The sequence below is a fragment of the Zalophus californianus genome, chromosome X (assembly GCF_009762305.2).
Source record: "Zalophus californianus isolate mZalCal1 chromosome X, mZalCal1.pri.v2, whole genome shotgun sequence".
Taxonomy (NCBI): Eukaryota; Metazoa; Chordata; class Mammalia; order Carnivora; family Otariidae; genus Zalophus; species Zalophus californianus.
Window position 1 is genome coordinate 107357655 of NC_045612.1, and position 60948 is coordinate 107418602.

Below are 60948 nucleotides of genomic sequence, written 5' to 3' on the forward strand. Positions count from 1 at the left end.
TAACCCCAATGTGTTCAGACCTTCGTATTACTACCATTTGTAATTTTATGGTCTGTATACAATTGGACAGAAATTGTATCAGTTAAGCATGCAAGGTCCAAACAGTAATAAGAGAAGTCTTTAGTTTATTTCCCTTCATTATGTTCTTACTGATATATACTAGGGAATTTAGTTCCCAGAGATGTTCAAGTGTGTTTATAGCTTTTGGCATTTCTAGGATTATTATCACCAGGACTAACATCAAGAAGGTGTTCATTTTAAAATCAGACCAAGGCAGAGGGGACTAGAACATTGTCTATTTTGCCATGTGCTACCGATAAGCTGTGGAATTCATTATCGAATAGTCAGAATGATTTCATCTGTTTAAGGGGCCAGGCAGCAAACAATAACACTGAAGAAACCAGAACAGTAGAACTAGTATCCTACAGATAGAGATTATTACAGTATATAAAATTGAGAACGCTTACTTAATGAGGCTCCACTTATCTTGAGGGTGTCTCGAGAACAGAACTTTCAAGTCAGTGAGTGGCTTATGGGAATATTTGTTGCCATCCAGTGCTGGTAGTATCTCCTCCTAGGGCCCTGGTCAGATGCCTTTTTACTTTAGTATGGTGAATCCAAGGTACAATTCTAATTTTAAGGAAGAGTGTGTGGTTTATAGTACTAGTCAGGGCCCTATTCATATAGGATATAGTTGATTGATCCTAGGATGACCCATTTTTCCAAATTTTGAGATATATCCAGTCCCCAGGTTCATTTGGGTGAAGCTTAATTTTAGTGGGTTGGGGGAGGCAAAAATATCCATACCTGTTGAATGCATCCACCGCCTCTCAGAGATAAATTACATGCTTATTGGCCAGAGAAACCTCCAGTCTGGAGGTGAGACAGAGTCAGAGCCTTTTGGAAATGCCTCCCATAAGTTATTCCAAATGCAATGAACTTTTAGTTTGCCCTTTGAGGCAGCTCTCATTCTGGTGAGAGCTACTGGTAGTAACCTTAACCAGTCTTCCTGTGTTTCTTGGCCCAACTTTGCCAGGGTCTTTTTCAGGGTTTTGTTGGCACATTCTGTCTTCCTGGAAGCCTGAGATCTCCAGGCAGCTTGTAACCTCCACTTAATATTTAAAGCCTTGGTTACCTCAGAAATAATTTTTGATATAAAAACTGACCCATTCGCATTTTGGGTTAACCTTGGTAATCCAAATCAAGGAATTATCTCTTAGTAAAAGAACTTTGTTATTCTATTACCTCTTTCTGTCCTACAGGGAAAGGCCTCAGTCCATCCAGTAAATCTATCTACAAACACCAAAAGGTATTTGAACCCTCCAGGGGCATTGCAGTAAAATTGTCAATCCTCCCCTGGCATTGTACCCCCGATTTGAGTTGCTCTAACGAGAGGGGGTCCTGGAGGTCTGGTTTGTACATTATTTGTCTGGCATAAGGCACATCCGTTTGTCGTTTTCTCGATAATTTCCTTCATCATTCGGGAGCTGATAGTCTTTCTTTACCCTAGGTATAAAGCTTCCTTAACATAATGAGTTGAGTCATGTATAGTCTTAAGGATTCCTCAAGTAGTCTACTTAGGCACCCAGATTATCCTATTGTTATTTATCATCCATCCTTTGACTATCAGGGACCATTGATAGGCCCATTTTGCAGCCTTTTTTGTCTCATCCTGGAAGTAAGATGGAGTGAACTCATATAGTCATAGAGAGGGAATCTGTGGCACTTGCACAATCTCCCCGGACTTGGCCGACAGTTTTGTAACTGCATCAGCCAAATTATTTCCCTCTGTTACTTCTGAATTGCCTTTTTGATGGCCTCTCCAATGAGCCATTGCCAATTCTTGAGGCTTATGTATGGCTACTAGCAGACTGTGGATTTCCTTTCCACATTTAATTTCTCCATTTTCACTTTTTAGAAGTGCCCCAACCCTCCAGATGGCTCCATAGGTATGAATTACAGAGAAGACCTATTTAGAATGAGTATGAATAGTTAAAACCTGTCCTCACTCAATTCTAATACTTTGGTTAAATGCAACTATTTCTGCCTTTTAGGCTGAGGCTAGTCTTTTAGCCTTTACGATAGCATTTAGGAATACTGCATTATCTCACCCTTTTTGTCCATTTTCCATAAACTGATGCCATCTACAAACCAGATTTGCTCTGCATTTTACAGAGGGTTCACTCTGGAGATCTTTGTGGCTAGAGTAAATTTTGATCAAGTACTTTATGATGGGGGAGTAGCATGGCAGCTGTAAAGGGGGGGGTGATGGATATCGATCAGCATGGCCCAATGTTGTAACATTCTGTTTTGTGACAGCCACAGATGTCCTAGGTTTCCAGTAAAACAGAAACCTGGTGTAGTGTCCAACAGTCATAGGTTGCCTCCTAGTTAGTTTCTCTGCTTCTTTTGTCGAGAGGCACGTGTCCAGTTGTTTAGAAAAATAAGGCACCGTTCTTTGGGTTAATTAGCCCCAGCATTTGGGTTAACATCGATAACAGCTCTTCCTTGCCTTTCACGTATTTACAAATCAAACAGCTTACCAAAATCAGATAATACTAAGACTGGAGCCTTCCTAAATAAGGCTTCAAGTTGCCTAGCTTCCGTTTGCAGGGCCGTAGGGCAAAGGCAGTTTTAGTTCTCAATGATTCCAAGTCAAGAGACTGAAGGAAAACTGGAGACCTTAGTTTGGTGAGTCATAGCCAGATATTTAAGGAAACCAGATGAATTCAAGATCCAGACCAGTGTTATAGGGACACAATAAACACTAAAAGAAAATCAGAACTAGAATCTAGCATCCACAAAGAAGTTTTACTGAAACATAATTTTCCTCTGAAATCACCCACATTTCGTTCAAAGATGGTCAAATTGAGACTAAATCATTTGTAAAACAAGTCCAGTTTTAACAAACTTGCCTTGATTATTTACATAAGCTGAGCAAGACTAGTGATTGACCATATAAGTTTTTTTTTAATTTGCTTTGCTGGAACTTTTATAAGAAATTCCAAATTGAACTTTTAATAGCCTCTCAAGGCCAGAAACTAAGCCAAATAATTGACTTCTGATCGGCCTGCAATACCTGCAGATTTGGGTGAATTCCTCTTCTCAAGGTTCCCAAAATATCCTGACATTTCCTGCACCTGCCAGGAAGTGACCCTCTTTATTTAGCTGGTAAGGCTGCTGGGAAATCTCTAAGTATGGTATCAGGCCAACATTTTCAAGGGGCTTTATTAGGTCCATAAAGTCAAACTTAGTTCCTAAAAGCTGTCGGGTCATATCTGAGTCTATGCATGTCTTTCTCAGATATGTCATTCCACTCAAAGCCTTGGTAATATAATCAATGTTTCCAGTGGTGTTCTCTTACAAGCAGAGCAGATTCTCATTGAACTTTTGCAAATAATTATAATTGCCATAAGAGGAAGAGTACTCATTGAGGGTTTCTGAATTCTGCAGGGTTCAGGTAGAGAGAAAATAAAATGTTTCCGTTTGTTCACAAAAATATTTTATTGTATTTCTTTAAGTCTTAGATATTTTAAAAGAAAAAGATTCCTCAAATCCAGAAGAGTCGACTTTAGAAAACCAGTGTTTCAAACAAGATTCATAAAACTATAATCAACTTCCTCAATTCTTTCAGTCCCGTGTTATTAATTCTTGTTCTATTTGAATGCAGCTTTACCATTAGTTCTGGAAATTGTCGCTCAGCTTAGTTTTATGATCTTAAAGATATAAGAAAACCTGTGTTTGTCAAAAACTCCTTTTAATGAATCTCCTTGAAGATGAAACACATTTTGCAAGAGCATGAGAACAATAACTATAAATAACAAAATTCTCAAAAATGGACATGGTTAAAGATCTGATGAGAGTCCATTATAATGCTGTTGTCAAGGTATTCTGGATATTTCTATGACATACAACATTTCAATAATTAGAATATTGAATGATGACCCTATACCAGGACATATTAAAACTTTAGGAAATTCGTATAATTTCTAGAACGGGTATAGTATTTTTACATATAATATGGCCTAAGATGGTTTATTATCATTTTTTGACAGTGTTTCCCATGTAGCATAACATACCAAATAAACAAGCCTAATTAGTCAAAAAGACTTCATTTAGAATTTGAATCTTGGTAATTTTATTAAAAACCTCAGAAGGTTTTAAAGCACATGCCTAAATAAGATTATAAACTATTATAAAACTTAGTATTTAATTGTCCATTTAACCAAGCTGGCAATAAGAGATTCTACAAAAAGATTATATACTTGTTAGCCAAACTAAGCTTCTTTAATATTGAAGTTTTAACTTTTCTGATAAAGACCTGATAAAGACAAAGCATAGAATTTTTGTTTTTCTGGGCAGATAAAGAAAAATTTTGTTTACAACTTCTTACGAAGAGTAGACCGATAATCTAAGAAAACTTTGTCTTTTCAACAGAGAAAAACCAAATCTCCATCTAATACCATTGTACTTTTAAAACTCATTCATTCCTGACCACGCATACAATTTTTATAAGATTCCCCTCATAAACCTGCTATAGCTTTCTTTCTCATTTATATTTTTGTCTTAAGCCATCTCTCTTTAATAACCAGTCTCATTTTACAGCAAAATTACTTTCTTTTCCTTCAACAAAAATGTATTCCCATTCTTTATATCTTTCTTATCAAAAATACATCTTTCTCCGCATCCCCACCAATATCTGTCATTTCCTGACTTGTTAATTTTAGCCATTCTGACTGGTGTGAGGTGATATCTCATTGAGGTTTTGATTTGGATTTCCCTGATGCTGAGTGATGTTGAGCACTTTTTCACGACGTGGTTGGAACTGGAGGGTGTTATGCTGAGCGAAATAAGTCAATCAGAGAAAGACATGTATCATATGACCTCACTGATATGAGGAATTCTTAATTTCAGGAAACAAACAGAGTTGCTGGAGTGGGGGGGGCGGCTGGGTGATAGACACTGGGGAGGGTATGTGCTATGGTGAGCGCTGTGAATTGTGCAAGACTGTTGAATCACAGATCTGTACCTCTGAAACAAATAATGCAATATGTGTTAAGAAAAGAAGAAGAAGAAGAAGAAGGAGAAAGAAGAAAGAAGAAAGAAGAAAGGAGAAAGGAGAAAGAAGATAGCAGGAGGGGAAGAATGAAGGGGGGAAATCGGAGGGGGAGATGAACCATGAGAGACGATGGACTCTGAAAAACAAACTGAGGGTTCTAGAGGGGAGGGGGGTGGGGAGATGAGTTGGCCTGGTGATGGGTATTAAAGAGGGCACGTTCTGCGTGGAGCACTGGGTGTTATGCACAAACAATGAATCATGGAACACTACATCAAAAACTAATGATGTAATGTATGGTGATTAACATAACAATAAAAAATTTTTAAAAATACGTCTTACTTTACTTGCATACAGAGTTGTTTCCCTTATTATTTCTAGCAGTCTCAATTATATTTATCAGAATTTTTACTTTTAGGAACTTTAGTCTCCAGTGAATACTAAATATTAATCAGTTGTGAACTGTGTGTTATGCCAGAATTCTTTAGATTGGAAATTTATGAGTGTATTTCACAATTCCTAGAATCGTGTTTTCTTTCATAGTACAGCTGTTTAATAATCATGGGATGCTATGCCTCTCTGGTCTTTTGCCTGAGTTAAGAGATAAGCTGGAATAAACATGTTTACTAACAGACCCAAGTATCTTCAGTTTCCCTGCAAAAGTAGCCAAAAGCAGACAAACCTCCATTCAATAATCAATGCTTTAGTATTCTCTCTTATTTGAAAAAGACTTAGATACCCAGTGAATTCAACCCAATTTATCATTTAACTTAGCAAAACTTTAAAGTTTCAAGTTACCATAGATTTTGAAAGCTATGTAAAGGTTTTACCTACAAACCTTTTTATCTCTTCAGTCTATTCGTTCTTAACAATTACCCATGGAAACGTCATGAGACAGACAAGATCAACCATCTAAGTCATTTTTGCTGACACAAAGCAACAGACACAATATGAATTTAATAAATTGAGATAGAATAAAAGCTGATTATTATTATATTTGATGTTGATAACACCAAAAGACATGTGTATTTTAATTTAGCAAACATTATCCCAGATCACATGGACTTGAAAAACATTTGGGTTAGTTTTTATATTTCTGGGTTTTAGAATGCCTCGTTTTTACAAGCACTTTTCTTTTAAACTACTATATAGAGATCTTACCTGTTCCAGGTGTATGCTTCCTGTGACCCAAGGTTGCCTCCTTTGTCCATAGTTATAAGGGAAGGAGAAGGTGCACCAGAGCCAAGTAGCAAGGGTGGAGATTTAAACAGGGAACAACAACAAACAGACCAAATATCCAGGCAGGACAGTGATTTCTTTCCACCTCCTAGGCCTTACCCAACAACCAGGCTGGATGGAGGTTTCTTTTAATCTCCCAGATTCTAGTCTAGCCTTTGTTAGATCACTCTCGTTTTGCCAGGCTGAAGCATCCAAGCCTCTAATGGCCGGATTGTGTCATCTTCTCTCATCCAGGGATGTCTAGACTCAAGTCTAATCAGAACGTTCAGTCTTCCAGAGTATTTTCCAGAAGAGCCCTGTCATTTCCCCAAGTATTCTGACTGTTACACTGGCTTGCCCAGACTTTGTGAGAGAACTCTAGTTTTACCTCTAAAAGTTGCAGCATGGACCTGGTGTAACTTATCCCAACAGAAATCCTTCTGAGTAAAAGTAATCAGAGTCATCACTGGATTTGAGATTAGGACAGAATGCTAGGCCAGTGGTCAGAAGCACCAAGAAGGGAGAGTCCCCTCAAAGGACTCCACTCCTGGTCCCAGCAGCTTGAACAGGACAGCCTGGGCAAGCGCTCCCTATCCACTGCTCTGGCTGTTGGAAATCAGGGAAGGGGAGGGCAGAACCTCAGAAGGACAACTGTTCTCTCTCTGGATCACCCAATTGTAACTTAGCTAATGTGAGTTCACTCCTTGGTGAGTCACAAGTAGAAACTGTAACAGGTGAGTTATTGCACAAAGTTAACTTTATTTGCAGCAGATAAGGAGATCATGCCAAATAACTTCCAAAGTTGTGACTCCCCAATCAAGGATGAATACCCATTTATTTAGGGTTATGATGAATATTTAGAAAGGGGAGCCTTGTCATCCTGTGTAGAGCCTGGCAAAAGGTTGTGCGTGCACCTTAAAGAAACATGCCTATACATACACTGTATGTTATGTAAATGAGACTTGTGCTACTCCTTGCGCAGAGATGTTAGTATTATAATAAGGTAAAAGTAACTGTTGGTCACTCCATGGCCCATCTGCACAGGTGTGAGTCAGGGGATAAGTTCAAACTGGTCCGGGTCGTCGGGCGGTAAGAGCTCTTCCTCCAGGTAGTCATCAGTGCTTGAGGGGTAGTTTGGTTTCCATCATGGGATGCTATGCCTCTCTGGTCTTTTGCCTGAGGTAAGAGATAAGCTGGAATAAAGAGCTTAAGCAAAAATGTGGGACACAGTCGAGCAGTAAAGGTCAGGTCTTGGGGTCTAGCTAGTGACAGTTCCTGCCTGTGGTTTCCAATACAATAGATTTACCCGTTACCCAGTGCTTTCCATTTATTATCCTCATAACTGCCCCAGGTGTCTTTTTTCCTAAACAACATTTCCTTAACTTTTACAGTAAGGAAGGGGTGCTGGGGAGGGAGAGGAGCCCTAAGAGTCTCTTCTTCCTCTGTTCAGAAACTATTTCCTCATGTTGAATTTCTGAATTGCCCCAAAGAAAAGACAAATCAATCATAGTGTCAGGAAGGGAAAAAAAATTTTCCTTCTACTCTTGTGGGTACTTGGCTGACATCCCGTTGTAATAAAATACAGATTAACAGAAAAACAAATAATTTAAAAAGATGTATATATGGGAGAGACATAGGAAAGCTCCTGTATAAATGGGAGAGACATAGGAAAACTGAGTAACTCCCCACACTGGCCCAAGTCACCATCTTAAATACAATTTCCAGCTAAAGATTAAAGCAAGATGGTGGGGGACAGGGGTGACCAGTTATGAAAGGTTTTCCTGCAAAGCACAGTAATCAAGGGTGAAGTTGTCATGCAGATTTAAGTCATGACTTTACACTGATAAGAGTTTTTAGGTATTTTTCATCATCCTATTCCTGGTACAGAGAGAGTGACACCCTTACAAATGAAGATTTCCCTTATAAATGTAAATGTCTTTTTAAAAAAGATTTTATTTATTTATGAGAGAGAGAGAGAGAGAGCACGAGGGTGAGGGAGAAGCAGACTCTGCTGAGCAGAGAGCCTGACTCAGGGCTCGATCCCTGGGACCCCCGGATCATGACTTGAGCTGAAGGCAGAGCTTAACCGACTGAATCACCCAGGCACCCCTGTAAATGTCTTTTATAAAAGCATAACTTTTACTCATTTTCAGAGCTTTACCTATGTCTGCTGCTTTTTAAAAATAATCTGCTCAAAACCTTAAAACTAAGAGGTATGTTTTGGGGTTGCATATTCTGCTCCTCTTCACTAACTTCAGTGAAGTCACGCATGTTGCCAACCACACCCCTTCTCTTTACATTTTTTGGCTCTGACTCAATAGGTCATCTTTTTTACATAAAAATTATGTCTGAAATAAATCAGCTATTTGAATCTTTCCTATGAACTTGGTAACTATTATCCAGCTAATAAATAAATGTAACCCCACCCTAAGATTTTAGAGCACTGTACTTTTCTTATATTAAGAGCCCTTATATTTATATTATATTTAAAGCATAGTAAGCATTATGTTTGTATAAATCAGTGGATATATGTCTTAGTCCATTAAGACTGCTTAAATAAAGTACCAGAGACTGGGTGGCTTATAAATAATAGAAATGTATACTTCACCTTTCTAGGGACTAGTGGGTCTGAGATCAGGTTGCCACCATGGTCCTCATGTCAGGACCTTCCTGCAGATCGCAGACTTCTCATTAGGTTCTCATGCGATGAAAGGGACAATGGACTGCTCTTGGGCTTCTTTTATAAAAGCATTAATCTCATTTAGAATCCTCATAACCTAATCACCTCCCAAAGGCCCCACCTAATAGCAGCACACTGGGCATTAGGATTGCAACATGAATTTTGGAGGGAAACAAACATTTAGGCCACAGCACTATATGAATGGAAAATATTCCCATTATTTTAATTAAATTTTATCAAATGCCAATTACAATACAATATATGAATATAGTCTCATTTTTAAAAATCACCATTACAGATCAAATCTTCCCTGAGTATCACTACCAGGCCCCGTCCCTTTCCTAGGTTAATACGTATCAGCCAGACATCTCCCAAGGATGTACAGTTTAATTTGTCTTTACCATAGGTCATTTGGTGTTTTTAAATATAACTTGTATGTAATCATTTTGCGCTTTTTTTTTTTATTTCTCAGTAACTTACCTTGATTGGTATATTTACAAATCAATACACATACATCATTCACAGACATTTTAAGGGCTGCGGAGTATTCCATGGAATACTGTGGTTTTTGTCAGTACCATCTTGATGGACTTTTAGCTTTTATTCCATTTGTCATAGCTACAGATATCAATGCAAAGAAATAAAACATTTTTGTGCGTGACTCTTAAGGGACATGTGTGAATATCTCTAGTGTAATTTCTCAGAAGTAGAATTCTTGGGTCATAAAATATGTGCTTTCTTATTTTAATGTATTCTATCAATTGTTCCCCAAAGTGGTTTTAGAAATTGACCCTCCAATCTGCACAGCATTAAATCATTTGTTTTTCACACATCACTCTGTCCTCAGTATTATTAAACGTTCAAAAATGTTTATTTCTTCATTTTTTTCACAGTGGAAGTGAACATTTTTATTACTGAGAGAGTGGACATTAGAAAGTAGTAATATGCCAGTTCAAAGTCTGAGATGATCTATTTTACAGTGTTATTCTTTACAGGATATTATCAGTTAGCAGGTGTTGTACATTTTAGCTAGCATTCACATTTCATTCTGTACATATGTAAACCAGTATACTTGGTTGATACAGGAGTGATTAACAAGCTCTCAGTTATGCTTCTCACACATGAAGTTTTTTTTTTTTCCAGTAACTTGCCCAGTTTGAGTTAGCATCAAACCAAGACAAAAATCTAAGACTTCCGATACTCAGAGCAATATTGTTTCCAGCCATATGAAATGACCTTTGACCTAAGTAATCTATGCCGAACTAAAAATTACACAGCTCTTTGTGATGTGGTGGCAATCTTACTCCTTTTTTTTTAATTTTATTATGTTAATCACCATACATTACATCATTAGTTTTTGATGTAATCTTATTCCTTTTTTAATGCTAGCAATTCTCAAAAGCCAGAAATGGGTAAGCTTATGGATACTTAACGAGTAGTTTATTCTTATTTATTCTATATGCATGGGGCCTAAAGAATGTGTTCCTGCTTAATTATTTAAGCAACAGTTGTTAAGATTTTTATTGTTAATTAAATTGTTAAGCTTAATTGATTGTTTAATGATGTTTTGTTTGTTTATATTTAGTGATTTTTTTATTTTATAAGTAAAGCAAATTCATTGGTAAAATAGGAATTATTCAAAATTGCATTGTTTATGTTGTCCTATAATATAACCATTTAATGAACATTGCTAGCATTTTTATTCATTATTTTTGTGTATGATTTGTGTATAACATGTTTACATATTCTTCAGAATTACCTTATAATTAGTATGGTTTTTCATTCTTGTCCTCATACATACTCATATGGGTAAACAAATGTGTACATATATACATATATATGCATATAGATTTATGTACCTGTGCAAAGCATACAGACTTCAATACACACATACTTACCTATAAACCTATACATACATATTACTTTTATATACGTACATACCTGTCCATAGATCTGTAGAGATATTTTCCTGCATTGTTATATATAGTCTTAAATGGAGGATGTGAAGTAGAGTTGACAAGAGCAAAGCATATAAAAGCTTCAGTTTAACTTTTGGCTTAGTTACTTACTGGTTACATGTCATTCAATCTTGTTAGCATTACAGAATGGTAGGAAGTGTTACTTAATTGGGTGCTGGTCATTGTTGAATGGGTTAGGCATAACGTTTTTCCATTTTCTTCTTGATTCATTATGTGCCTTCTTCTAAGAAGCATTGAGTCCTGCCAGGGTGTCTTAATTTTGTTTAAAAAAAAAAAATGTTGCTTTTTTGTTTAAACTACATTTTTGGATTGATGAGTGGGGAATTTTCCTTCGTCTTTGTTTTCAGATATTTGATTGGTCATATGTGATTACATCTGTTTTTCGTAGAGTTATACTTGATATAGAACATTATATTAGTTTCAGCTATACAACATAATGATTCAGTATCTGTATATATTGTGAATGATCACCTCAAGTCTCATTAACATCCATCACCATATCCATACCACATACATGCAAATTTTTTTTCTTGTGAGAACTTTTAAGATGCAGCAATTTTCAAATATACCATATAGTTTTATGAATTATAATTACCTTGGGGCACCTGGTTGGCTCAGTTCATTACTTGTGACTCTTAGTTTTGGCTCAGGTCATGATCTCAGGGCTCTGTGCTCAGGGCAGAGTCTGCTTGAGATTCTGTTTCTTTCTCTCTGTCTGCCCCTCCCCCCTCTCATGTGCTTGCTCTCTCTCTAAAATAAATAAATCTTTTTAAAAAATTACAATCACTTCACTGTACATTACATCCCAATGACTTATTTATTTTATAACTGGAATTTTCTAAGTTCTGACCATCTTTACCCATTTCACCCACCCTTCCCCTCCCCCCACCTCTGGCAACCACCAGTCTGTTCTCCATGTTTATAAGTAAAATTTTTTTTTTAATTTTCAGATTCCCCCTCCAAGTTTTATCATTCAGTATTTGTCTTTCTCCATCTGATTTATTTCACTTAACATGATGCCCTCAAGGGCCATCCATGTTGTCAGAAATGGCAAGATTTCCTTCTTTTCTATGGTTGTATAATATTCCATTGTATATATTTCATATGTAACAAATAATATTTATTAACATTTAAATAATAAATCATATATAATAAATATAACTATATATTTGCTTTACCCATTCATCCATTGATAGACACCAAGGTTGCTTCCATATCTTGGCTATTATAAGTAATGCTATAATGAACATGGGGGTGTGCATATCTTTTAAAGCTAGTGTTTCAATTTCCTTTCAATAAATACCCAGAAGCAGAATTGCTGGACCTTATGGTAGTTCTATTTTAATTTTTTTGAGGAAACTCCATACTCTTTCCCATAGTGTCTGCACCAATTTACATTCCCACCAACAGTGCTCAAAGGTTCCATTTTCTCCACGTCCTTGTCAACACTTCCTACTTCATTTTGATAATAGCCATTCTAAGAAGAGTGTGGTGATATTGCAGTTTTGATTTGCATTTCTGTCATGATTAGTGACATTGAGCACCTTTTCACGTACCAGTTGGCTAACTGTATACTTCTGATTGTATCTCTTTAATGACATTTTCCTTAACTGTTTGATCTGAAAGTTGGAGTTTTCTATCTTCTCAAGGAGATTTTTTTTCCTCATATATATATATATTCATCTCTGCTCCAGTTCTTCTGGGTTCCCCCCCCCCAAGGACACTGCAAATTTATAGAGTGATTATTCACTCTCTTTTTTCCAAAACTACCTGTTTCAACTCATCCCTTCTTGTTTTCAGTTTTGTACTTTTCTTCTGTCTTCTGTGCTAATGAATTTATTCCCTGCCATGCAGATGCTTGTCTTCATTTTTCCTTTTGTGATTGTTTACTCTGGATTATTTTATTTTCTCTCACCATTCCTTTTTCAACTCTATGTTTAATCCTGTTAAATTTAATCTACCAATTAATAATGGAGTGGTTTTAATTTAAAGGTAGAATAACTATATGTGCATTTGCAAATTACAATACAGAAGAAAAAATAGGGTAATTTTTAAAGCAATGAAAATGTCCAACTAAAGTCAAATGTATCGAAAATGCAAGTTATCAGCTGTGCACGATGGTGAACTTCAGGAATTATTATAATATTTGATTTATGAAAATTGGGCTTTTTCCTGATTAGTAAATATGATCTAACTTAATCAGACATATGAAATACACTAAGAACATTAAAAGTATTAAGTTAATTCCAAAATTTTTTTTCACACTTTCTGTTAAAAATATATATAATATGCCTGTTTTCATTTGGAAACTGTTACATGATTGGGATTCCTTGTGGAACACAAAGCAGGTGCTGTTTATGAAATCAGAGCCTTCTGAGGATCTAATATGCATAGATCAGTGCTGATGAGGGTAGGCCATCTCTAATATTTTCATGACAGGAGATATAATTGGTGTTTATGCTTCAAACATAAGTCATCAAATTGAATAGACTGAAGATGCTCATAAAGCCATCTGGCCACTTTATGGATTTATTGGTAAAAAGCAGATTTTGTTCTTTTATTTGAAACATAATAATTTTAACATTTATAGTAGGGCGTATGTTAAAGAACAGAAGGTACCGTTCACACTTCAGATTTAGAATGTAACCTAAACTAAAAGTGGAACTATGTCAAACAAAACCTGATCTACAGAGACTACAACTGGCTGACAGTGACAAGCAAGCAGACACTTCGATGGGAAAAAGTTTATTGGAATGAAGCCAAAATACATTGTGCATATTTTGAACAAATATATTTGATGAATTGGCTTCAGGTTGCAAAATTTTAAAAATACACAGGATGAAAATATAAACACTAATCACAATTTGTGCTTGTTCCCTTGTATATGAAGATTCATGAAATCATATACTAATCAGAACTAAGGAATCACTTTTTTTTTAATTTTTTATTGTTATGTTAATCACCATATATTACATAATTCGTTTTGGTGTACTGTTCCATGATTCATTGTTTGTTCATAGCACCCAGTGCTTCATGCAGAATGTGCCCTCCTCAATACCCATCACCAGGCTAACCCATCCCCCCACCCTCCTCCCCTCCAGAAACCTCAGTTTGTTTTTCAGAGTCCATCATCTCTCCTGGTTCGTCTCCCCCTCTGACTTACTCCCCTTCATTCTTCCTCTCCTGCTATCTTCTTTTTCTTTTTTCTTAAAATATGTTGCGTTATTTGTTTCAGAAGTACAGATCTGTGATTCAACAGTCTTACACAATTCACAGCGCTCACCGTAGCACATATCTTCCCCAATGTCCATCACCCAGCCACCCCCTCCCTCCCACCCCCAACCACTCCAGCAACCCTCAGTTTGTTCCTGAGATTAAGGAATCACTTTTGAAAAATATTTAAGGGAACAGATCAAGATTATTCTTACTGAATATTTGTAAGTGTTCAGGATGAAAAATATATTTTATATCATCCTTGAATATGATCATTTAGGCTAGTAGTTATATTTTTGGATACAGGACTTAGTTGTATACACCAAAACTACCAAACATTAAAATGAAGTTTATTTCACTTTTAACAATATTGTTAAAAGAAAAGTAATAATGAAATATATTTATTAATTACATAAAAGAAATGAAATACAAGAGCAAGCAAGAATAACAACAAAAATATACTGATATTTGGTCTTAATAAATATTCAAGTGAGACAAGGACATCTTCTTGGCTTTCAAGATAACAGTAATTCAGATTAATTGATATTATCTTTGAAGGTGCTAAAGAAAATAGCAGAAAGAGAGGGACATATAAACATTTTTCTTGATATGAACAGTCAATTTCCCTATCTGGAGGTGAGAAGATCTTGATAATTTCCTTCCAGATTTCTTTTTAAGATTTATTTGTTTATCTGGGGGGGGAGGGCAGAGGGAGAGAATCTTCAAGCAGACTCCCTGCTGATCTTGGAGCAAGATGTGGGGCTCCATCTCACCACCCACGAGATCATGACTTGAGCCAACACCAAGAGTTGGATGAGTAACCAACTGAGCCACCCAGGTGCCCCTCCTTCAAGATTTATAATTGTGGAATTTATATATCTAAATTTATACTTATGTAAAAATCATACAGCAGGTCAAATAGTTTGCCTACAGGCTAAATATAAACAAAGAAATAAAAAAATTATTGGTCTTTTTGGAAGGCTTCAGGCAAAGGAAAAAGAAAAGATGAAAAAAAATAAAGGGTGGAATCACATTTTATTTGACTTTAATTATGTTGTCATTGACTTAGAAATCTAGTCCAAAGAAGAAACTTTCCTGACAGTGTTTACAGGTGCCATCCTGACTTCTATAGTAACAGAGAGAAGGGTATAAAAGACACTAAAGAAATATCCATTCATCTGGGCGCCTGGGTGGCTCAGTTGGTTAAGCGACTGCCTTCGGCTCAGGTCATGATCCCAGAGTCCCGGGATCGAGTCCCGCATCGGGCTCCCTGCTCAGCAGGGAGTCTGCTTCTCCCTCTGACCCTCCCCCTTCTCGTGTGCTCTCTCTCTCTCATTCTCTCTCTTTCAAGTAAATAAATAAATAAATCTTTAAAAAAAATATCCATTCATCAGAGTAGAGGCTCTAGCTTTCCCACAGGAGATGTGGAAAAGCTATTGTACATTCCCTTGACATAAGGGACTAAAAAAATGACAGCATGTAATAACGATGCATTGTAGTAAATAAATACCTATCACTCCCAATCATTCCACACAATCAAGAGAGAAAAAGAAAACTATACCTAGGAAGTATTTTTTTTTCTATATTTTTTGTCTTATTACAATCATCTCAAAGATATATGGTGAGTAGAGTGATCTCCTAAAAGTCTGTGACATTTTTGTATCTTATACAATACAAAATATCTGGTTTCATAGAGTTGATATGACAAGTAAATTAGCAGAATGCCTAGAACAGTGAGTGGCAAAGACTAAGTGTAACCAAACTCAAGGGGTTCTCTGCTTGGGGTGCATCAAATTGAACACATCCCAAGGAAGTGTTGAAAGCAAAGAATTTTTGATTACCTATTACAATAAGGAGACAGAGAGATAGCACTAAAAGCATTATCTCCACATGGAGTTAGTGCAGGAAGTGTTTATTCAGTGTATTACAGGGTAGGGGCAGGGAGCCTGCATATGCACTTTTGGTTTAGTTGCGCATGCCTAGTGTGTCAACACACTAGTGCATACATCCTGTATTCAGAAGATGGCAGAAACCCACTCATGAGAGAAAATCTTAGGATTAGAATGAGTTAAAAGTAACTTCAGGTCACCTGAGGGGTCTTCACCTGTCTTCAGCTCCAATCCAGCTCAAACTGGCACACCTAAGAAGGTGTCAGGTCAGACACACCTAACAAGGGGCTATCAGGTGAAAGACCTAGTTGGGTGTCTCCTTGGTTGGAACTGTTGGTTCTATGAAACAAAACATATCCCTTCTCTGCTTTTCTCCCTTCTTTTTTTTTCTGAGAGCTATCAGTCTTCTTATTTGAGTAATTTCCCATTGCATCCTAGCTAACATAGTATTGCATATGTTTGCTTATTGAATATATATATATTTTCTTATTTTTTTGAATATGTATTTTTAAAAGTCATTCAACAGTAGATTAATTTGTAACAAAATCTGCCTGTTATTACTTTATTAAGTCAAATCAACTTTTTGGATTCATATGGAGTGGTATATTCAAAACTATACCAATGGTAGAAGCTGGAATTTTAAGAGGAAAGCAGCTGGGTTTTCCCCCGCCCCTCCTCCACTAAATTAATTAATTTTTCATTCATTTATGTGGATTTAGCACACATTGAATATAACTTTTTTTTTAATATTTTATTCATTTGAGAGAGAGAGGCAGAGGGAGAGGGAGAAGCACACTCCCCACTGAGTTGGGAGCCCGACGTGGGGCTGGATCCCAGGACCTCGAGATCATGACCTGAGCCAAAGGCAGACCTTAACCATCTGAGCCACCCAGGTGCCCTAAACATAACTATTTTAATTGATAGTAATGATACCGACTTTCCATTTAGACTACTTATAAAAATATAAAAGGGAATTTTAAAAATCAACAAAATATGGGACAGATGGTATATAGATATGACAAATGTAAAAATGTTACATGCAATCCAGTAGAAAAAAATGTAAATAGTTCACAGAGTTGCAAATCCAAAGAGACAACAGACATATGCAAAGAGGCTCAAATTCACCAGCAATGAAGGAAATGCCAATCAGAGTAACAATGAAATACCATTCTGTCTCTTAAAATGGCTAAAACTAAAAAGAGCTACAACCTCTGTTGTTGATGGTGAATGAGGAAACAGCTACTGTCATAATTACTAGTGAAATTCTGATGCATTGAAAGCTTTCTAAAAGTAACTTGGCAACATACATTAAAATTAAAAATACGTATAGCCACTCATGGGATCCCATCCTATAGAAATAAAAGTGCATGAGGATACATGCATGTGAAAGTTTATTGCTGCAGGATTCATTAAAAAACAAAACAAAACAAAACTAAAAAAACCCAAAATTGAAAACAATGTGCATCTCTGTCATGAAATGTCAGGCTATATTGCAGCATATCCAGACTCTCAGTTACTATATTGTTATTTGAGGTACTGAATTAGAACTTTGCCTGTTGAATTGGATGTTTTTCATGAGGTATTGAGAAGCAGGATGCAGACATGTGTACAGTTTAATGACACTGTTATAAAATCAGGAGTAACAAAAATATTATCCTTATATACATAGATATGTACACCTATTTATACAGTATATGTAAGGATGCAGACTATGGTTCATTGGTCATCTTGAAGACAGAAAAGGGGACATTTACTGATTTGAGGGGAGGGAGAAGAGGAGGGCCAAGCAAAAACTAAAATGTAAAAAAAAAAAAAAAAGGCTACACCAGAAATAAGATATCTATATCCATTTTAATCATATATTTAAAATCACTTTTTTCCATATATTTAATAAAATTAAAAATACAAAAGTACAAAGATACTTGAATATCAATAACACAAGTAAGCCAATTCTTTTTTTTTTAACCAATTCTTATAAGCCCCTTCTAGTTGGTTCTTAGGTATATAGTAACCTTCAAAATACCCATTTTTATATTTCAATACTCTATTGCATCTGTGAGGCAACCGGATCTGGTGGAGGCTGGTGGCACAGGCGGTGAAAACGTTGACCCAAGGCAAAACAAAGGAGATAGAAGTTTATTGAATACACTGCAAAGAAGCAGTGGACGGGACAGCAAAGGAGAGACTGTTTGCCAGGAGGCAGCGGTGACAGGGGACTCCAGTTAAGGGGAGAGTGAAGAGGTATGGGAACATATGGGATCTTCCTTTTTTGGTACCTGTGCTGGGGTGTAAGTAGCCAGTTGGTCGGCTAGGGCCTATGGATATTTGAGGTGGGTTACCTAATAAACCTGTTTGCATTCATCTTGGTGGTGGCTCTGGGCCCTTTCAGCTGACTCAGGTCTCCATTGCTCAGACCTGCTGCCTAAAAGTGGCCTTTACAACATCTTTGGTTATTTGAAACCATGCACTGCCAGAAATGGACTTGTCACTGTCCCTTTTGGACATGGTTTATGTTAGCATAGGTCTCAGTTTTATAATGCTGTCTTTTATCATTAATATTCTTAGTATTCCTTATTGTGCTTCCTAAACTATCTACTGGGCTTGTTGGAGAGGAAAAAATGGTTTATTCTATCCTTCTAGGTTCTTTGGCTGGCCTAATAATCAAATAATATAAGATAGATTAACAGTAGAAAAACGAATATAATTACATACCTATGGGGGCCACATAAGTATATGGACTTAAGGACTAGTCAGGCAATTGAGGTCTGGGCCTTCACAGGGGAATAAGATCATTCATAGGATGATTAGTAAAAGGAAAAATAAAAGCAGAGGTTTGGTAATGAGAAGGTTGTCCTGCCCTCTAGATAGGTCATTCAGATAAAAAAAAATGTTATCTCTTGGTAATAGCTCTTTCTGGGCCAGGATTGCTATCTAAATTCTTTTAGGTATGGGGCACCTTGCTGGCTCAGTCAGTAGAGCAAGCAACTCTTATTAATTTTAGGGCCTTGCGTTCAAGCTCCACAATGGGCATAGAGCCTACTTGAAAAAAAAATAAACAAAAAATAAATTCTTTTAGGTAGTTTAAGGAAGAGGTAAAAGTTTTTTTTGAGTCAGCTGGGGTTTGATTGCCTTCAGCTCAAAATGGTCCACATGCCAAAGTGGCACATTTTGGGGAAACCTGTTCCGCACCCCTCAGGTTCATTCCAAAGTACATCTTCCTTTCTATGATGGTTTGTTTCATCCTAATGATGTTCCTCAGATTTGCCATCTTAATTTTCATCTTATCATTTTCTTGTCTCTTCTTCCCTACTTTATTGTATTTCTGTCCTGGGTCGGCAGTCAGATATTTGAATGTTTGGTTATATTTTCTTAAACATTAATTACAAAATATTTGGTCACTCCTTGTGTCTGCTCTGTGGCAATATGTTTGTAATGGGTCTTCTTCATATGCTGACTAATGGTGATTCTCTTGATTTCACGTTTCAGTAGTATCTTCATATAGCTGCTGTGTTAGTTCCCTTTTTAAATAATCTATTAGCCTTGTTATCCCAGAAATCAGCAAAAATATGAGGATTCATACTTTCCTCTTGTTCTCTTCATTTTGGTGATTAAAAAAAAAGTATCTTGGAATTTTGATAGCATTCATCTTAGTTCCTGTCTTTCAATTGCCCGATTGGACAAAGCAGTTTGTATGCCTCGTTTTTGCACTTTTTTTGGATTTTAATGTATTGAGTATTTTAGATTTCACTGATGTCTGTTGAACTGCTCGGCAATTTATAGAATAATTAAGAATTAAATACTATTTCCAAAACAGTAAAACAGTAAAACAAAATGAGGTATGTGATGAAATGAGTGTTTTAATAAATACACTTTTTCAGGAGAGGAAAAGTGACTTTCCCTCTGTCCTTCTATGTTCTTAGCTGAGAAACCAAATAAAATATTAACAGGAGAAAAAGCAGATTAACAGGAGAAAAATTAAGCTTAATAATTAAATATTTTAATAAGTTTAATAACATGTGTACCTCAGGTATACATGGGAGACACCCAGGAAAACTGAGGTAACTTTTGAAAATGGCTCTCAAATCACCACCTTAAATATCATGTCCAGCTAAAGACAAAAGAACATGTTGTGAAGGGTGGAGGAGGGAAAGCCTGTAATGGGAGGTTACAAAGAAAAGAACAGTAATAAAGGTTATGGTTGCTGGGTCAGTTTACATCCTCACTTTCTCCAATGATAGAGTTTCTAGAGGTTTAGAATCATGTCATCTGTCTCTTCCAAGTACAGAAAGGGGAGACATCCTTACAAATGGAGATTTCCCTTGTAAATAAATGTCTATTACAAAAAAGCATAGCTTTAGATTGGTTTTCACAGCTTCTTTTTCTGAATTTCATAAAAAGTAATCTCAAAATAATCTTCTTGACAAAGAGACAAGTTTGGTATGGCAAATTCTGCTCCCCTTCACTTTAAAAGAGGAGAAGAAAGTAACGTCCATCAGCAGAAACCTCTTCGGCATTTTAGAACTAGATACTCTAAAGCAGTAAGTGGAATTGATATAACTAGTCATTACTTTTGTCTCACGTTGAAAGCTTTTTAACATCAGTTTTGTTACCTGAACACTGACTTCACAGTCCAGAGCTATAATTTCTAAATGATTTGTTTGCTTAGCTTGTTGAATGGGTTTTTGTCATTACCCATACAGCTTTATTCTATAGAATACATCAAGTCAAAGAGGCTATTTTAAATGTAAACACCTTCTAGTACCTTTATGGTCCCTTTCACTTCTCACATTCTATGGATATCTGTTGTGAAAGTTCAAAGGTATTTTAGTCATTTGCTCTGCATAGTATTTTTTCTATTACCTGGCTTGGAAGGATAATGGGATGTGATGATTAAGTTGATATTCTGGTTAAAAGAATTAACACAAATCCCATACAGGAGTAACTTATTTCCAATAGAATGTGATTCAGTACAGTAATACCAACTATAATTGAATGCGTAATGCATTTAATCAACTGATATGCCTATTTTCAAACATATATTGACTATCGATAGTATGCTTGATAACTGTACTGAATACTCAGAGGTATCCTTCCAAGGGGAATTTATATTATTTCATAACCTTTGGTTGTTCACATTAAGTATCAGCACTTTGAGGTCTATTAGGACCACAGTTAATGAGAATTTCATTAAATTATTTTAAGTAATTTGTGGTATTTCTATTATTTTTCAAAATATCACAGCAAAGTCAATACAAAATAAAAGATCATAAGTCATCCTTTCCTTTATTATTTTAGTCATTTAATGCTTTTTTATTTTCAGGCTGAATAATCAGATAAAATTTTAGCTGAATGACAAATATAATCATAATCTTTGTAAATATTTGTACTCTATGTTTCGTATGGTCTGATAAAAATATCTTGTGTAATGCATGGCCTATGTAATGCAGTACTTTTACTTTGTAAGGAATAACGTGGCATATTATTTTAAAGATTTTATTGAATTAAGGAATTCACTTAGCTTGCTGTAATCATTTAAAAAATTACCACCTCACTTCATATAAGAATTTATGCTAGACAAACTGCAAATCAAAAAGTGATTAACTCCTATTTACCAAACACATAATACCTCCTTTGCAAAAGCTAAAAAAGGAGTATTTTGAGGGTCTGAAAGCCTATTTAATAAGTATGATCACATGAGTGACAGGCAAAGGAGGAAATTTCAGTTTCTGTATCATATACTAGTCCAAAAACATTGTTTCTCTTGAAGAAATTTTATACACCACTGGACAATATCATGAACTAGTCACATTTAATTAAAAAATATAATCTTAGTATAATGTGAACTATTCCAATAATACTTATATGCCAAACTTTTAAATTTCCAAATACTGTTTTAAGAGTATTATCTTCAACGGATAGCAGGTGGCTTGGACCCATGCAGTATTTTAGCATTATGCTTTAAATTTCAGTTTTCACAAACTGCTTTTCATGAAGTGAAAACAGTTGTACATATTAATTCTCATGGAATTCCCATCAGTATTCATTATATGAATTCTTTGTAAGAATGGGCATTACTATTTTATTATCTGGTATGCATGCATAAACCTTAACGTACCAAAGTAGGTTTTTTTTTAAATCAATATTTTAAAATGTTGTATTTTCAAATAATTATATATAAGTTACATTGTGCAGAGGTTACTTTTGTTGCATAATCTGTCTGTGGTCACACCGTAGCTCTATCCTTAGATTTCCAAGGAAAATGAATGTGGTCACGATTTTTTAGGCTATGTAATTATGGAGAAAATTTATAATATTAATGTCATTACTACTTCTATGTGACATTTTGCAAACCACTTAGCTGTGCATTTATTGTGTCTGTATAGGGAAAAATTTGCTTCACTAACTCAGGAATGTTAAAAAAAAGATGACAAAAATAAGTCACAGTGTAGAATTTGTGATCTTATTAAAAATACTTAGAAATGCTATGTGTTGTAAACATTATTTGATGATTATAACTTCTTTGCTGATTATAACTTATGCACAAGTGAAATGAATGACAGAAATGAAATAAGGGATAGGAGGAAGGAATTAGGAATACTTTGTGATTACATAGGCTATTTGCACTATCTATAAAGTCATACAGTGCATCAAAAACTAATGATGTTGGCTAACTGAACAAAATAATAAAAAAATAAAGTCATACAGTGTTATTTCAAAGTGAGCTTGGATTCATTGTAAATATATATTGTCAACACTAGGGTGACCCCTGAAAAGCTGTTAAAAAAATGGAGAAGAATTGATATGCTAAGAAAGAAGAGAAAACGGGATCATATAAAATGTCTAAATTTTTCCAGTTTTACTGAGGCATGAATGACAAATACGCATTGTGTTTATTTAATGTGTGCAATGCGATGTCTTGGTATACATCTACCTTGTGTAATGATTCCCCCAATCAAGTTCATTAACTTTAAAAATCACGAAAGGCAGAAAAAGAGCATAAGTCAAAAATAAGAAAATAGAAAAGGGTCAACAAATAGAAAACAGTAACAAATATGGTAGATATTAATCTGGTCATATCAATAATAATTTTGAATTGAATATCAACAATCTGAAAACACCAATTAAAAGACAGAATATCTGTATGAATCAAGAAACAAATCGCAACTACATATTGTTTGCAACAAACCCACTTTAAATATAAAGACACATGGATTAAAAGTTAAGGGATGAAGAAAGATATACCATGGTATTATTAACCAAAGGAAAATGGGAGTAGGTGTATTAATTTCACACAGAACAAAGCTCAGATCAAGGAAAGTTATCGGGGATAGAGAAGGGCATTACATGGTAATCCAAGTGTTAATTCTCCAAGGTTACATAGCAGTACCTTAATGGGTATGTGCCTAAGAACAGAATATCAAAATGTCTGAAGCAAAACTTGCGAGAAAAAGTAGATGAATCCATTATAATAGTTGGAGACTTCTGCAACTTTATGTATCAGAAATGAAAAGATCCAGCAGGCAGAAAATCAGTAAGGACATAGTTGAACTCATTAACATCATCAGTCAATTGGATATGATTAACATCGATAGACTACTTCATCCAACTGCAGAATACACATTCTTGTCAAGCTCACATGGGGCACTCACCAAGATAAACCACATTCTGGGTCATAAAGCACATCTAACTAATATTTAAAAAATGGAAATCATGTAGTTTCTATCTCAGACAATAATGGAATTAAACTTGTAATCACTAACAAAATGATGACTGGAAAATCCCCAAAGCATGAAGATTAAATAAAACACTCATAAATTACACGAGTATAAAAAGAAAACTCAAGAGAAATTTTAAAAGTGTATCTTGAATGAAGTAAAATGATAAGACAACTTATCAAAAAATTGTGCAGGTTTTTGTATGAGCGTGCGACATAGGACTTCGCACATTGTATTCAAATGCAGTGAAAAGGGGTCCAGGACACCTACCTTACCTCTGCCAAAGGAAAGTTTCTTTGTAGTTTATCCAGGATTCAAAAGCCATTTTCACTGCAAGAGTAAGTCTCTCAATCCTTCATCACATCATGTGAAGAACTGGCCCACTCCCACAGTCTTACCCAGATTGCTAAACCTAAACTTCAGTCTCACTGAAAAACATGCAGTTTTCCAAACATACTTGTAACATTTCCTCCTACCTGCCACCTCACTGGGCTCATCTGGACTCCAACACCCTCACTCTCTCTCTCAAAAAATATTTGAGAGAGAGAGAGAGAGAGAAAATGTTTGAGTGTGGGGAGGAGCAAAGGAAGAGGGAGAGGGAGAGAAGCAGACTCCCTGCTGAGTGAGGAGCCAATGCAGGGCTTAATCCCACAACCCTGAGATCATGACCACAGCTGAAATCAAGAGTCGGTGGCTTAACCAACTGAGCCACCCAGGTACCCCTTTTCACTCTCTTTTTAATTGTCCCTCTAGTTTACTATAATATCTTACTATCGTCCTTTTAAGATTACTGCTCCTAGATAGCCTCCCCCACCCCCTAAAAAATCATAGCATCTCCAGCAATAGCACAGTGTATTTCCGAGAGCAGATGCCTGATTAATATTAAGGAAATGAATGAGCATATTTTCCCATTTATTAAGATTTAATTTATTGTAACTTAAGTAAACTAAACAAATCCAGGTATGTGTCATTAAATTTTACTGAACAACAGGCTAGACGAGATAAGGAAGATAGAAATTGCTAATCATTGACTTTATTTTGCTCTTGTTATTGATCCACATAATTTTGCTACTGAGTTATTTTATATTTCCACAGTAACACCTATTGTGATGCCTTGTTGTCCTGTTCCGGATTCAAAATAATTGGGAAGGTTTTCCAATTTGATTCACAAAATATAAAACTCTTACTTGTAAACTTAATAGACGTTATTAAATGTGTGAAGAAAATGATTCATAAATTTATATGCAGAAGCTATTTAAACCATCTATTAAAAGGTTTAACATTTGGAGAAGGCAATCTCAGGCGTGTTGAGAGAGAGAAAGAAATGAAGATCTCCATATTACCACATAAACAGGTATATAAAGATGATATGATGAAGCAAGTGACTACCAGGGGTTTGCAATGCTCTAAGTTAAGGCAAAAGAAGGTGATACAGGTTTTTTGCTCCACTAAGAATAGAGCACAGCCATCAGAGGAGGCCACAGTGAAGAACTGGTCAGAAGGTCAGGTTCCGGAGTTGGAAGGAGGGCACACAGGGGAAGTCCCAGGTGAAGGGTTTTGTAATGATGGAAGGTGCTAGAACTGGACAAAATACCAGGTCCCAGGCAGAGTTAGCTCTCAGTAGGATGCTAGGAAGAGGAAACCAAGGACAGTCTCCAAATTATGATTTATTTTCATGTTTACTTTCCCTTCAATAGGCCTGCTTTTTTAATTTTTTTTAAAGATTATTTTTTATTTATTTGACAGAGACACAGCGAGAGAGGGAACACAAGCAGAGGGAGTGGGAGAGGGAGAAGCAGGCCCCCTGCAGAGCAGGGAGCCCAATGCGGGGCTCGATCCCAGGAGCCTGGGATCACGACCTGAGCCGAAGGCAGACGCTTAACAACTGAGCCACCCAGGCGCCCTTAGGCCTGCTTTTAGTACTTTGGTTTGTACTGCCTGAGAAAAATTTTGGAATAGTCAGTGTATAAGGTCTGCCTTGGGTTGGGAGAAGTGGAACCATGTGGCCTTTTGGCAAATTCAAGCCAGGGGTCTAGTCCCAGCTGTGGTAGTGACCATTCTTGTGAACTTGAGAAAACTGCAAGTTCTTCATCATCCAAGTGAGTTTGATAAGCTCTGTCATTTGGAATGTATACATGTAAACACATGACAAGATGACTAGCAAATATTACCCAACATTTAAAAAATGGCAACTGATATTATTTTGATCCCACATGATACCACCCACCTCTCTTGTTATTTTTTTTTAAATCCAGAGAATATGCCGTATTCTTGGACAAAGAATACAGAATCAGCCAAAAATTTGCCCTAGCTAATAAAAGTAACTAAACTTTCCCCATTAGAGCATCTTTCATTTAATTCAGGCATGGAGCTGTCTTTCTCAGTTGGATGCAACTCAAGTTCCTACAATTGGTGTCAAGGTACAGGCCCTCCCATTCCTTCCAAGTGCCCTTCCAATCAAATGGCCTCCGTTAACATTCATTACACCCTCAACCAAAGCTAGCCCTTGCTCAGAGTTTGCCAAATTACATTCAAGATAATCTAATTAAAATGCCCTTTTAATGGGGCAGGCTCTGGCTCTCCCAACTCAGGGCAAGCAGTGCCAGCACAGTGGCAACTCACCTGAAGGGGGTCTCACCCTTATTTCTGAGAAACTCCATGAGGATGTTGCCCATAGATTACCTACTTTGCCTGCTGTATTCATCTGCACTAAGAACAAAGGACACTTTCCTTTCCTGGCCCAGGTGGTGACTTCTCTTTGGTTTACCCACAATCCCAAAGTAACTCGTAGCACCAGTTTTCTGTTATAGACTGAATGTTTGTGTCCCCACTCACCAAAATTCACCTGTTGAAGCCCTAACACCTAATGTGAAGGTAACTGGAGGTGGACTCTTCGGGAGATAATTCGGTTTAGATGAGGTCGTGAGGATAGCACACCCATGATGTGATTAGTGTTCTCCTAAGAGCAAGAGAAACCAGAACTTTCTCTCTCTGCCATATGAGGACACATGCAAAATGTGGCCATCTGTAAGGTAGGAAGAGGGCTCTCACCAGAAACTGAATCTGCTGGCACCTTGATTGTGAACTTCCCAGCCTCCATGACTGTGAAGTTATCTGTTGTTTAAGTCGCCCAGTCCTTGGTATGTTGTTAGAGCAGCCAGAGCGGACTAACACAGGGTGGTGTCTCGCAGTTCCCATTGAGGGCTGGCAGGTTCCTAAAGTCCCAAACAGCATTGCTCGGGAGATTTCCACTTAACCATTCTCACAAGGATTACCCTTCTGGCTCACCCATTCCTTTGGCTCCATCTGTGGGCCATGGAGGATATTTCAGCAGCTAACTTGTATGCGTGAGGCTCAAAGGCTCTAAAATTCTGAGAAGAGAGCCTGGATTTCCTTCATCTTTGTGTCTGCACCACTAACGCTGAGCCTTCCCATGAACAGATACTCACTGTGTGACGAACAAACGAGCCAACAGACACAAAGTATAATCTCTTAAGATTTAATTTCTTTTTTGAACAAACCAACAAAACTGAAGTATAAATCCTTTAATTTTGTAAAACTAAAGACTAAAGGGAACAAGTAAAAACTGGATTAACTGTGTTTCATCTTTTTTTTCTATTCCATTATCCTTACTACTATACTATTGGATTCTTTCACATTGCTAATACTGTAATCCCTACCCTGAAGTTACACTTTCTTATCTGGAGGGTTACAGAGCACAGACTTCACTAGGGGTGGGAAGATATTCTGGGGCATGGCCCTGGAAGGTACAATGACTTTGGCAATAGTGCTAGCCCTGACCATGGCTCTGGTTTGGACTTTCTCTTCCTGATCTCGCAGAGCTTCTTCGTAATAGGACGGGAAAGCACTGGGGATGCTATCGTTGACTTTTGCCAGAAAATCCAGGACCTTCATCTTGCTTGTTTCAGCTTGGGCTTTCGGACCCCACAGGAACTCATAGCGTGGAGGATCACTGTTGGCCACCTGGCGGTATTCTAGATACTGCAGCCTCACCAAATCTTTGGTGATGAGCTTCCTGGGCTCTCCGTAGATGAAGTGCTTCCTCCCGGGATATACTCGCATCTTACCCAGGAATCTCCAGATGTCTTCCTCAGCAGCACAGTTGCCCTTCATGAAGATCATTCCCAGGATATTCATCAGGAGACCGGTCTTGGGTAACCCCCGGCCAGCTCGAACCCTCCCATTGTTGGGGAGTTTGAGCTTGCTGATGAGGTCGTAGGATTGTTTGGTTGAATCGATTTCCTTCAGATCAACTGCAAAGACAATCTCAATGCGCTCAGAGGCTTTCTTGAGGATCTCAGGAAATCGGTCTTGGTAATTTGAGCCAATAATCTTCAGCATGTCTTCCTTCATAATGGGTTGTTTCATTTTATACTTGTACAGAATAAACTGCTCCAACAAGCTAGGCTTCCTGGTCAAAGGATCTTCACCTGCGCTCTCAGTGTAGTATGCGCCCTCACAGGGGTTTGCCCTATCCTCATCTTGGCTGTTGGAAGCTTCATCAGATCTAGTGCAAGAAACGGCTGTGGAAGTAATGGTGGTGGCTTGTGCTCTTCGACGCCCCTGGGAAGTGCTACTTGACCCAGCCTGAGGCAGACTCTGGGTAGTATCCTCACTCTGAGAAGAAGTGGAGGAAGTGGACTCCTCTTCCACTGCTGCTGTGGCCTGAACACTCTCACCCTGAGCCTCACCTCGAGCCTGGCGGCGTTTCTCGGAAGCCCGGAGCTTACTCTTCTGTCTCCGAGGCATGATGGCACTACGGTCACAGACAGCAGGCAGGAGTATGAACAGGAAATCAGGAGATGTGGACACCCGGAGGAAAAAGAATGAGATGATGTGAGCACCTTCAATAGGAAGATTCCACCTTGGCTTTAAACCAAGCCTGCCTCTGCAGGTTTACTTGAGGGCACTGCTCCAAGAACCCACACACAAGGTTCCTGTTCTAATCGGCCTGTCCCCTGAGAACCCTATAGAGGAAGTTAAAGGGAGCCTTAGACAGCTGTCTGTCAGCCCTGCCTGGGGTGTACTGGGGTGACATCAGAGGCTGCCAGTGGGGAACCTCTGTTCTGGGCTGCAGGGGTCTTCTCAGTTCAACTTCAAGATCATCTTGTCAACTCTCCGCAGGTCCTGGGCCTCCTCTATTCTATTGCTGTGAAGTCGATACCTCAAACCAAAGCCAGAGACCCCAGAGGAAGAAGGAAAGTAGTAGTTCCTTACTCCCTATCCCTGTCAGGGGCCCCCAACTGAGAGCTAGGTGGAGCCCTCTCCTTCATGGGTTGTTTTGGTCCTTATTGCTCATTCAGGGTACTCACTTGGCCTCCAGGTAGTGCCTGGCATACCTCCCTTCTGCTCACTGGTGATTGTATCCTCACACTAAAGATCTCTTCTCTCTCAGATTTGATAAAAATAAGTGAGGGTGAGGCTCAGAACTCGAGTTCTGAATGCAAAGATAGGGATCTGAGTTTTTGTTATTTTTCCATGTTCAGTGGTCCCTTCCATCTTTTCTTTGGCCCCTGGCATAGCCTGGGGACTCTTCTGTCCCTGCCAACATCTCCTTACACCACCTGGGAGAATGTGGGAGTTGTCCCCCCTGCCCATTGTTCTCCAAGGCTAAGAATTGGACATGGTTTCTCTTGTACTCTCACTGGGGTTGTTCCATTCAGACGTCATGGTCCTCACATTAACTCTTGGAAAGATCTAGAAATCCTCCTACTGCAGAGGGCAAACAGTCCCCTTTAAACAAAATCTCTCACCGGCCTCCCCCTCACAACACACACTCTCCTCCCCCACAACTCTCACATGAACCAGAGGGGAAAAATGAGTGTCAGCCAATATATCACCAGGACAGAGATTCCTTCAGTCCTCACAGAGTCCTTACCCTGATTCCCAGCTGAATGCTTTCATTTGCTAACTTAAGGCCCTTGCCCTCAGATCAAGGCTCTCTCATCCCCGAGTCCGTCCTTGCTGAGGTAAGCCCGACAGCCCTACCCCAGAGCTCCCCCGGATTGATGGCCGCCGCGAGTTCTATGCCACCTCATTGTTCTAGGATTATTGGCCCCTTCTAACTCGGACTTCCACATCCTTGACTTCCTTCAGGGAATGGTACCCTTCCCCTGAGATCAAGACCTTCAGCTTCCTGATCCTTCAAATATTTTGGGAAATCTCACGCCCGCCTGACTGCCATGTTTATTTTCCGGGAGCCGCTAGCATGGCTCTGGTCAGAATTTTTATTTAAGTTTCCTCACCTTGATTCTTGTTAGGGTCTTCTCCTCCCTCTGCTGAACTGGCGCCTCCCACCAAAGCCTGCACCTTCTTGCGACCCTCCAGGCAGAAATCTGCCTCCGCCTGAGTAACCGCTCTGGCACGTGCGTGCGCTCGCGTGCGCGTGGGGGGGGGGGGAGGAAAGGGGAGGGGAAGGGAGGGGTCGAGGACAGAGAGGAGGAGCCGGGCCTCGGAAGGAGCAAGGGGGACACCTTTGGGGGGCAGGGGTATTCTCTCATTACTCAATCAGGCTTCTCACCTTGTGCTTGGGTCTGGAAGATTTCTCCTTCACCTGCCCTGAGGTGGCCGCCGCAAAGTCTCGCACCTTCCTCAGACACCCCAAGAGGAAGTGAGGGATGTTCTTCCGGTCACCAACGACAGAGCCTCTCAAGTCTGGCAGCAGGGGTGGGATCTCTGGTGCCCCCTCTGTTCTGGCGTGGAGAAGACCCTCAGTTTCGTACAGGGTTGTCAGTTACACTCATCTAGGACCTTGGGCCCTTCTCTCCACCACCACATCTACGAGGCCCTCACATCCTTGCAGATGACATCACATTCTTGCAGAGCCTTCAGTCTGACCGCGTAGATGTAAGAGCAGGGGAGGGGTGGTCGCAGTGTGACTGCCTATGTGACTGAATGTTGCTTTCGTCAGTCTTCATTCATACGGTCCTCATCTTGGCTCCTGTCTCTTTAACGAAAGGCTTTCAGAGCAATGCCACATCCCTGCAAACTCTTGAGTAATCTCTCTCGTGCAAATCTTACAGAGGATGAGTCCGTGTTGCAGGACTGATACGAGATCGGGAAGGTGAAAAACAATTTAGAGACTTAGCTTGGGAGGTGGAATATCAGAGTCAAAAACCACGCTGATATGTTCCTTCTCTTTACTACCCAGAGTTGGCTTCTTAGGTCACTTCTGTTCTAAAGTACTTGCCATAGGAAACAGGCTGAGCCAGATAATTTCATGAGACCGCCATTTTTTGAAGTTAAGCAACACTACATATTGTTAGCAGATATTATATCCTTCCTTTCATTATTCATACCTCTCATTTATTTTGGTATTCTTATTGCTCTGGTCATATATTCCTCTTTTTTTTTTTTTTTTCTAATCTACTGAGATACATTTTGGAGTAGTGACAAGAAAAGTGAATAAAGGTTCACAACGTCTGCTTCAGGGTGGGAGTGGTAGGTTGCTATATGCCCTGGATGAATTCACACTAGGGGTATGGTCTAGCTCTGACACTTATAGTTTGGTAAAACTACATTGTAAGACTGTGGGAATGTAGGTACTGTATATAAAGTATCCATCAAGATGACTGGCAAATACTGGGCATTTAATGAAAGACAGTTAGGATGACTTTTACCTAGATAATATCATCCTCCTATGGAGGAATGGTTTTTTTTTAAATCCAGGATATGTCCTCGGAAATGTAATACTCCTAGGCAAAAGAACATCAAATCAGCCAAAAATTCACTTTAGCAAGTACAGTTAAGTATCTCTTCCCTATTAGAGTATTTATTATTTAATTTTGGTATGTGCTTTTTCTTTCCCCACCTGGATGCAACTTAGAACTCCTTGCATTTTGTCAAGGAGCCACTCTTTAAGTTCTTCCCAGTTGTCCTTCCATTCAAATCACCTCTTATTTTCATTTGTTTCCTCCCCACCAAAATCTAATCTTCTCTTAGAATTTGCCAAAATATAGGCAAGATAATCTAATTAAAATGCTCTTTTAATGCAGTGGACTTTGACTTCCCCAGTTCAATGCAAAAAAGTGTCAGTACAGTGGCTTCTGTGTGTGTCACCTCAAGGGAGTTCACCCTTTTGTCGTGAAACTCCCCGGAGTTTGAAATGCCTATTTGTGCACTATACTCTTCTTTATTGAGATAATAACAAAGACACCTTTGATTCTTGTCTTTTCGGGCTGAATTGTGTCCCCCCAAAAGGCATGTGGAAGCCATGACCCCCTGTAGCTCAGAACATGACTATAGTTGAAGATGAGGTCATAAAAGAGATGGTTAAATTAAAATTAGGCCATTAGCGTGGGCCATAACCCAGTCTGACTGGTGTCCTTATAAAAAAAAGACTAGGACCCACAAAGAGACACCAGAGATTCATGCACACAAAAGGACAACCAAATAAAGTGGGTGGCCATATAGGAGCCAAGGAGAGGAGCCTCAGAGGAAAGCAATCAGGCTGGAAGACATTGGACTTCCAGCGTCCAGAACTATGAGAAAATAAATTTGGTTTTAAACCACCCAGTCTGTGTTATTTTGCTAGGGCATTCCTAACAGGTTAATACACTGCCCCAGGTAGAGATTTCTTTCTGGATTATCTACAATGCCAAAGTAATTTATAAGAGTTTGTTTTAATGGCCTCCTTTTTACCCCATGAGGTGAGGAAGGAACTTCCACACTATGGTTATGTAGACTTCAAACATGCACCACCTGACACTGTAGAGATAAGACAAACAACTGGTTATTAATCATGTGTACTCACTTGGCTGGGGGAGAAGGGCACCACGTGCTACATAGTACAACACGAGGGTTACACCCAGGAACACAGTGAATGAGCACATCTCTGGGAGACAGGGTTTGGTGTCAAGAGGTTGAGGTGACCTTATTTCCCATGGTACCTTGTAATCAGCTTCTTTGAATAATTCTGCAAGCTGATAGGGAACAGAAATATGCTACTTAGGAATAAGCAAGGTATGTGCCTTGTCGCCTTGATGGAGATGGTTGTTTGATAGTGAACCCTAGCTGCAGGTGCACAGTATGGAGGGGAACTTCCATTTAGGCAATTTGAGGCCCTGTCGGTTTCACTAAGTGTCAAGGAGCCTATAATATTGAACCTTAATTTTAGACCTTGCATCACAGTGTAGTTTTCCATTTAAAGATTTTTCTTTTCTCTCATCTCTGAGATGCATCATCTTAGGGTATGGCCTCTGATCACCATTCCTATAACCTCAGTCTAGTCCATCATGTAGTTTAATTTGAAATAACATCACACAGATGACCTGCAATATCCCAAAACTTAAACTGCCTTGTTTCAGGGAATATACATGCTGCTCTGCCCTAGGACACCTCCCTTCTCGCTCTGTTTTTCTTTTTTTAACTTTCTTATAAGACATAGAGGGTATCTCAGTATCTTCCTTATGATCATAGCTACTAGTTTCTAAAGTTCTATAGGAAAGGCTAGGACTTTATCTTAGCATCCCCATTCCTAGCATGGAGCCTTCCATAAAGCAGATTACTCAGTAGACATTTGGGGAATAAAAGAGAGAGTGTGAGGTCTAACTTGTTATGATTTAATGTCTCCTAAATTCTTTATTAAACTAAGCATATTAAAGTATAAATCCTTTAATTTTATAAAACAAAAGACTGAAAGGAGTAAAGAACACTAAAGTTGATATGTTTTATTATTTTTTTATGTTCCATTATCTCAGTAAATTTACTGTGGGAATCTTCCACATTTCCATGAAAATCCCTACTGTGATGTCATATTTTCTTATTTAGATGATTTTTTAAAAAGCCTCAGATTTCAGTAGGGGTGGGAGAAGCTGCTGGATGTGCCCCTGTAATTCCCACTGGCTGTAGGTTTGGCTCGGGCTCTTGCTTCCTCATCTCTCAAAGCTTCTTCATATCTTGATGAGAAGGCACTGGGAACTGTATCACTGACTTTGGCCAAAAATTCTAGGACTTTCATCTTGCTGATTTCAGCTTGGGCTTTCGGACCCCACAGGAACTCATAGCGTGGAGGTTCACTGTTGGGTACTTGGCGGTACTCCAGGTACTTTAGCCTCACTAAGTCTTTGGTGATGAGCTTCCTGGGCTCTCCATAGATGAAATGCTTCCTCCCGGCAAATACTCGCATCATACCCAGGAATTTCCAGATGTCTTCCTCAGCAGCACAGTTGCCCTTCACGAAGATCACACCCAGGACTGTCATCAGGAGACCAGTCTTGGGTAACCCCCTGCCAGCACGCACCCTCCCATTGTTAGGGAGTTTCACTTTGCTGATGAGGTCATAAGAGTGGCTGGTTGAGTCGATTTCTTTCAAGTCGACTGCAAAGACAACCTCAATGCGTTCAGAGGTTCTCTTAAGGATCTCAGGATACTGGTTTTTGTAATTTTGGCCAATAATCTTCAGCATGTCTTCCTTCATAATGGGCTGTTTCATTTTATATTTGTACAGAAGAAACTGTTCCAACAAACCCACCTTCATAGTTAGAATATCAGTGTATGAGCTCTCAGTAGAAGGTAAGACATCAGAGAAACGTAGATGTTCCTCATCTTGGCTGTTCTTACCTTCATCAGATCTTGTACCAGAGATACCTGAAGAGGTAATGGTGGTAGATGGGGCTCCCCAAGACTCTTGGGAAGTGTTAGTTGACTCAGTAGATGATAAACTCTGAGTATTACCCTCCAAAACAGGAGAAGAGGAGGTGGGACACTCTTCCATTGCTACAGGGGCCTGAACTCTCCTGTGACTCTGGGAGTCACCCCGAGACTGGTGGCGTTTCTCACGAGTGTGGTGCTTACTCTTCTGACCCTGAGGCATAATGAGTATGATCGGGGCAATGGTCAGGAGTGTGAGGGGGAGTGCAGGTGATGAGGGCCCACTGGAGGAAGAGGAAGGTTAACAGGATGTGTGCACCTTCCGCATGAAAATGCCACCTTGGCTGGTGGCATATAAGGAAGGCTACATTTGCAGTTTTCCTCGAGGGCACGGCTCTAAAAACCCACAGGACTCCTGTTCTCCTAATCAGCCTGTCCTTCGGGAAACCTGTGAAGGAAAGTAGAGTAAGGTTTAGGCTGCTTCCTACCAGACCTGCCTCAGGCATACTGGCGTGACCGCAGGGGCTGCCGGTCTTGTGGTTCAAAGAACGCAAGACCATCATTCAACTAGCGGCAGGTCATGGATTTTTTTCCTCTGTTCTCCTGAGACTGACATCACAAGCCTCCCTGGCACCCACAATAAGGAAGTGAAAGGGGTCCTGAGCTTATAATTCCTGTCTAGGTCTGAATGTTGAGGGGGGAGTTTTCTATCCTGGCCTCTTTGGGGTCCTCAGTCCTCATTAAGGGTCCTTACTTAGGATCTGTGTAGGGCCTGGCACCTCCACCCCTTTCATTGAATGGTAGCTGCACCTTCAAACTAAGGATTTCATTCCCTGTAAATCTGATAGAAATAAGTATTGGGGGAGTTTTTACTTGATAGCCTGGCCCTGGTTCTTAGGGCTGAAACCAGGGGCAGAGCCAGATTCTTGGTTACCCTTTCTATTTAGTGGTGGGTAGTCCCTTGGTCCTTGCTTTGATCCCCGACCCTTTTCATGGTCTGGAATTCCTCCCTCCCTTACCCTTAAGCCTGCCCCTCATATCAAGGTTTGTACCACCCTAAGACCCCTAGAAGGAAGTGAGGCTCTCCTTATCTGACTATAGCTGTGCTTGGTCTCCTGAAGCTGGAAGCTTGTAAGAAACTAATGCTTTCGTGCTCCTACTGTTCGGGGTATGTGGCTCCTTTAGTCCGCAGGGTACTCACCTTGGCCTGTGGAAAAACCAAGAAATCTTTCCACTGCTGCTGCTTAAGCCGCACGCCTTAGACAAAGTCTCTCACCACCTTGTGACATCATAGGAGGAAGTGAATATGTCACACTATGTCAACAATGCCCAGGTATCCAAGGGCTTTCAGCAAAGGCAGGGTTCTGTGTGATTCTCTCAGTTCTGAGGGAAAAGGTTTCCCTACGTTCTCACTCAGGACCCTCTCTTTGATTATTGGGAGGATGTGAGACTCCTTCCTTTGCCTCCCTGAGGTCCCTTCCCTTACACCACGGGAACCTCATAAACTAGAATCATGGGAAGACTGGCTGGTGACCCCTCTCAGACCTAGGAGGCCAAGGCAGGCCAACCCAGGGACTGCTGGGAGTCAAGGTAAAGATCCTAAGTGAAGACTAGGGGCAACCCCCCATCTGGATCAGAGAGGGCCCCAAGAAGCCTGAATCCTGATATCATAGCTGGAAAGGCACAGGCAGGAGTAACTTCAGCAGGCCCGGGGTTTCCACTTTCTTTCAACCTAAGATCACCCATGTAGTCCAAAGCTCTCGTGGCCCTGAGAACCCCCAAACAAGTGATGGAATGCTTCTCTTGGCAGCTCTGCCAAGAAGTCACCGGCCAGTTTTCCCGTGATTCTAGTTATTGTGGGGGGTTTGCCACCTCAGTCCTCATTCATCAGAATTTTCATATTGACTCCTGTCTCTTCTTTGAAAGGCTTCCTGAAAAACACCTCATCCTTCCAAACTCTTGCTTAGTCTCCCTACTGCAAAGCTGGTAGGGAATGGGTTTATTCCCAGGAGTGACATGAGATGAAGAAACTATAGGAAAGATGGGGGCCAACAGCGGGTGGTGTGCTGTCACAGAAAGCAAGCTGATCTTCCTTCTCTTCACAGACTTAGCCTCGTACATAATTTCACTTCTAAAAGATTTACTTTCCACTGTGAAGGGACTGAGCCACATGATGCTGAGTCCCTGATCTTTTGAGGTTTCCTGACATTTCCTTTGTTGATAATGTAATTATCACTGAATATTGTCTCTTCCTTTATTCATACTGTGCTATTTTTATTGCTCGTTCCTCGGGCTGTGTATTCCAGAACTGTAGTTTGGGTATGAAGTTGTGCTTTTTAACACCAGAACTACATTGTGGAATAGTGAGCAGAAAAAGGAAATAAGTGACACAGGTGTGCCTCAGCCTGGGGAGAGTGGCAGTGTGGGCCCTAGAGGAATTCAGAGCCAGGGTCTGGGCCAGCACAGTCACTGGCCAGCCTGGAATTTGAGAATATTCTAAATTCTTTGGCTGAAAACTGAGTCTGATAGTGTTTATTATGTAGGACTATAGACATACATGTGATGTGTGTAACCTACCTGGCACAGTGTTAGGCAAACTTCTGTGCTTTTATTTATTTTTGTTTTTTTAAAGATTTTATTTGAAAGAGAGAGAACGGGCAGGGGGACAGTCAGAGGGAGAGGGAGAGGGACAAGTAGACACCTGGCTGAGTGTGGAGCCTGACGCAGGGCTCGATCCCACGACCCTGAGATCATGACCTGAGCTGACTTCAGATGCTTAACCAACAGCCACCTAGGCACCCCTAAGTTCAGTACTTTTAATGAATGGCAGTTATTGCTAAGATGATTTTAACCCCAGGTGGTAACACACTTTCCTCTCAGAATTTCATTTCCAGCTTGAATTAGAGAATATGCAACTCCAAACAATATAGAAATCCAAATCCACTGAAATGCTGCTGGGCAAATAAAATGCAATAGTATTTCTCCATCAGAGCATCTGCTGTTGAATGTGGGTATGGGATTGTCTTCTCCAGTTGGATGCAACTAAAAGTTCCTATTTGTGTCAAGAATCAACAACTTCCCTCCCGGGTCCATTTCCACCCAAACCACCCCCTTCTTTCATTCATCTTATCGCCACCAAAATTCGAGCCCTCCCCTAAGAGTTTGACAAATTATACTCAAAATAACTTAGTTAAAATGCCCTTTTAATGGAGTGAGCTCTCACTTATCCCATGACAACTGGTAAAGTCCAGGGGCTTCTTGGAATCTCACTTCAGTGGAGTATTACCCTTATTACTCAGAAATTCTCTGGACATTCTATGCCTAAAACACATTTGTGCGCTGTGTTACCTGCACTGTCACAAGGACATAGGACCTCTTCCATTCAAGCCCCAGCCAGGGACTGTCACTGGTTTTCTCACGTTCCCAAAGTAACTGTGAAAATCTGTTTTCCGTTCTAGGCCTAGTCTCTCAACTCAGAACCACCGACTGAGGACCTGGTCCCTCCCTGCCCAGTGCTCCCACAGCCACATCCAGCCCACTGCACTGCCTGGCTTAAAAAGACACCCCCCCCCCCACAAGGGCCTGGCATTTTTACCTAGGCCAACACAGCCTTGATCAAGCAATTTACACTAGACTGTTCTCCTCGAGGACCTCCACTTATACACCTCTTCTTTTACTTGTCATTTATTTATTACTTAGAATGTATCTTACCCTCTTCATTGTATGGTAACTACTGCTAAAGTCTACAATTCTGTGTGCAGTGGTTCAGTCTTATTTTTCTTACTATCCCCGGTGCTATTAGGGAACTTTGCAAAGAGCAGATGCTCATTTAATGCTAGAGGAAAAGAGGGAATGAGCAAGAAGTTTAATTTATTTAATTTCTCATACACTTTGAATTAGCTACGAATATCCAGGTATATATTGTTTGATTTTAAAAGCAAAGATGAAGAGAATAAGGCAATGAGTTAACCACCCTTTACTTATGTGTCACTAGTTCTGATCCCAAATATTTTCCTATGAGGTTCTTCCACATTCCCATGAAAAACCCTGTTCTAGTGCCATGTTACTTTGCTCTGTAGCAAAAAGAAAATATTGAAGGTTTTTCAGCTTGTTTACAAAAACAAAACTCTTAATCTTAAACCTGAATAGTAATAAATGTGTTATCTATGGCATTAATAAACTTAGATTCAGAAGCAAAATCTTCAATTAAAATGAACAACATCTGAAAACTTAAAGAAAAAATAGACCTACAAATTACTTATGTGCAACAGGGGAAAAAAGGCAAACTTCCTTGTTACCTGCTTTTGGATCACGAATACAATATAGATGGTTTGTGACTTTCATTGTGATAGACACCAACACTGTAACTCTCATTTGTGAAACAGCGATAAATGAGAGCCATGTCATTCTTAAGTTTATATTCTAGAACTAAATGAGCTATTCCAAGAAAAAACATTGGAAAACACCTAAATAAATATAACTGTGTATGTGTTTATAGAAGCTAGCCGTTTTGAACAAATAGGAAGAAGACCTGTGCTTTGTTCCCTCCAACCCCTAGGACTCTGCACGACCTGGAAGGTCGACTGCCCTCTTCCACCGCAAGGAAAAGCAGCCGCCCCAGCTGATTTGACTAGACGCGGCACCAGCCACGGGCCGCCGCGCGCTCCTGCTGCTCTTGCAGCGCCTCCTCGTACAGCGGGGGGAAGCTGCTGGGCACGGTGTCGTTGATCTTGGCCAGCACCTGCAGCACCTGCATCTTGCTGGTCTCCGCGCGGGCTCGCGGGCCCCACAGGAACTCGTGGCGCGGAGGGTCGCTGGCGGGCACCGCGCGGTACTCCAGGTAGCCCTGGCGCACCAGGTCTTGGGTGATGAGCTTCCGGGGCTCGCCGAAGATCAGGTGCCTCCTGCCCTCGTGCACGCCCAGCACACTGAGGAACTCCCAGACCTCCTCCTCGGTGGCGCGGTTGCCCTTCATGAAGATCACGCCCAGGAGCGCCATCAGGAGGCCGGTCTTGGGCAGCCCCTTGTTGCCGTCGCTCGGGAGGGCCAGCTTGCTGACCAGGGCGTAGGACTGGCTGCGGGCGTCGACCTCCCTGAGCTCGAGCCCGAAGACCAGATCCATGCGCTCCGAGGCGAGCCTGAAGATCTCGGGGAAGTGCTCGCGGTACTTCCTGCTGACCATCTTCAGCATCGCGGCCCGCGTGATGGGCTCCCCGCTGCTGTGCTTCTGCAGCAGGAACTGCACCAGCAAGCTGGCCTTGCGGGTGAGGGGGTCTTTGCGGGCGGCCGGGGGGGGCCGCGGGGGCGGCTGCGTTCTCGGCGCCCTGGTCACGTGGCGGGCCTGGAGGGCCCGCGCCAGGAGACCCAGGGGCCGGGGCGCCCTGGGGCTGCGGGGCCAGACCCGCCTCGGGGGAGCCTGGGGGCATCGCCCCCGCATCGGGTGGGGGGCAGCGGGGGGGCTCTTCTGCTGCGGCGGCTGGTGCTGCCGCAGCAGGAGCACCCCCGACACTCTGAGCCTCACCACGGCCCTGGTGGCGTTTCTCCCGGGCAGGGACCTTGCTCTTCTGGCCCCGAGGCATGGCGACACTGGGCAGGGCTGGTAGGTGGCGAGGGCACCTGGAGAGGGGGACGGTGAGGTGGGGGAGCCCCTTCAGCGGAGAGATCCCGCCTTGGCTTTGACCACGGCCGCCCCTGCAGGGTCCCCCAGGGCACTGCTCTAGGAACCCCACAGGCCTCCCTTTACCCTGGTCAGCCTGGGCCCTGAGCACCCGGTGGAGGAAGGGGGTGTGAGCCTCGGGTCCCCAGGCAGACAGCCCTGCCCCGGGGTTACTGGGGTGACGCCAGTGTTCCTGACAGGGAAGATCCCAGTGTCCGGGTGGGGGGGGAGAGTGGGTGGGGGGTCCTCGCAGTTCACATTCAGGATCGTCCTGTTAATAACTGTTGGCAAGACCCGTGCCCCCACCCCCCTCCCCTGCTCTGAAGGAGACCCTGTGATCTTCCAGGGTACCCTGGAGGAGGAAAGCAGGGAGCACTTCAGCCCACCCCTCGAGTCCGGGGGGCACCTAGTGATGGACACTTATGGGAGGGCCTCTCTGCCCAGAGTTCGTGGGGTCCTCAGAGTGATGCAGAATCCCCACTTGGACTCCGTGTAGGACCTGGGACCCTCCCTTCCTCTGACTGGGGCTGCACGTGCAGATCAAAGCTCTAACCTGCCTGAGACCTGATAGGAGAAATGATGGGATGTCTCAGCCTGACATTCCTTTCTTGGGATCTTAAGGGTCCGCAGGAGGGGACAGGCCATATTGTCTCTGGTCCCCCTCCCTTCAGGGGGGTGGTTCCCCCGGTCCTCACTCAGGGTCCTCCCTTGACTGCTGGTAGAGCCCGGAGCTGCTATCTCTTGCCCTGCGGCTGGCCACTCACGCTAATGGCAGCAGGGCCTGGAGACTCATTAGGAGCCTGACAGTCCTCAGCCTGAGTCCGGGCAGGACCTGGAAATCCTCCCTCAGCTCACCTGCTGCCAGCCCCTTAGACCAAGGCCCCTACCTCTCCGAGTCTCCGCAGCACAACGTGAGGGAGCACCTCAGTCCTCAGAGCCGCCCGGACCCTCCCAGGCCAAGGCCAGGAGCGGGGACCCTGCGTGGCCCCTGTTCTGGGGTAGGGAGTCTCCCCAGTCCTCACGAAGGACCTCTCCTTCCCGCCAGTCGGCCTGGGATCTCTGCCTGTGCTGAGCCGAGCCAGAGTCCCGCATCCCCCGGCCAAGGCCTGCCATCCCCGAGACCCCGCGAGGTAAGTGAAGGGCCTTGGGGCTTAACGGCCATATTGGGGCCTCCGAGCCGCGAGTGCGGGGGCGGAGCGGGACAGGGTCTGTTGGGCCCCTCTTTCCAGGGGAGATGGGGCTGGGGGGCTGGGGGGCTGTCGGGGGCTTGTCCCCACGGTTGTAACCCGGGACTCCTGGGACGTCGACCCCTAATCCCCCGTGGGACCGCTGTCTGTGCTCACCCCAGGCAGGAGCTGTCCGACCAGGCCCCAGCGCCCACGGCGTGGTTCGGAGGACGTTCTCAAGGGCCACGGGTCCACTTCCAGTCATGTGGGTCTGGGCCCCCAGGAGGACCCTGGAGGGTGGGGGTGGGCTCTGTGGGCGGGGTGGGGAGTGGGGGGGGTAGTGTGTGGTGTGCTGGATTGTAGGGGAGGGTGCCGCTGGATTAGCAAGGGTGTTGTCACTGCCTCTCAGCAGGTTGTGTGAATTCTCCCTCTGCTCTGCTGCGTGTGCTGGCCTCAGACCAAGGTTCTCATTTTGTTCCCAGCCTCTGGTAGGAAGTATTTGGGGGGCCTGAGCTTAGCTGCCATCCCTGGAGCCCTCCACACATGATACCACAGGTACTCTTCGGAGTGCCGCTTATGTGGTCGGTGCACCCCTCATTACTCTCTCAGTGTCTCACTTCACTTCTAATAGGTCCTTGGCTACCTCCAGTCAGCTGACCTAAGACTGACTCTTCACACCAAAGCGTTCAGATCTGTGAGCCTCCTGATGTGAATTCCAGGTACACCTCATCAGGCTGCTCTTGCCTGAAGCTTCCCAGACATGGCTGTCGTAGGGTGCAGATCCTGTGGGGTCCCTTTTCTGGGTGGAGGAGTCCATCGGATTTCATTCAGGGAACTTCCAGTGAGTTAGAAGGCCTGGAATTCCCTCCTTTTCACACTTCATACCTCCCCACAGCCCCATCAAGGCCTTAGGAATCCCGTGGGAAAATGGGGTGCTCCTTAGCCTGACCACCTTCCTGGGGCTTCTTTTAGTTGACAGTATTCTCATCACTCAAAGTTTCTGGAATGAATTTCCATCCTTATGTGCAATTACTGTGATACTTGCTAGTCTATTTTAGTTTGTGCCTTGTACCTTTTGTTCTATTAAGATGTTAATGAAGGCCAGTCCACATTCAATGGCAAATTTTCAAGTGGTTAACAGCACAGCCTGTGGACTCACACTGCTACAACCAACCCATTCTTTAATGTAGTCCTAATATTATCCTTTGGTCCTGGCACTTAGGCTCTGAGGAGCTCCCTCGGGTACCTTTATTGAAGCCGTAGAAATTCACTGTCCCAGTGAATACTGGAAGAGCCAAGGGCTGACCTTAAAAACTTCTCTCTAGTCAGTCCTGTCATTGGCCTCCCTTGCAAGCTAGTACCATTCTCAATCACAGAGCAGGCCTCCACCTGCCCACACAGAGGCTCTAGTTCAACACAGAGTTAGTATGCCTCAGGAGCTTATCGTTTTTGTTGTTTTGCTCTTGTTGATACTGGTTTTTTATTTCTCTTTAAATTTTTTAGGGTTTATTTTGATTATGGGCAAAGCAGCCTGAATTGGTGACATATTTGTAGCTATAGGTAAGGCCATGACTATAAATATGTTAAAGAGAATTGACATCTTTACAATATTCTCTCATATGAATAAACATAGTAAACTGCTTTTTTCGAAAATTCTTGTTCATAAGTCTTTCAATAATTTTTTATTTTTTTTATTTAAATTCAGTTTAACATACAGGATATTATTAGTTTCAGAAGTAGAATTTAATGATTTATCAGTTGCATATAACACCCAGTGCTCATTCCATCAAGTGCCCTCCTTAATGCGCATTCTCCCACCCACCTCCCCTCCAGCAACCCTGTTTGTTTCCTAGAGTTAAGAGCCTCTTATGGTTTGTCTTCCTCTCTGTTTTCATCTTATTTTATTTCTCCTTCCCTTACCCTGTGTTTGTTTTGTTTCTTAAATTCCACATATGAGTGAAATCATATGGCATTTGTCTTTCTCTGACGTATTTCACTTAGCATAATGCACTCTAGCTCCATCCACGTCATTGCAAGTGGCAAGATTTCATTCTGATGCCTGAGTAATATTCTGTTTTGTGTGTGTGTGTGTGTGTGTGTGTGTGTGTGTGTGTGTGTGTGTGTGTACATACCACCTCCTCTTTATCCATTCATCTGTTGAGGGACATCTGGGCTCTTTCCATATTTTGGCTATTGTCGACATGGCTGCCCCTTCAAATCACTATTCTTGTATCCTTTGGATAAATATCAGGTCGTAGGGTAGTTCTGTTTTGTACTCTTTGAGGAATCTTCATACTGATTTCCAGAGTGTTTGCATCAGTTTGCATTCCCACGAACAGTGTTAAGTGTTCCCCTTTCTCTTCATCCTCACCAACATCTGTTGTTTCCTATTGTTTATTAATTTTAGCCATTCTGATTGGTTTAAGGTGGTATCTCATTATGGTTCTGATTTGTGTTAGTCTATCAGTACCTTTTTATAGTTATCTCCTAAAGAACTTGTAGGTGTCTGTTTGGTTTTGTGTTAGGTATATCTTGGATATTATTGTTGTTTTCAGTGATATATTTTCCATTATATGTTGTAATTTGTTAGTGATTTTGTTTTATCAGATTCCTTAATTTGCTATGTTGATCTTTTATACCACATCTTTCTGAAGTTGCTTATGTGTCTTAATTTCTGTACCAATTACTTGGAACTTTTTAATTAAGAGATCATATTTTTACCATTGTTTCCTCTTTCTTTTCATTATTCTTTCCTTTTATTTAGTTTGGTATTCATATTCTTGTATAACAGTTGTGTACTGGGTATGTATTTTCATCCAGTTTTAGACAGTGGATTTGATATCATATGTCTTTGTTTTCTTGTTAAAACTATTGGGTATGTTTGCAATAGTTCCCATGTAGTATATTTATTATGTATTTTAGAAAATGGAAATTCTCTTTCTTTCTTTCTTTCTTTCTTTCTTTCTTTCTTTCTTTCTTTCCTTCCTTCCTTTCTTTCTTTCCTTCTTCCTTCCTTCCGTCCTTCCGTCCGTCCGTCCTTCCTTCCTTTCCTTCCTCCCTCCCTCCCTCCCTCCTCCCTCCCTCTTTTCTTTCTTTCTTTCTTTTTCTTTCCTTCTTCTTTCTTTTCTTTCTTTCTTTCTTTCTTTCTTTCTTTCTTTCTTTCTTTCTTTCTTTCTTCTTTCTTTCTTCCTTCCTTCCTTCCTTCCTTCCTTCCTTCCTTCCTTCCTCCCTTCCTCCCTCCCTCCCTCCTCCCTCCCTCTTTCTTTCTTTCTTCTTTCTTCCTTCCTTCCTTCCTTCCTTCCTTCCTTCCTTCCTCCCTCCCTCCCTCCCTTCCTCCTCCCTCCCTCTTTCTTTCTTTCTTTCTTTCTTCCTTCCTTCCTTCCTTCCTCCCTCCCTCCCTCCCTCCTCCCTCCCTCCCTCTTTTCTTTCTTCTTTGTTTCTTTGTTTCTTTCAAGATGTAACACTCCTCAAACTTGTGTATCATCCTTGCATAGGGGCCATGCTAGTCTTCTCTGTATAGTTCCAATTTTTGTGTATTTAGTGCCAAACGGAGCATGGAAATTCTTTTGTAATGGAAGCTTGTGAAAACTTACTATCATTGGCAAGTGTTATTTATTTATTTATTTATTTATTTATTTATTTTGTCAAAGGCTTTTTCTTTACCCTTGCACATAGTCTTGTCCTTTTCCCCTCTTTTTTTGCTAAGATAGTGATTTCCATTTGGCAGCATTTTCTAATGTTAATTCACTGCTATATTGGAAATACTATGAATTTATTTAGGATATTTGTCTCTACACAAGTGAGCTTGGCTTAAGTGTTGTTTAATTGAGGGATTCTCACCTGGTCTTTGTATCAAGAAGAGGTAGCCTATTTTAATGGTTGAATAACTCCCTAGTTTTTGTATAATTAAAAAAGTTTACATGAGGTGGTGATTACTTTTACCTTTATCATTTTATGTAACAAGCCCTAAAGCCTGGATGGCCCTGGAGTCTTTTGATGTTGCCTTGGGTTGGACTGCTGTTTCAGTTTCTTATTTTGTTGATTGAAGATATCTGTCTCTCTATGGACCTATTTACTTATTTATATTATGTTAACCTTAAAAGTAAGCATCCAGTTATTTTACCAGGAAGTTGGGTTTATCTGGAAATAGCAGAGAATTTCAGTTTGGGACTTGGAGGCTAGGCACAACCATAGGCAAGTCCAAGAACAAGGGAGAGGAATACTCTTTTATAGATGGAAGGAGGAGTTGGGGGAGCTCTTAAAAAATCCATTGGAGTAAACTGGGAGTTTGAAATGACTTTTCACTGGTTAAGTTGTGATAGTCTCTCATTGGCTGGGCTGTTACTGGGCAAGGAAAAAATCCTTTTTTCCCTCCTGCTCTTGTAGTGAAGTATGTATGAGCTTCTTCCTATTGGGAATATATTTCTACCTGTCTGCAATTGAAGACAAGTGGTAAGTTATGAGAGCTCCCCTTTCTGGCCTCCCAACTCCATTTTAGATGAATTTTCCTTTATTTAATTTCACAGTATTTTGATAAAATGTTCCATTTTACAGGCATATCTCAAAGATATTGCAGGTTCAGTTCCATACCACTATAATAAAGCTAGTACATATTGCATTAAAGCAAGTCACGTGAATGTTTTGGTTCCCAATGCATCTAAAAGTTATACTCACACTATACTGTAGTCTATTGTACAAAAGCATTATGTCTAAAAAAAAAAAAAAAAAAAACAGTATGCACATCTTAATTTAAAAATAGCTTAATGAGGGGCGCCTGGGTGGCTCAGTTGTTAAGCGGCTGCCTTCAGCTCAGGTCATGGTCCCAGGGTCCTGGGATCGAGCCCCACAGCAGGCTCCCTGCTCAGCCGGAAGCCTGCTTCTCCCTCTCCCACTCCCCCTGCTTGTGTTCCCTCTCTTGCTGTGTCTCTCTCTGTCAAATAAATAAATAAAATCTTTAAAAATAAATAAAAATAAAAATAGCTTAATGAAAACTCCCAAGTTCATACAGTTCTGTTTATGTGGGACAGATTAAATTTCTAAATGCCTTTCAGCTATAAATGCATTAAACTGGTTTTTAGTCATGATGTATAAAATATGTGTTATTTTTATGTAATTTAATGAAGGGTACTTTAAGTACATTTAAAAATATTTAAAGTGAGATGGTAGTTTCCATATGAAATTATAATGTAACTTGCTAGGACTTAAGAAGTTGTACTAAATATTCAAAGGTGAGTGCATTTTAAATAGTCATCAAAGATAGTGACTTGTAGGCAAAAAAAAAAACTTTTCAAAGAATACCAGTTATACTAGAAGTGAGGAAAATGAGGAAATTGGTTTTTAATAATTTCTGGAGCAAACTAGAGCTTGATTGGTGCTCAATGAATACATATTAGATGGATTAATTGACTGGATGCTTTATATGGTGAGACACTGAGCTGAGATATATATGATAAGATGTGGTATAGAGGCATACCTTGGAGATATTGCAGATTTGGTTCCAGACTACTAGAATAAAGCAAATATTGTGACAAAGAGAGTCCAATGAATTTCTTGTTTTCCCAGTTCCTATAAAAGTTATGTTTACTCTGTCTTTTCAATGTGCAATACCTTATGTCTTTAAAAAGTACATGTCATAATATGGGGCACCTGGGTGGTGCAGTCTGTTGGGCACCCAACTCCTGGTTTCTGCTCAGATCGAGATCTCAGGAATGTGATATTGAGCCCCACATCGGGGTCTGTGCTGGGCGTGGAGCCTACTTAAGACTCTCTCTGCCCCTCTCCCCTGCACTCACATGCTCTAATTCTCAAATAAATAAGTCTTAAAAAAATAAAAAGTACATATTGTAATAAAGAAGTACCTTATTACTAATAATTGCTAGCCATCATCTCGGCTTTCAGCAAGTCAGAATCTTTTTGTTGACGGAAGGTCTTGCCTCTCTGTTGATGACTGATCAGGCTTGTGGTTTCTAAAGGTTGGGGTGGCTGTGGCAATATCTTAAAATAAGACAACAATGAAGTTTGCCACGTCGATTGACTCTTCCTTTCACACACAGTTTCTCTGTAGCATGTGATGCTGTTTGATAGCATCTTCACCAGGAGTAGATTTCATCTCATGAAATCACTTTCTTTGCTCGGCTGTAGGAAGCAAATCCTCATCAATTCAAGTTTTATCATGAGATCACAGCAATTCAGTCATATCTTTAGGCTCCAATTAATTCTAGTCCCCTTCTATTTTCACCACATCTGCAATTGCTTCCTCCACCTGAAGTCTTGAAACCTTCAAAGTCATCCATGAGGATTGGAATAACTTTTTCCAGACCCCCATTAATATTGATATTTTTACTTCTTTTCATGAATCTTGAATGTCCCTAATGGCACCTAGAATGGCGAATCCCTTCCAGAAGGTTTTCAATTGACATTGCCCAGATCCATCAGAGGATCCACTAGCTATGGTAGCTATAGCCTTATGAAATGTATTTCTTAAATCATAAGACTTAAAAGTTGAAATTAACTCCTTTATCCACAGACTGCAGGATGGATGTTGTGTCAGCAGGCATGAAAACAACATTCATCTCATTACACATCCCCATCAGAGCTCTCAAGTGACCAGGTACCCTGTCAATGAGCAGTCATATTTTGAAAGGAATCTTTTTTTCTGAGCAGTAGGTCTCAACAGTGGCCTCAAAATGTTCAGTAAATAATGTTGTAAACAGATGTGCTGTCATCCAGGCTTTGTTTTTCCATTTACAGAGCACAGGCAGAATACATTTAGCATAATTCTTAAGGGTCCTAGGATTTTTGGAATGGGAATGGGCTTTGGTTTCAACCAGCTGCATTAGTCCCTAAGAAGAGAGTTTGCCTGTCCTTTGAAGTTTTGAAGCCAGGCTTTGAGTTCTCCTCTCTAGCTATGAAAGTGCTAGATGGCATCTTCTTCCAATAGAAGGCTGTTTCGTCTACACTGAAAATCTATGTGTAGTGTAGCCACCTTCATGAATTATGTTAGCTAGATGTACGGAATTTACTGCAGCTTCTACATCAGCACTTGGTGCTTTTCCTTGTATTGTTATGTTGTGGAGATGGCTTCTTTCCTTAAACCTCATGAACCAACTTCTGATAGCTTCAGATTTTCTCTCGTGCAGCCTCCTCACCTCTCTCAGCCTTCAAAGAACTGAAGAGAGTTAGGGCCTTGCTCCAGATTAGGCTTTGGCTTAAGGGGATGTATACTGTGACAGGTTTGATCTCCTATCCAGACCACTGAAACTTTATCCTTGTTTCACTTTTATGTGCTCATTGTAGTAGTACTTTTAATTTTCTTCAAGGACTTTTCCTTTGCATTTACTATTTGACTAACTGGTGCAAGAACCTTAGCTTTCAGCCTATCTTGGCTTTTGACATGCCTTCCTTGCTAAGCTTAATAATTGCTAGCTTTCAATTTAAAGTGAAGGACGTGGAAATCTTCCCTTCACTTAAACACTAAGAAGCCATTGTGGGGTTACTAATTGGCCTAATTTCAATATTGTTGTGCATCAGAATAGGCAGGCTGGAGGAGAGGGAGAGACGGCGGGAACGACTGGTCGGTGGGAGAGTCAGAACACACACAACATTGATTAAGTTTGCCATCTTATGGGTGTGATTCTTGGCACCTCAAAACAATTACAGTAGTTTTCAGTTAGCAATAATCGCGCCTTGGGTAAACCTCATTGGCTATGATATTGCCACCACGCAAAGCTAAAACAATTGCAGTAGTTACATCAAAGATCATTGTTCATATATCACCATAACACATATAAGAATAATGAAAAAGTTTGAAATATTGAGAGAATTACCAAAACATAACAGAAATACAAAGTAAGGGAATTGTGTTGAAAAAATATCACTGATAGTCTTGCTTTACACAGAGTTACCACAAACCTTCATTTGGCAGAGAACATGATGACCTGAGACTTGCCATAAAATAAGAACTGCCTGTACATCACTTCTCTCTCTCTCTCTTTTTTTTTAAGATTTATATATTTTGAGAGAGAGAGGGCGAGAGCACGAGCAGGAGGGGCAAGAGGGAAAGGGAAAGAGAATCTCAAGCAGACTCTGCGCTGAGCATGCAGCCCAATGTGGGGCTCAATCTCAGGACACTGAGAGAATGACCTGAGCCAAAATCAAGAGTTGGACACCTAACTGACTGTGCCACCCAGGCACCCCACATCACATTTCATATTAAAGGCAGGATATTTAAAAAGAGCCCTTGTATTGGGCGCCTGGGTGGCTCAGTTGGTTAAGTGACTGCCTTCGGCTCAGGTCATGATCCTGGAGTCCCGGGATCGAGTCCCGCATCGGGCTCCCTGCTGAGGGAGCCTGCTTCTCCCTCTGACCCTCTTCTTTCTCATGCTCTCTATCTCTCATTCTCTCTCTCTCTCAAATAAATAAATAAAATCTTTAAAAAAAAAAAGCCCTTGTATTATAGAAATTCTCTCTCTCTCTCTTTTTTTTTTTTTTTAGAATTTCTCAAACATATACAGCAGTATGGAGACTAGAATAATGAACCCAGTTACCTAACATTAATCAATGGCAATCCTCAATTTTTATAGGTAGAATCCTGTTCATATTAAAGTTTAGGTGTTTGTATCTTAGCAAGTGCTCTCCAGGGGTAAAAATGTGCACTTCCATCAGGATGTACATGATGTCCATTGTCTCCTTTATGGTAATGTTGGCAGTCATCTTCTTTATCCATGAAATCCATTAGAGGCAGCAGGATGATCAATTTCTAATTCTAAACTTCCTGAGTTTTGTATCTGAAATTCTTCTTTGGGTAGAATTTCTTCGTTGCCTATCGCTTATCTTGAGATATTGGCAATACAGTGTTATTTTATCACTGCCATATCTCTTCTCCACCTAAATTTTGCCCAGTTTTATTTACCTAATATCATGTATAACTGTTTCTTTCATTTATGATTGTAATACTTATAAAAATTGTTATATAAATCCTTTCAAAGAACGAGCTTTCATTAGCAGGCTCTACTGTCTTCTAATTGATCACTTTTGCATTCATCTGTATTGTTTCCTACTTTTGCTTCTTTGTGTTTAATATGCTGTTCTTTCTCTAGCTTCTTAAATTGTTTGGATGTTTTAAACATGTTTGTAATAGGGCGCCTGGGTGGCTCAGATGGTTGGGCATCTGCCTTTGGCTCAGGTCATGATCCCAGGGTCCTGGGATCGAGTCCCGCATCGGGCTCTCCGCTCCTTGGAAGCCTGCTTCTCCCTCTGCCTCTCTCTCTCTGTCTCTCATGAATAAATAAATAAAATCTTAAAAAATAAAAAAATTTAAAAAATTTAAAAAAAATAAACATGTTTGTAATAAATCTAATTAATGTAATAAATATCCCTGTAAGTACCTCCTTGGGCCGTTTTGAGCAGTAGAATGCTATAGATCTTTATATATAGTGCTCACATTTTTTACAAGTTGAATATATCTCTCAATGCTTTTATGATTTTTTGAATATGTGTGTGTGTGTGTGTGTGTGTGTGTGTGTGTGTGTGTGTGTGTGTTTATGCATTGAAGCACTAGGACCAAAACAGAGTTATTTAGAGGACGTTTCAAGTTTCAGAGGTCCTGGGAGTATTTGGCTTTGTTACATTTTGCTTATTAATGGTAGAAGAAATTTGAGCAAACTTAACTGCTAGTAAAAGAGTTGCTTTTTTTTCGCCCAGAAGAGAAAGTAAGGTTTCACGTGAGAAAATCAATAAAAATAATTGATCAACTGCAACATTCAGATTATCCAGGAAAACAAAAACTACTGTAAGTATATAACTCTGAGGGAATGTTTATTTATTCAGAAACTTTATTTTTTCATGCTATTACAGGTCTATAGAAAAATTGGGCAGAAAGTACAGCAAGTTCCCATACACCCTCTCAGCCCCTTACACACAGTTTCTGCTACTATTTACATGTTATCTTGCATTGGTTTAGTGTATTTGTTACAGTTAATAAGCCAATATTGATACATTAGTAAGTAAAATAGGTAGCATACATTAGAGTTCACTCTTTGCATTGTGCGTTCTATGGGTTTTGACTAACATATAATGACATGTATCCATCATTATGGTATTACAGAGAGTAGTTCCGCTGTGCTAAAAATCCCCTGTGCTCCACTGAGGCACCCTCCCTCCATCCCCCTGAATCCCTAATCTTTTCTACTGTCTAGTTTTACCTTTTCCAGAATGGCACATATTTAAAATAAGAGCGTGTGTAATCTTTCATATATGCTACTTTAAATTAGCAGTATGCATTTAGCGTTCCTCCATGTCTTTTCATAGCTTGAAAGTTCATTTCTTTATATTATTGAACAGTATTCTATTGTCTGGATGTACCACAATTTGTTTATCCATTCACCTGTTGAAGGACATCTTGGTTGCTTTCATTCTTTGGCACTTATGAATAATGTTACTGTAAACTTTTGTGTGCAGCTTTTTGTGTGAACATAATCTTTCAACTCATGTAGGTAAACACGAAGGAGTGCATTTGCTGGATGGTATGACAAGAGTATGTTTACTTTTGTAGGATTCTGTTAAAATGGTTTTCCATGTGGCTGTACCATTTTGCATTCCCACCAGCACTGAATGAGAATTCCTATTGCTCTGCATCCTTTCCAGTGTTTGGGTTTGTCTGTGTTTTAGATTTTAGCCATTCTAACAGGTGTGTAGTGGTATCTCTTGGTTTTAATTTGCAATTTCCAAATGCGATATAGTGGTAAGCATCTTTTTATGTAGAAGTATGTGGTTTAATCTCCACCTATTTGAGATTTTTATGCTATTTTTCTGTTATTTATTCCTAGTTGAATTCCACTGTGGTCCTAGAGTATGCTTGTATGAGTTCTGTTCTTTAAATTGGATGGTGTTTTATGGCACAGAATGTGGTCTATCTTGATGTATGTTCCATGTGAACTTGGAACAAAAAAAGTGTGTTTTCTCCTGTCATTATGTTTTCTAAAAATGTCATGTAGACCTTCTTCACTGATGGTGCTATCCAGTTTAATTAGACCATTAATAATTTTCTGACTGCTGCATTTGTCAGTTACTTAGAGAGGTGTGCTGAAGTCTCTTCATTAGAACTGTGTATTTGCCTCATCAGTGTTTCCCTCATGTCTGTTGATGCTGTGTTTTTTGGGGGCGTGCACATTAAGGATGGTAACATATCTTGGAGAATTGACCCCTTTGTGATTATGTAATACTTCTCTTTTTCTCTGGTAATTTTCCTTGAACTGAATTCTGCTTTGTCTGAAAGAAAACTGGTTAGTCCAGCTTTCCTTTCATTTATATTAGAATGGTATGTCTCTTTCCATCTCTTTAGTTTCTTTAACCTATTGGTGTCCTTACATTTAAGGTGGATTTCTTGTAGACAGTGTATGATATGGTCGTGGGTTGTTTTTTTTTTTTTATCCCCTCTGAGAATTCTATTCTTTTAAGTAGTGTATTTAGACCACTGACTTTTAAAGTAATTATTGCTATAGGGGGATTTATACTTACTTACTTACCGTAATATCTTATGATTCCTTTTTCTCCCCTCTTTGGCACAGCAATTATTTTTACTTGTTTTCAGTGGATGCTCTAACTTTTGGAATACGCATTTAAAACTAACCCAAGTCCACTTTCGAATAATGCGCTACAGACTCACAGGTAGTGCCACTTCCTCCCTCCTGTTTCTTATAACCTTGCTGTCATTCATCCTACTTCCTCGTAAGGTATAATTATGGAATAGATTATCTCTGTTATTATTTTGGACTGTTATCTGTTTGCTCAAATAAAGAAAAAAATATTTGCCTTCATTTATTCCTTCTCTGCCATTCGTCTCATCCTTATATAGGTGGGAGTTTCTGACCTATATTAGTTTTCTTCTCCTCAAAAAAACTTCTTTGAACATTCTTTGCAAGGGAGGTCTCCTGGTACCAGATTTCCTCAGTTTGTGTTTGTCTGTGAGCATCTTTTATTCTCCTTCACCTCAGAGGAGAATTTTACTCAATATAGAATTCTAGGTTGGTAGGGTTTTGTTTTTCAATCTTCCAAGCTTTAATTCAACTCTCTTCTTGCTTGCATGTCTGTGAAGAGAAGGCCAATGTAATTCTTACCCTTGTGTCTCTACACAAGGTACCTTTTTCTCAAGAATTTCTCCTTTGGGTTGGTTTTCTACAGTTTGCATATGCTCTGCCTAGGTGTAGTTTTTGTTATTCATACTGCTTGGCATTCTTGGAGCTTCTTGGATTGGTGGTTTAGCATCTGGTGTTAATTTTGGAAAATTCTCAGTTATTTTTACTTCATATGTTTGCTCTGTTTCTTGCTCTCTTTCTCCTTCCAGTATTCCCGCTACACTAATGTTACATCTTTTGTCGTCCCACAGTTTTTGGCTCTTCTCTTTCATCTTTTTCATTCTTTTTTTTCTCTTTGCATTTCATCTGGAAGTTTCTGTTGACATGTTTTCAAATTTATTGATTTCATTCCTCAGCCATGCCCAGCCTATTGATGAACCCATCAAAGGCTTTCTTCATTTCTTTTGCAATCTTTTTGATTTCTAGCATTGCCTTATGATTCTTTCTTTTTTTTTAAGATTTTATTTATTTATTCATGAGAGACAGAGAGAGAGAGAGAGACAGAGAGAGAGAGAGGCAGAGGGAGAAGCAGGCTCCCAAGGAGCAGGGAGCCCGATGCGGGACTCGATCCCAGGACCCTGGGATCATGACCTGAGCCGAAGGCAGACGCTTAACCATCTGAGCCACCCAGGCACCCCACCTTATGATTCTTTCTTAGAGCTTACATCTCTCTGCTCACATTACCCCTTATTTATTCTTGCAAAGTTTCCCTTTTTCCATTATAGCCCACGGCATGTTAATCATAGTTATTGTAAATTCCTGCTATGATAATGCCAAAATATCTGCCACATCTGATTCTGGACCTGATGCTTCAAACTATGTTTTTTGTCTTTTAGTATGTATGCCTTATAATTTTTGTTGTTGTTATTGAAAGCTAGATCTAATGTACGGGGTGAAAGATTTTATGATTTTCTGGCCTGGAGTCAGGCAGTGTCTATTGTTTGCTATAGCTGCAGCTGTCAGAGACTACATTTTCTCTGGTATCCTTTTCATCTTCTCTGCTTTTCTTAAATGAGGTCCAAGGCATACAGCTCTTTCAGTTGCAATCTTTTGTTATTGGACAGGAGCCCTGTTGATGTGGTAGTGAGGTGTGGGGCATGAGGGAGTGTTCCGTAATCTAATGATTAGGTGTCAGTTTTGTAGCGAGCCTATGCCCCTGGGCTCTGACCTCACAGGTGCTTCTCAGTTTTTTTCACACCTCAGGTAGAACAGGAAGTAAAGAGGGCCTATTTGGGGCTATTTCCCTTCTTCCTCCTCTTGGAAGGCTAGAGGGGGCTAGAGTTGGCATTTCCCCTCCCCCAGATGGCTTAGGCTCTAATAAAATCCCACTCAGTTAGGCTCTGGTAAATAGTTTCTCTGTCGGCAAGCCTTGTTATAAAGAACAGATCACTTTGGGCATTTTTCAAGCTGGCTGCTTTTTCCTTTCCCCTGCTAGAAGTACAGTGGCATTGTTGTCTGACCTTTATTGTCACTATAAGAACCTAATAGGGCTCCTGGAAGTAAAACTTAGAAAAGTTTAGGGGCCCCTATTAGACTAAGCCTGCCTAGAGTTTTTAACTCGAGGCTACTCTGCAGGGAGTCTCCAGTAATTTCTAAGTGTTCCAATCCCGGTGCCGACTCCAGCACTGGTTTCTGCTCCCAGACTTATGATCCAGCGAGCTGTAATTCTCCATTTCAACAGTTTCTCTCTCCATTTTGGGCAGCAGCAGTCAGCCTTGTGACCTCTGATGGGTATAAGAAGAATTGCCAATTTGCAGTTGGTTCAGATGTTTTCTTGTTGTGAGGATGGGAGTGACAAAGTAAGTTCCTTTCATGTTAGACTGGAAACTGGAAGTGACCAAGAAAAATCCACTCTCAAGCTCATTTTGTTTGCCAGAATTAATTTCCTTTTGTCTCTAGGACTTAGAGGGCTTTTTTTTCTTGCTGACGGTGATTTAGAGACTAACCTCAGTACCTAAACCTAGCCTGCAGTTTCATGCCACTGGGCCCGATCCATAGGCCATTCCAAACATGGCAGATTTCCTCTTCAAAAACAAGCAAGATAGCAACAGCATATCTGATAGCAACATGGTGTCTTATATAGCATCTGTTATCAGAGGAGTGTTGTCTTACCTTTAACATGGAATGTAATATAATAATTGGAGTGACATCCCAACACCTTTGTCATAATCTCTTCCTTAGAATTCAGCCGTAGGCCCTACACTTGAGGGTAGAAGTATGCAAAGGTATGATCACTGGGAGCTAGGGAATCGTGGGCCCCCATACAGTTCTATATGCCCCACTCTACCCTCTAGGCCCCATTGTTTCATGTCCCTACCTGATACAAAATACATTTCCCCCATCTAAGACCCTCAAAAAAGCCTGATCCAAGTACAACATCACCTCAGATTTCAAATCTTATCATTTAAATCAGGTCCACCCACCAACATTTAGATTCCTAGGTGTAGTTGTTAAGTATACCAGCTGGACACATTACATCTTTATGTGTGGATCTATGAAACATGTTATCCTTACTTTTTCAAATGAAAGGCAGACTGTGTTTGCAGTTGAGAATATAGATAAATACTTTGCAAATGGTTATCAAATGCAGTGGGACAAGTACCCATTACATGTATATTGCCTGCTCCAATAGAAACATTCTCCCTAGTTTATCCAGGATCCATGTATTACTGCTAAGAGCTACTTTGCATTGCAGGCTTTAGTCTCTCAACTCTGAGACACATCATTTGAGGTTTTGGCGCCAGTTCACCAGTCCCACAGCCTTACCTCTCAGACCACAGGGCGAAACTTGAACTCCAGTACCTCTGAAGAACTGCAGTTACCGAAATCCTGAACAGGCTTGTCTCAGGATTTTTACACTTAATTGCTCTTGCTTAGAATCCCACCTCCTATTTTCTTCTTTTAAATTATCTCTGTGTACTACTGTAATACCCCACCAACTTCCAACTGCTCCTATGATAGAAATCCTAACATCCCCAGAAATAACATGGTGTTTTCCAAAAAGCAGATACTCAGTTAATGCTTAGGGAATGAATGAGCCAATGAACATAATATAGTATCTAATTTATTAAAATTTAATTTCACCTACATTCTTGGATAAGCTAAGTAAATCTGTGTGTGTGTAGATTTTTCAGAGCAACAAACTGAATGTTTCGGGAATTCAAGTGTTGAGCGTTTGTTTTTCACTTCATCACTGTTTCTTGAGCACAACAATTTTACTGTTGAATCTGTTCATATTTCCAAAGAAGCAATTACTCAATTGCCACATTATTCTGTTTTAGATCACAAAATAAGATGGAAATTTTCCCAGTTGGTTTTACAAAACAGCATAGCTTCTACTCCTAAACTTGATGCAAAACAATAAATGTATAATCAAAGTGGTGATTCATAAGCTTACATTCTGAAGCTGTTTAAATTTTCTATTTAAAGGAACAACATTTAGAAACTAAGTGGAAAGAAAGGAGGAAAGAAAGAAGTGAAGGAAGGAAAATCTCCAAGTTACCCGGTAAAACAGGAATATGACGATGATACGTAATGTATTCCCTCCTGCCCAGCAGCAGCCCCTCGCCCTTACTGCTTATAAGGCTGATGGACCTTTTCGACCAGAAAGTGAAGAACCTGCCTAAGACCTTACTAGGGGTAATGAAGCTGCTGGATGTTACCCTGGACCATGGCCGAGCTGTAGCAGTGGCGTCAGCCACTCTGGCTCAGGCTCTGCCTTCCTCATCTCACAAAGACTCCATATTGGCATAGGCAGAAATGGGTCTGTATCATTGACCTTGGTCAGAAATCTCAGGACTTTCATCTTGTTGGTTCTTTTGAGCTCTTGGACCCCACAGGAGTTTATATAGCATGTAGGATCACCATCAGGAGCTTGCTTGATGCTCCAAGTACTTTGCCCGTACCAAATCTCTGGTAATGAGCTTTCTGGCCTCTCCACAGATGAAGGGCTTTCTCCGAGCATATATCTACATCACGTTCGGGAATTCTCAGATATTCTCCTCAGTGGTGCAATTGCCCTTCACAAAGGCCATGCCCAGGAAGGTCATCAGGAGACCAGTCTTTTGCAACCACCGGCAGCACTCTAATGCCCATGATGGGTGAAATCCATCTTGCTGACAAGAACAATGTGTAGTTGTGTCAAAAGCCTTCAAGTCAAGGGCAAAGACCAGCTCCACATGTTAGAGGCTTTCCACAGGATCACAGGAAAATGGCCCTTATACATTTTGTTGACCTTTTTCAGTATGTGTGCTTTTGTGATGGGCTCTTTAATTTTATATATGAGCAAAAGGAACTGCATCAACTAAGGTGCCTTCTGGGTTAAAGGGCCTCTGCGTTAGTTCTCTGTGGCAGGTGGGGCTTGCGAAGTGCTTAGATTTTCATCCTCCTGGCTGTTGGCATCTTCCTCAGTTCTGCTCCGTGAAAAGTCTGCAGGACTCTGGGTGGTGAGATAGGGGAATCCGAGAGGCCTGTAGAATGCTTTGTGTCCTAATGGCAGGCAGCATCTGGGCAATACCCAGAAAAGAGGAGAGGAGGAGATGAAGGACGCTTCTTCTCTTGCTGCAGTGACTTGACGTCCTTCTAGATCCTGGGTACCACTCAGCCGAAGCTTAATACGGCTGCCTGGTACCTCTCAGGTCTGAAAGCAGAGGGGAGGATGTAGTAATGCTGGCGTTCTGATGTTTGTGGTCACTTTAGTCCTCCCTCAGGCAGATCCTTATATGTGATTATTGCTCCTTGTCCAAGACTCTCTAGTAATGTCACCTCCCTACAAGCTCTGAGATTTTGCCCAGCTAGATCCCTCATAAATAATAGGTGAGGATCCTAGGGTAGATGTAGGATGGAGAACTTGCAGCAGAAGGCCTAGTGCCCGGGACAGGTGATATGCTGTGTCTTAGTCCATTCGGGCTGCTATAACAACCTACCAGTCTGGGTAACTGATAAACAACAGAAATTTCTCTCCGATCTAGAGGCTGGGAGTCTCAGATGAGGATGCCAGTGTGGTCGGTTTGGTGAAGGCTCTCTTCTGGGTTGCGGACTCCTGACTTCTCACTGTGTCCTCACATGGTAGAAGGGGTGAGGGGTCCCTTGGGTGCCTTTTCACGAGAGCTCCTCCCTCATGACCTAATGACATAGGCTTCAACATACGAATTGTGGAGGGGAGATGAACATTCAGGCCATAGCAGGCTGTCAGATAATAAACAGACTTAGCTGTTCTTTTTCTTCACCAACCAGACTTTATGTGTCCTCTGTCCAAAAAATACTTACTTTCTAAAGGTAAGGTGCTGAACCAGATGTTTTTGTGAGCTCTCAATCTTTTGACATTGCGTAACATTGCAATGTCCGGCACAGTGACTTTGACCCTCAATTATAGTAAGATGTGTATGGAATAGTAAGAACACCTACCAACTGTGTGTGTTAGTGATTTTGTGTTCATATATACATAGGCACAATTTCAAAAAACCCATGAATTATTTTGTCTTACCATGTGATTTGCTGCGATAGTAACTATTCTATTTTCATCCATTCTTTATAGTTTATTAAAATGATAATTAAAAATTCCAGTACTTATCTATAAAGACTTTTCAGGTGTTTTTATATTCTCTGGAGTCACAGTGCCACAGCTACCTAAACCCCTGTTATGTATAGGCTTGAGGTACTTTATCTGCTCCCTATAGTGTAGCAGTGGAAAGTCAGGGTTCCAAGACTCCCCAGGAAGAAAAAGGGGCAGAACTTTAAAACCTTTTCCTTCTCTGATCTTATCATCCACCTTTTCTTGCAGGCTACAGAGCCAATACAACTGTACGGCATGCGCCTCCCCTCCACCATGAAGTGTTTTGGGATCTACCTTTAGATCTGTAAAGAAAGTATTGATCAGTTGTACTTCATCAAAACTAAAAGCTTTTGCTTTGCAAGAGACACTGTTAAAAACAGATAATAAAAACCACAGACAGGAAGATTTGCATATGTTTGCAATTTACCTACATGACAAAAGACTTGTACCCAAATGAAATAAGAAAGAATAGGCTGAACAAACCATAAGAAAAAAAGAGTACAATTAGAAAATATGCATAGAACTTGAACACCTTTCACGAAAGAGGATCTATGAATGGGAAATAGGCAGATGCAAATATGTTCCACACGAAGGTCCATTAAGGAACTGTGAATTCATGCAGTGATGAGATGCAACTCTACACCTACTATAATAGCTAAAATAGAAATTACTGAAAATACCAAGTATTAGTGAAGATTTCAAGCAGTTGGATTGCTCATACGTGGATGGTGAGAAAGTAAAATGGTCCAGGATCTCTGCACATCAGTTTGTCAGCTTTATGTAGTTAAACACACACCTACCATATGATCAAGCAGCCTTTTCCTAGGAATTTAGAGAAAAGAAATGCTAAAACATCACAAAGAAATGTACATAGCATCTTTATTTGTAGCAGCCCAGAATTTAAGATGACCCAACTGGACGTCAGCTGCTCAATGTATGAAAGACTCAGGTACATCAACGCAGTGGAGTACTCCTCAGCATTAAAAAGAGAACCGATTAATGATACATGAAACATCCTCAGTGGATCTTGAGATTTAGTATGCTGAGAGAAAAAGCGGATCTGAATGTGAAATCTTACATATGGTAAGTTTCGATTTTTATAACATTCTCAAAATGACAAAATTATAGTAATGGAAAATAGATCCATGGTTGTCAAGATTTAAGGTTTGGGGAAAGGTGAGACTTCAGATGCGGAGTGTTGGAGACATTTAATATGGTGAGAGAACAGTTCCGTATCCTGATTATGGTCATTACATGAATCAATACATGTGGGGTTAAAAAAAAACCCCAAAACTTAAGGAACTCTATCCCCCTGTCAAATAAGTGCATGTTAAAACTTTACAATCTGCATTAGATTGCAGTTTATTTAATAATCTTGTGCGACAAGATTGTTCTTGCCATGACATGTGCCGCATTCACAGGGAGGAGGAGGTAAGCGCAGCATATGCCACCTACACTGTTTCCTCCTCAGACATTGAATGACAGAAGGGAAATGGATCATTCTCTTTTTCTATTTCTCTCTCCTTCACTTTTGGTAGTTTAAAAAGAGCTGTGTCAGATAATGGCTTTGGTTTTCATTTTATGGGTCTTATCAATTACTTATTGTATTTTGATCTCCTTTTCACATTGGTTATTAGAAAGGACAGGACCAAACTTTGTTCCCAAACAGGGATATACAACAGACATGTTGTGTGCTAGGTCCTTGTTGAATTCAACTTGGCATTTCTATTCTTATTAGAAAAAAAATCTAGCTTTAATCATTCAAATTTTAAATTATATTATTTTATTGTAAAGTCTTTTTTACATAAATATCCTTAAATTGTTACTGGGACTCATGGGACTGAATTATATTGATGAATAAATCAAGCAGTGTTATGAATGAAAATGAAAATATATAAGAAAATGACAGGAACATTTTTCAAAGAATATAGATATGAAAGATGCAGTTTTAGATAACAGGATTGTCGTACCTCGATGTTCCAATCAGTAAAATACAGAGGATTTAGGAAATTTGCTTGTTGAGAGATGGGTGTTCAGGGACATGGAATGGGAATATGTAATGCCAGTTTGACAAAAC

General features: G+C 40.4%; 3 protein-coding genes and 2 non-coding genes across 6 annotated transcripts; all 5 read right to left on the minus strand.

Annotated features, from left to right (window-relative positions):
- Positions 1-27254: 27254 nt before the first annotated feature.
- On the minus strand, positions 27255-30368 carry LOC113931530 (melanoma-associated antigen B3-like). Of its 2 annotated transcripts, none has more exons than XM_027609609.1 (2): positions 30292-30368; positions 27255-28527 (listed from the first exon to the last, which is right to left on the minus strand). In XM_027609609.1, exon 2 carries the CDS (start codon positions 28518-28520, stop codon positions 27438-27440), a length of 1083 nt encoding a protein of 360 aa, XP_027465410.1. In that variant the 5' UTR covers positions 28521-28527; positions 30292-30368; the 3' UTR covers positions 27255-27437. The 2 variants fall into 2 exon arrangements, with proteins under 2 accessions (XP_027465410.1, XP_027465411.1); XM_027609610.1 differs by lacking the exon at positions 30292-30368 and adding an exon at positions 30017-30109.
- A 3066-nt stretch (positions 30369-33434) lies between these two features.
- LOC113931531 (melanoma-associated antigen B5-like) lies at positions 33435-35697 on the minus strand. Its single transcript, XM_027609611.1, has 2 exons — positions 35563-35697; positions 33435-34809 (listed from the first exon to the last, which is right to left on the minus strand). The coding sequence occupies exon 2, from the start codon at positions 34582-34584 to the stop codon at positions 33565-33567; it is 1020 nt and encodes a 339-aa protein (XP_027465412.1). The 5' UTR covers positions 34585-34809; positions 35563-35697; the 3' UTR covers positions 33435-33564.
- Positions 35698-38245: 2548 nt separating this feature from the next.
- LOC113930335 (melanoma-associated antigen B4-like) lies at positions 38246-41418 on the minus strand. The gene is given in 3 exon segments (XM_035725825.1): positions 38246-39649; positions 39651-39977; positions 41361-41418. Coding segments are annotated over 2 exon segments (948 nt in total). The 5' UTR covers positions 39941-39977; positions 41361-41418; the 3' UTR covers positions 38246-38991.
- Positions 41419-44632: 3214 nt separating this feature from the next.
- LOC113931627 lies at positions 44633-44735 on the minus strand. Its single transcript, XR_003522790.1, has one exon. It is a non-coding gene; the product is annotated as a U6 spliceosomal RNA (small nuclear RNA).
- A 4031-nt stretch (positions 44736-48766) lies between these two features.
- Positions 48767-48913, minus strand: LOC113931585. The gene has a single exon (XR_003522752.1). It is a non-coding gene; the product is annotated as a U4 spliceosomal RNA (small nuclear RNA).
- Between the last annotated feature and the right edge of the window lie 12035 nt (positions 48914-60948).

Excerpts from the sequence above, each read along its gene's own strand:
- LOC113931530 (XM_027609609.1), bottom strand. The coding sequence starts at position 28,520 with ATGCCTCGGAGACAGAAGAGTAAGCTCCGGGCTTCCGAGAAACGCCGC.
- LOC113931531 (XM_027609611.1), bottom strand. The coding sequence starts at position 34,584 with ATGCCTCAGGGTCAGAAGAGTAAGCACCACACTCGTGAGAAACGCCAC.